Genomic DNA, 72,089 nt, shown 5'->3' with positions numbered 1-72,089 from the left:
ATCAAATGTAACTTTAATTTGAGAGAAACAAGCTTCGCATTTCACTCATTTTCCTTGCACATTACAAGTAGGAAGCTATAAGTCATCATTCAAGGTTCTTAATCACTAGGATACCTTTGACAGAAGGGTTTATAGAAGTGTGTTGCATTTTTAGCATATAGTTGTCAGTACATGTGTTATCATTTTTGGAGATGGCTATGCAAACTACATAATCCCTTGGCCCACAATCATGCATAGCCACTTCATTATATGGCATATCATCCATCCACACTCCACTCCTTTATGTATTATATGCCTAGTGTGGTCCCAATCATAACTCCTTAGGTGTTTCGAATGACGAGAAGTCAATTATATTAATCGATTCACCTACATCATCAATATGTTGTGTGATTTATACTTTAAGGTCTAAGATAAGATTTAAATAAAATATTAATCAAAATAGTTTTAAGTTAATATGACAACTTAGAATGGGCATTATTATTTAATGTCAAATTGTAGTTGAATTTTATTTATTAAACTATTATAATTGACTTATTTTACTAAGACCTTAATATTATAATTGAATTTACTAATTTGGGATAAGATTGAAAATAAATAAAGAAATCTATAACAACATAACTTTACTCACTAATCTAAAGGAATGTCAATTCATTAAATGTAATTGAATATATTTACAAGAAATTAAATAAAATTTTAGTATTAATTAGGATAAAAAATTATCAATGTGTTTTTTTTTCAAAAGGTTATAAGCCTATATATGGGTAATAGCACAAAGTTGGGCCATAATTTTGTGAAATGAGACCTTTCCAGAAATGGGTACCGATTTTTACAAATCGAGTACCTGAATCTAGAAAACTATAAAACCCATTTTTTGGGGGGTTTTTGCCATTTTTACTGGAGTTTAAAATGAGAGCCTGATTTTAGCATAGAAACAAGAGCTTATTTTTGGATTTCTACTGACCCCCTTGTTGCTCTTTTTTAATGTATCAGGTATTCTACTTAGTTTTCTACTATTTTATTTCATTTTTTTAAGTTTTATGCTTTATAATTCAGTCAATTTATTTATTTTTTCAATTTTAATAAGTAAAATTGAAATTTTCCATTGTTAATAGTTTTACCTTTAGATTATTGTATTTGTTCATTCAAATAGTTTCGTATATGTTCATTTTTAAAAAAATTCTAGATGTTCATTTAAAATTTATTATTTTAGATGTTTCAATGTATTTAATAAAATTACAATGTTGAATGATTAGATAGATGTAAATTAGATTGCTTAGACATGTAATTCCATTGATATTTTAGATTTATTTCAACTAAATAGTAATTAATTATAAATTAGCTTGTAAACCATATAACAAGAAAAGTAAAACTAACTATAATCCTAAGGCTAACCTCAACCTAACCATAATTGTACAATAATTTAATCTAAACCGTAAACATAAAACTAAGTATATAATGTGCTCCCTTACCTTAAAACCATAATTTTAACTCTAAACCCTAGATTCGTGTAACTCTAATCGTAACCTCAACTCTTTAATCCTAACATTAACTAAATCTCTAATCCTATACAATCGTACATAACCTTTTATCCTAACACAATCTTAGCCCTAATTATGACATTTAAACATAGATGAGTTCTTAAATTCTATTTGTGATTTTCAATAAATAATGTTTCCCTTCCGAATCAAATGTAATTTTAAATCCCCTACTCCAAATTATCTAGACCATCATATCCATTTATTATTTCATTATTTAGTTAGATAAATTTTACGGCAAAATTTTCAATAATTTGTAGTGCACCTTGCACGAGTTATTTTCTTGGTTCATTTGAGAGCAACAAGCTTTGCAATTTACTCATTTTCCTTGCACATTTCAAGTAGGAAGCTATAAGTCATCATTCAAGGTTCTTAATCAATGGGATACCTTGGATAGAAGGGTTTATAGAAGTGTGTTACATTTTTAGCATATAGTTGTTAGTACATGTGTTATCATTTTTGGAGTTGGCTATGCAAACTACATAATCCCTTTCCCCACAATCACGCATAGCCACTTCATTCTATGTCATATCATCCATCCATACTCCACTCCTTTATTTATTATCTGCCTAGTGTGGTCCTAATCATAACTCCTTGGGTGTTTCGAATGACCATAAGTAAATTATATTAATTGATTCACCTACATCATCAATATGTTGTGTGATTTATACTTTAAGGTCTAAGATAAGATTTACATAAAAGATTAATCAAAACAGTTTTAAGTTAACATGACAACTTAGAATGGGCATTATTATTTAATGTCAAATTTTAGTTGAATTTTATTTATTAAACTATTATAATTGACTTATTTTACTAAGACCTTAATATTATAATTGAATTTACTGTTTTGGGATAAGATTAAAAATAAATAAAGAAATCTATAACATAAATTTACTCACTAATCTAAAGGAATGTCAATTTATTAAATTTAATTGAATATATTTACAAGAAATTAAATAAAATTTTAGTATTAATTAGGATAAAAAATAATCAATGTGTTTTTTTTTCAAAAAGCTATAAGCCTATATATGGGTAATAGCAAAAAGTTGGGTCAAAATTCTGCGAATTGAGACCTTTCCAGAAATGGGTACCGATTTTTACAAATCAAGTACCCGAATCCGAAAAACTATAAAACCCTTTTTTTTGTGGGGGGGGGGGAGGTGTTTAGCCATTTTTACTGGAGTTTAAAATGAGAGTCTGATTTTAGCATAGAAATGGGAGCCTATTTTTGGATTTCTACTGACCCCCTATTGCTCTTTTTCAATGTATCAAGTATTTTACTTTGTTTTCTACTATTTTATTTCATTGTTTTGAGTTTTATGCTTTATAATTCTATCAATTTATTTATTTTTTACACTTCAAATATGTAAAATTGTAAATTTCCATTGTTACTAGTTTTACCTTTAGATTATTGTATTTGTTCATTTAAATAGTTTCATATATGTTCATTTTAATTTTTTCTATAGATGTTCATTTAAAAATTATTATTTTAGATGTTTCAATTTATTAAATAAAATTAAAATGTTGAATGATTAGATAGATGTAAATTAGATTGTTTAAACATGTAATTCCATTGATATTTTAGATTTATTTCAACCGAATAGTAATTAATTATAAATTAGCTTGTAAATCATATAACAAAAAAAGTAAAACTAACTATAATCCTAAGGCTAACCTCAACCTAACCATAATTATACAATAATTTAATCTAAACTCTAAACATAAAACTAAGTATTTAATGTGCTCCCTTACCTCAAAACCATAATTTTAACTCTAATCCCTAGATTCGTGTAACTCTAATCATAAACTCAACTCTTTAATCCTAACTTTAACTAAATCTCTAATCCTATACAATCATACATAACCATTTATCCTCAACACAACCTTAGCCCTGATTATGACATTTAAACGTAGACGAGCTCTTAAATTCTATTTGTGATTTTCAATAAGTAATGTTTCCCTTCCAAATCAAATGTAATTTTAAATCCCCTACTCCAAATTATCTGCACCATCATATCCATTTATCATTTCATTATTTAGTTAGATAAATTTTACAGCAAAATTTTCAATAATTTGTAGTGCACCTTGCATGAGTCATTTTCTTGGTTCATTTGAGAGCAACAACCTTCGCATTTCACTCATTTTCCTTGCACATTACAAGTAGGAAGCTATAAGTCATCATTCAAGGTTCTTAATCACTAGGATACCTTGGACAAAAGGGCTTATAGAAGTGTGTTGCATTTTTAGCATATAGTTGTTAGTACATGTGTTATCATTTTTGGAGCTGGCTATGAAAACTACATAATCCCTTGCCCCACAATAATGCATAGCTGCTTCATTCTATTGCATATCATCCATCCATACTCCACTCCTTCATGTATTATCTACCTAGTGTGGTCCCAATCATAACTCTTTGGTTGTTTCGAATGATGAGAAGTCAATTATATTAATCGATTCACCTACATCATCAATATGTTGTGTGATTTATACTTTAAGCTCTAAGATAAGATTTAAATAAAAGATTAATCAAAATAGTTTTAAGTTAATATGACAACTTAGAATGGGCATTATTATTTGATGTCAAATTTTAGTTGAATTTTATTTATTAAACTATTATAATTGACTTATTTTACTAAGACCTTAATATTATAATTGAATTTACTGATTTGGGATAAGATTAAAAATAAATAAAGAAATCTATAACAACATAAATTTACTCAGTAGTCTAAAGGAATGTCAATTCATTAAACTTAATTGAATATATTTACAAGAAATTAAATAAAAAATTTAGTATTAATTAGGATTAAAAAAAATGAATGTGTTTTTTTTTTTCAAAAGGCTATAAGCCTATATATGGGTAATAGCACAAAGTTGAGTTGCAATTCTATAGAATGAGACCTTTTCAAAAATGGGTACCGATTTTTAGAAATTGGGTACTCGAATCCAAAAAACTATAAAACCCATTTTTTGGGGGGCTTTTTAGCCTTTTTTTACTAGAGTTTAAAATGAGAGCCCGATTTCAGCATAGAAACGAGAACCTATTTTTGCATTTCTACTGACCCCCTGTTGTTTTTTTTCAATGTATTAGATATTTTACTTTGTTTTCTACTATTTTATTTCATTGTTTTCAGTTTTACGATTTATAATTCTATCAATTTATTATTATTTTTCACTTTTAATATGTAAAATTGTAAATTTCCATTGTTAATAGTTTTACATTTAGATTATTGTATTTGTTCATTTAAATAGTTTCGTATACGTTCATTTTATTTTTTTTGTAGATGTTCATTTAAAAATTATTATTTTAGATGTTTCAATATATTTAATAAAATTACAATGTTGAATGATTAGATAGATGTAAATTAGATTGTTTCAACGTGTAATTCAATTGATATTTTAGATTTATTTCAACTAAATAATAATTAATTATAAATTAGCTTGTAAACCATATAACAAAAAAAGTAAAACTAACTATAATCCTAAGGCTAACCTCAACCTAACCATAACTGTACAATAATTGAATCTAAACCCTAAATATAAAACTCAATATGTAATGTGCTCCCTTACCTTAAAACCATAATTTTAACTCTAAACCCTAAATTCGTGTAACTCTAATCATAAGCTCAACTCTTTAAACCTAACATTAACTAAATCTCTAATCCTATACAATCATACATAACCATTTATCCTTAACAGAACCTTAGCCCTAATTATGACATTTAAACATAGACGAGCTCTTAAATTCTATTTTTGATTTTCAATAAGTAATGTTTCCCTTCCAAATCAAATGTAATTTTTAAATCCCCTACTCCAAATTATCTAGACCATCATATCAATTTATCATTTCATTATTTAGTTAGATAAAATTTACAACAAAATTTTCAATAATTTGACGACAATATCTTTTTTAATAAAACTGCACACTAACCGTAAACATAGTATTAACCTTGATGTAAAATCTCACTGTCACCACAATTCTAAGCCTAACCCTAACACTAATTAAAATTAACCAAATTATATAGTTAAAATTGGGAAACCTAACCCTAATCATTAATAAACTTAATCCTAAATGTTAAACCCTAATTCTAATTATAACTTCTAATCTTAAACCTAACACTTGATCCCTAGCCAGGTAACCATAACAATACCCATAATGGAAAGTAATCTTAATTCTTACCATAATTATAAATCATAATCCTTAAATCTAGCATGTGATCCTAAAATATAAATGCTAATTCTAATCCTAATTTTTAAAAACTAAAATTATAATTGTTAAACTATATAATGTAATATTATCATCCATTTCAATCCTAAATCAAAACCTAAACCATAATTCTAAATTCTAATGCCTAATCTTAAACATAATAAGTCTTGAAATAGTAGTTGTAATCCTAAATCTTATTTTTTGTGCCCCAATCATTTAATGTTAAAATTTACTCTACCCTAATTCTAAATGGATAACCCTAACTCCTAACCCAAACCACAATTTTATTTATGTTAAATCTTGGTTGTTTTAATATTGAACCTTAATTGTAAATGCTAAAGCATAATCTTAAATATTTAAATATAAATGTTAAACACTCATATTAAATTTCCTAGAAAATACATACCATAATCCTAATCATATTTCTAATTTAATGGTGTAAAGCCATACCATAAGATCTTTACCCTACCCCTTATTCTAAATGCCAAACCATGACTATAAATGGTAGATCCTAATTTCTCAATAATTGTCCCAAATGAGCTAAAATATAAATTACTAAACACTAAATTTTCTCAATCTTAACCATAATCCTAATTGTTTTTATATTAAACCTTATGGTATATTAAGCTTTATGGTAATTGTAAGAATTTGCCTTAGGGCAGAATTCACCCAAAATCAAGGAACTCAAACACAAGCACAACAGTAGACCAAAGAGAGTATGATCAGAATGACAATATATTCATTCAATATTGATTGAAAGTACACTAGGAGTGTCTATATATAAAGGCCTCTGGAATGCTTCTAGAATTCATAGAAGTTAGCAACATGATAAGTCATACAACCAGGCACATGTCCACCAGATATGGATTATCCTCCATTAAGCATAGGAGTAAGTGTGATGATGAGAGGATAGGCCTACAAAGGTGTAGCACGCAAAATAATGTTGTAGAGACCATGTGCTAAATTAGAAGTGCAAATAACTGTGTTGTCTATATGAAAACTTAGTTAATTATGCAAACTCCAATGTTGTAGACACCATGTGCTGAATTAGAGTTGCTTACTCCAGTGTTGTCAACATGACAACTCATAAGAGTGTGCAAACTCCTAAATAAATAATAAAATAATGCATTGAACTAAGTGAACTTAAGTAAAGTGTAAATAGTAAATACTTATTTACACCAACACCCCCCCTTAAGTGCAACTTAGGGGAATGCCCTTAAGCTTTCAAAAATTAGAATGAAATGCATAATCGGTCCCAACTGCTAGGCCATGTTAGGTACCCATGTACATAATGAAATGCAATCTCTCATAAAGTGGAGAAAGAGGGAAAACCTCATGGGAAAAACCCTCTCCCAAAAAGAGAGATAAAAAAACCTAGATGCATGGATGGATGGAGTCATCAAGACCTCCCCATTACAACATACATCAAGTATATAGCAAGGATAAATATGAGGACAACACTATATGAGGAAAATGTCCCCCCACCCCCCCGCCAATAAAAGAGAAGAAGAAGAGAGACAAGGTAGTCCCCTCTCCCCAAATGTAGTGTGCTTATCAGTGATAGCTGCTCCAATGTAGAAGCTAATCCATGACTTCTGAATTATGTTCCTCCCCTTTGGAAGAAATAATGGTAAAGGTATAGGTAAGATATTTTTTCGATGTGTAGAAAGAATCTCGATGATGAAAGGTGTCTCTAAAACCTACTCAACTATCCCTATGTCAATATTGATGTTTGCTCCTTCCAATACTGTTGATAAGAAGTGTAGATCTAGCAAGAATGTATGTAGAACATGTCCCAAAGAAAAAAATCTCTCCTTAAATGATGAAGAGAAAGCTTGTAGTTGTTGTTCATAAGAATCCACAATCATATCAACCTATAAAGATCGATCATGTAAAGAATGGATAGGAGGGTCGTGAGCCCTCATGACAACTGAAGATGATGTTGCTTCATCAAAGAGAAGATGTAGATCATCAAGAATGTCTCCCAAATCTACTATGTTTGACTCCACAAAAAAACCTAAAATATCTACTATGTAGTCATCCTCTGATGCTAGAACTGGAAGACTAGGTGTACCCTATTGTGTTGAAGTACATGAACCGATCACTATGGCAATGGATGAAGTATTTGCCTCAAAGAGAAGATGAATATAATCAATGATGTCTCCCACATCTTCAATGTGAGACTCCACAAATAGACCTACAATATCTAGAAGGTAGTCATCCCATGAAGCTGAAGTAGGAAGATATAATGTTTCCTATTGCACTGAATCAGAAGCATCTATGGCTGGAACTAGATCAGTAGAATCAACAAGAGCATCAGGAGGAGGGATCTCAACTGGAGTTGGAAGTACCATAACATGAGTGACTGGAGATAGAATTTTCTCAAGAAATGGAGGGACTCGTGGATCTCCATATGCTTCCCAAAGAGCCATTCAAACATCATGAGGAAAAATTTCCATAAGAAGAGGAGAAAAATATTCCTTACTCATACTATTATACATAAAGTAAAGAAGAAGATGAAGATATTTGAATGAAGGTGGTATCTTCGAGTGTAGAGAAGGAAACACTTCCTTATGTTCTCTTAGATGAGCAATGATTAAGTCACTACATTTCTAATAGTTCCTCGATGTCAAATTTAGTTTTAAACCATACTAACATATAGTGACAAGACTCCATGAGATCAATAAATTTATGCACCCCCCAAAATGTAGAAATAATCAATCAACCCCCCTAATATATGATTTGGAACTTAGTGCGATAGCCACATGCCAATTTAGGGCCTATTTCTGAAAGTATTATTTCTATCCACAAAATCTATAATTTGATTGTAGATCTAGAAAGTAGACAAAAAAATATGCACTTTCAAAAAAAATGGAACCTGATTATGTGTCCAGATGAGCCTATACTAAGCATTTGAAGTGGCAAAAATTAAGATTTTCAAGTTGCAAAAAAATTTAGGAACAGAGATCTTAAACAACCTACACCAATGTGTAGATCACAAAATTCTACCCCAAAATAAAAAATAATTTCTTACAAAAAGGATTCCGTATGAGGGAGATATCGTTTTTGAAAATCACTTTTGTTGTTATTTTTCCTGAATCATTGTCATTGAGCCTCAAAAAATCAAAAGGCTCTAGATTTTACATCAGATGTCTAATTTGGATGAAAAATTTTTGATTTGGGCATCTTTTGACCTTCTAAATGTGATGCAAATATCTAATTTGCACCAGCAAACTTCAATTTTCACCTACAAAAAATTTCTACACCTGGCCTGATGGCCAAAAAAATTTCTGAAAAATAATGCAAATCTAAATTATTTTTGTAGAGATGCAGATGAAAAAAATGCAAATCTCAAAATTATATGTATAGACCTAAAATGATTGTACCAATTTTGCAAATTGAGCCTTTAGGTGCTGGTTTACAAAAAATTTGCCTCAAACTCAATTAAGGCCCAACATAGGCAAATTTATAGCCAATTTTCACCTAATCGATGTTTTGGATGCAATGGTGAGGTCCACTTTGGCTCTAGACACTCCCAATATCTATAAATTCTCTAGATCTAAGTCAAGGTGTTGAAGCAAGTATGGTCTTGAATGACTATGTGAAGAGAATCTCCCTTAGCTCTGATACCATGTAAGAATTTGCCTTATGGTAGAATTCACCCAAGACCAAGGAACCCAAACACAAGTACAACAGTAGACCAAAGAGAGTATGATCAGAATGACAATGTATTCATTCAATATTGATTGAAAGTACACTACGAGTGCTTGTATATAAAGGCCTCTGGAATGCTTCTAGAATGCATAGAAGTCAACAACATGGTAAGTCATACAACTAGGCACATGTCCACCAAATATGGATTATCCTCCATTAAGCACAGGAGTAAGTGTGATGATGAGAGGATAAGCCTACAAAATTATAGCATGCAAAATAATATTGTAGACACCATGTGCTAAACTAGGAGTGCGAATAACTGTGTTGTCTACATGACAACTCAGTTAATTATGCAAACTCCAGTGTTGTAGACACCATGTGCTAAATTAGAGTTGCTTACTCCAGTGTTGTCAACATGACAACTCATAAGAGTGCACAAACTCCTAAGTGTCTCACTAAATAAATAATAAAATAATGCCTTAACCTAAGTAAACTTAAGTAAAGTGTAAATAGTAAGTACTTATTTACACCAACAGTAATTATATTAAATTATGGTATATTTTGATAATTAATTTATTGTATCCTAATCATAAATTAAGTTTTAAATGGTATATTAAGATTTATGGTAAAATAATTTAAGGTATCCTAATCATAAGCTTTATGGTAATTAAATTAATTTATGGTATATTTTGTGCCCCAATCATAATGGTTTAGATTAAGGTAAAAATAGGTTTTGAAGGGTACTAGAAACCCTTAATAGAAAAGCAAAAGATAAACCAGTAAGCACAACCAAGTTTTACAAGGACCTAAAACCTACAGTTTAAAAGTTACAAAATCAATTTTTATAGGGACCTAAAACCACAAAATAAGACCATAAAGTGAAACCAGGTTTTAGAAGGACCTAGAACCTAGATTTTAAAACAAAAGGAACAAAACCAGATAAAAACCTAGACCAGCGATTAGTTACCGGGACCACCACCAGAACAGAGATCAGTGACCAGGGACACCATTAGCTTCTACTACAACTCTTTGATCATTTTCACCACCTCTTTGCCTACCTCCGTAGTTCTTTGGATGGTATCAGCAGCAAATCCCCCAATTACCTCAACCACCTTCTTTCTTGAGCTCTTTCTTGTTCTTTTACTTGGACCACCTGGAGACATGATTTCTTCATTAGTTCTCCTACTGGAAGTAACCTACTCCATCTTATTGCCACTCTCTTTGATCAAAAGATGAAGTTTTTGTTCATATTCCTTTAATTTTTCTGATATATTACCAACTTAAACTTCCATCTGAATGATCTTTGTATGGGTAGCTTCTTGGTCCTGCTACATCTTTCTCACTTTTCTTTTCAAATTCATTAACTCATTATACATCCAGGAGTCATCTTGAAGAGAGGAATCAACCTTAAGCTTTTTAGTATGCAGGAAAGAAAGCATTGTGTCCTTACTAGTAGATTCATCCTTCTCCTTCCCCATTTCTTCATTACCAGTAGACTCATCCTTCTCTTTCCTTATATCTTCCTCTGCATTCACAACATCCTTGCTAGTGAGGTCCTCCTTTTCCTTCGTCATTTCTTCTTTTTCATCCCTCACTCCCTAGGTATGCTCACTCTGATTTATTTCCTCTTCTACAGCATTATCTGACCCTAATTTTTTTCATTGCTTTCATTAGCCTCATCCTTACCAGTCTCGCCCTTACTACTAGGGTAACCCTCCAAGTTTGAACTGAAATCTCCCACATCCATATTTTCCTCCTCCTCCATATTCTTTTCCTCATTATTATCTGAATTCTCAAACTCAGTAATCTCCTCCACATTTTTTTGAGGATTTTCTTTCTTCAGACTCCTCCTTCTCCCACTAACCCCTTCCCCACACTTACTCTTTCTAGAGTAGGTTTCTCTAACAGAACCCTTCTTTTTCTTAGAGGGAGGGGAAGACACAATAGCCTTGTTCTTACAGTAGTTCTCAATCAATAGGATTAACCATAATCATAATGTTAATTACTCTATACCCTAATTTTAAATGGATAACCCTAAATCCTAACCCAAACCACAATCTTATTTATGTTATTTATCATAACTATTTTAATATTAAACCTTAATCGTAAATGCTTTAAAGCATAATCCTAAACATTTAAATATATAAATGTTAAACACTCATATTAAATTTCCTAGAAAATGCATAGTATATAATCCTAATCATATTTCTAATTTAATGATATAAACTCATACCATAATCTTTATCCTTGCCCTAATTCTAAAGGCCAAACCATAATTATAAATGGTAGACCCTAATTGCTCAATAACTACCCTAAATGCTAAAATCTAAGTTACTAAACACTAAATTATCCCAATAAATTCACCATAATTAAAAATCGTAATCCTTAGAGCTAGCATGTGATCCTAAAATCTGTGAACCCTAATTTTAATCCTAATTTTTAAACACTAATTCTAATTTTAATCCCAATCATAGACATATTTATATAACATATTTTTAGAATTCACATTTAAGTTGATTTATTAATATAGTTTTTTGGAGCATTATTTTATGGTTAGGCTTAAATTTGGTATAATGTTCAGTTAGCCTTAACATTAAAGTTTACTTAAGTGTTTAACTTTGTTTATATAATTGATATGGTTTTAAAGATTTGTGCATTAATATAATTGGTATTTTAGATTTATTTTATTAAATAGTAATTTTGTGATTTTTTATCTTGTTTAAACATATATGCAAATTATATTTGATAGACCCACCCCCTCCCCCTCCCCCTCCCCCACCCTCGCATTTGCCTTCATCTCCACCTCAACCTCCACCCCCACCTCCACCCCCACCCCCACCTCCATGACCACCTAGTCCTCCTCCAGCACCTACCATAGAGAATTTGAGGGAGAGCATGAGGCGCAACCTTTGTGACCTCATGTGCGATATTCAAACTATTAAGCATGAGGCCCACACCCCCCTCCCCCAACTCAACTCACCTACTTCACCTTGTAAATAATATGCAAGGTATATTTTCTCTATCAAGAATTTGGATTGTGATATCGATAGCTTTAGATTATGGAGACAAAACATGAATGTATTTTATTTTGATGGCCTATCCTATAAAGAGGTCCATAAGCTCAAAATAAATAAATGATATTTTACAAGATATTTTATAAACCCTAAGATGGGTCTTGAGATTAGCATGAGGAAGCCTCACATTTCTATTAGATGGTGCATGCATCTGCATATATCAGCACACTTTTGGTAGCGATGGTGGATGGTATTTGACCACCCACCACACACAAATCAAGAGGTGCCCATGTAGTTTCTTAGGAAACTATGGGTTGAATTTGAATTGGGTTTAAAACCCAATTATTTTGATATTAGATCATTTCAGGGAGTTGGTGGAGGGATGCCTTAGGATAGGCTTGGGGCAAAGCTAAGCAATAATATGAGAAATCACATATGGCCTTAGACTCTTGTACCTCTTCCTGCACCAGTTGTCCTAGTGCCAAACCATCATCGAGCAGTGTCATCTGCTCTTGCTTCATTGAGTGCCCTTTCGAGAAATTTAGTAGAGCAGTGGATGCAGGTGAGAGATATTCATCCACTTGGACACATTTGTACTAGTTGTGGAGATATATGCAGAGGCCCTCAGAGCAATGTTGATGTGGCACATGATGACCATTATGTTGAGGGTGTTGATTTTGATGATGACACATACACTATCCATGGTGATGGCAGTGATGATATTGATGTGTCATCATTTATTGACCTTCTACAAGGTGAGACCGGAGATAGTTAGGAGCAGCAAGTAATTTTAATTAAAACTTAAATAAAGTACATAATTATTTACTTTCTACATACATGTGTAATTGTATTAACCATATTAATGTATGTTGATTTTGAAATAACAAAGGATGGATGATATTGTTCCTCCTAGGAGGTAGTATAGTATTTTTCCAAGACCTACAAACGTTGGCATTCCTCATATGGTATGCACTTTGAATTACACTATAAATAATGTACATTCGAACTCAAATTTATTGGCATGTGCTCATATGCTATTTTTATCTGATTTTGTAGGGATTGTTGTCTACTACACAGTTTGGTGTTTGTACATGTCCTAATCCATTGACCACTAAGGCATAGCCTCAAATACCTATGGTATGAATTTTTGACTCAAGACAAATAATTTTTACTATTTTATGTACACATTGTTATTAACTTATAATTTCCAACTTTTATTCATGTATAATTTTATGTGTTTTGGTTATATGAACAAGAGATGGATCATACTTATCCATATAGGCCTCGATATAGTTTATTTTTGACTCCATCTTTTGACCATTTGAGACCCGGTGATGATCATCATGGTAGCATATCTTTAAACACATCTTTGACATTGGCTACTGCTCAAGTATGATATATATGTTTTTATAGTTTATAAAAAATGTAGTGTAAATTATGTACATTTTAGTTTACGTACTTTCTAATTCATGTATATATAATTTTGACTCAACATTTATGTATCCATAATTTTAGATCTACGTTTCCATGAGTGTTGTTGAGAGTATAGGACTAAGCCAGATGGAGGTACCTACATCATCCTTTGAGGTTAGCATTGTGATTTATGTACATACATAGTTCATTATGCTCTTTATCAAATTTTTAAAAAGTATGTATTGTAAATTATAGGACCTCACCACTGCCACATTTGGTAGCTTTCACAGTGCACCTCCTCCTGTTACAGAGGGACACGCATCTCATGTGGTATTATTTTTATTATGTAGTGAATATTTAATTTATTTGCAAGTTATATTTTGAAACTCATTTCAATTAAGAATGTACATGATGAGACACCTCATGTTACATAGGATGATCCATCTGCCTCACAGGGTGTCCCAAATGATGAGACACCTCATGTTACATAGATCCATCTACCTCACACGGTGTCCCATATGATGAGATGCCTCATGTGACACAGGATAATCCATTTGAGTCCTCTTCATGTGGAGTAAAGAGGACTACAGATCAGATAGATTAGGATTTTTTGGCACCTTTAGATTGTGTTTTTATAACGCATATTGTTTATTATGTGTCACTTTGTATTAGGATAGTTAATTGTATTATATCCATTTTTTGACTTCATAGATCATGTTATGACATGTTAGACAATGTACTATATTATTGTGACTTCTTATCATGCTAGTGTATGTAGTATAGATTATTATGTTATCATGTTGTACATATGAACCATTTTCTTTAATATGACATATTTTTTTCATATTATGACACATTTTGTAAGTATGTGGTACATGAACAAGAATTTTAATAATTCTTATTATTTATATAGGAACATTAATTTAAACATGTTTGAATGTAAAAGTACAATTGAAAAAAATAGGTCATTACTTGAATTGACAATTAATTTATAATATCAAGTGCACACCTTTAACTTTCAAATAGAAGTAAAATTTTGTTTTTAAATGTTTACGGCATGTTTCACAACATATGTAAGACAATGTGAATGACATAAATAGAAGTGAACTCAAAATATAAAATTGGTTCAACACATTTCTTCAAATGAGGTCCTGCAAAATAAAATTGTAAAACAAAAACATGTGCTAATAAAAGTATAACTTAATATTAGCTATCTAAATTATGTAAATATATGAAATTTGCATGTACTCACTATGTGTAATTGCACAAGAGCTTGATGTTTGATCCACCTTAAACATTTAAATTTGCATAAATTGTAATAGAAACATAAATAAGAGGTGTATATAAGTTCTATAATTTTCTATTGACAATGCATAGATATATTTAATTAAATTATATAAGTACATATATAAAAATAGCACAATAAAGGAAAATCTTACATGTGTTTGATTTAAAGGTAGTCATCCCACTATACCATTTGCATCCTCTCTCTTTTGCAATGTATCTATGATTGTCTTGTGTTCATCCATTGAAATTGTCCATAATACCTTATTGGCAGGTCTCTCTTTGTATCTCTCTAATTTGATATTTGTTGTCACAACCAAATGAGAATAGTGTAAAATCTTCTTTTCGGGAGTGTAGTCTTCAAATGCTGGTAAACCATTTCTTCTTGTTAGGTATGTGCGTAGCCAGGTGCTAGCTACAATGATAGACCCAATTAGATACTCAAAAGCATCATCATCTACTTGATGACCTATCAAATTTTTCTTAGGTTCCACACATCTAGCTAGCCAATACTCAGTTTATTCATCGTTATCATTAGGTGCAATAACAACATAAACATGTCCTATAAGATAAGATAAAGTACATAAACACTTTAATCACATGTGTACATATAAAAATAATATATTAAAGACATGTACTTGAATTATATTAATGACATGTACATAAATAAATAATATAAATTAAAACATGATCACCAAAAAAATTAATTTAATTGTGCATACCAGGTTGTATGAGGTCTAAAATACAACCATAGTCTTCTAATGCAAAAGTAACATTTTGACATTCATTTACTATATCATCTTGAAAATGTGTGTTAGTAGTTGCTAATGATTTTTGTTGTCGATCTTCAACCCATTCTGTATTCTCACATTCTTCCCATTCACCTGCAAGACAAAATTGACAAAAACAAGCAAGCTCCCTAGTCCATATTTTCCAAGTGTTAAAATCTGAACTCCTAAATGAATGTCATTTAGCTGACTTGCTAATTGTATCACAGTCATATCTTGAAAGGATATTCTTCTCTTCAACTAGGCAAAAGAAATGTTTAATTGATTGTAGAGTTTCGACTTGATCCTACGTATAAATATTTGTTACTCCATTCGGCAATCTCATTTGCATTTTTGAATTTGGCTTTTTCCATGAATTTTAATTTCTCTCTACTAAGGGCTCTATTCATGCATGCATCAGCACCATCATGTTCTCCTTTACCATATCCAGCCTCAGAAAAACTCCACACATGTTGGATATTAGTTTGCCTATGTATCCTACTCAACCAATAGAACATTCTAGCATTCTTGAATTGTCTTGTAAAATTACCTCACCATATCCAATGGTGTGTCATTTGAATTTATCTCTCTTTTAAATTATCATAAAAGACCTTGAAACAATATTGGACAAACTCAGATGAATGAAGTTTATTATCACTCATATAAAAATGGTACTCTCTTAATATCTTTTGATCCTTCTCTATACTATCAAGTGCATGCCTATAAACTATATGAACATAAATTGTTGCTTGCACCGAATTCTAATATTGTGGTTGTATCTCATCTTGCGGTGCAAGTGTGTAGTTCTCTGCAAAGTCGACAACTAAAAGTATAGTACCAATTGGAAATGTATTCTTACATATATGAAATTGTCCATCAAGTCATCTAGCATATTGAGAGTGTTTAACATATTTTGGTATTATCGCACTCTTAAACTCATCCATAAATGCATGACAACTAATTTTATTTGTAACTAGATCACACCTTCTTCCAATCTTCCCATCCTTCAATGGATATTCAATAATATTAAATCTTTTTACATCAACTAATTATTGTCCAAAAGTAGTCAAAGCATTTTCATGCAAACATTCATCTAACAAAGAAAGATTGCCACACATATCTCATGTAGCAGAAAGATGTGCATTGAAAAGAAAGTGTTGATCATTAGGTGGCCTACAAAATAAGCCTAATATGAAATTCTTTATAGTTTGAGGTGGTATTTTTATACCACATTCCTACAACATTTCTTTTCTATGCATGGTACCATGTATAGATCAAAATACATCATAATGGTAACGAAATTGAACATGAGTTTTACAACAACATGTGATTCTTTCCTTGTTAATACTTACATATCATGGTTTACACTATTCAAAAGATCTTTGACTAATGGTAATAGTTAACACCTTGCCATCTACAAATTTTTTGAACAATTCAGTTTGAGTCGTGTCCAAAAGGTGTTTAGGATGTGGATCACGTATTTTTGAGCCAACTCTCAATTTAAGAACATCTCTTGAATTAAGTGATACTCTTGTATTATCATGCCAAAAAATTTATACCAAACTTTTGACTTCACTAGTAAGTTTCATATCACATCTAGCGAGTCTACCACTAGAAGTCCACAAAATATTTTTTGGGTCACATTCAAAGTTAACCCTTCTCTTTACAACTCTTTCTAAAGTCTTACGATTCAAATTAAGATATCCACTTATATTACTAATAAATCTTTTGTCAGTTGTTGATTTGTTAACTAAAGTTGTTGTTATTGGTCACCGTGTTGCATCCTTATCTTTAGAGTGACTTCTCTTTTCGATAACATCAAAGGCACTAGCAACAATGGATACAACTTGTTTTAAAGACTCATTTTATTCTTGGGTTTTGTATACAATCCTAAGCTTTTCATTATTTTTCGCATTTTAGACATTTTAATTAGTTGCAACATCAACTGACATTGAAACCCAAATTTCTTATCATAAAAAAAATGTCTATATGATCTATTAGCATGTGTCCTAATTTGTATCCATGAAACCAATCCCTTAAGATTATCTAGCAAATCATTAGGAAAATGAAAATTATGTTCAGGCACTTTAGTATCATTCTGACATGTTTGTTCAGTAATTGGTGTTTTCATGTCTACATTCATACATTGTTATTTTCAATTGGCATTTCATTTTCATTGTTATTTGGAATTTGAATCTCATTTTCAAATTTTCTTGGTATTTCTTTTGGGGCATGCATTTCTATTGGAGTTTGTTGTGCATGATCGTTTGGTAATCTATTCTCATGAAGAAAATTTAAATTGTTTAAATCTTAACCTGCTTCTAATAAATCATCAATTTCATCATGAGAAAAAACTCAAGGGGTTGGAGACACACTTGTATTGAATGTTTGATTAGAATGTGCACCTGAATCTCCTTGTATTGGGTTCTCTTCTTCAGCCTCTTCATCCATCATGGTATCCTCAATGTCTTTCTCCTCTGAAACATTGCTCAACTCTCTAATTCTTTGTCTTCTCTCTTGTTGACATTGTGCTTCATTCTCTTTATTTGTTGCAATCTCCTCATTTGTTAGAACTTTTATTTTCTTGTTTCTTCATTATTTTGATCCCATGTTTGCACCAATTTTGAATTCAAGTCAACAACTTGCAAATTGTAGAAGATGATAAGAAGACAGAATAACTATGACAAAAATTCATTGTTGTAGTTTGAAATTGTCATTCAATCATTGCAATCATTGAAAAATGGTCTGTGGGGTATCTGTTGGGGCCCAATGGGTACATTAGAATTGGGTACCCAATTATTTAAAAATTGAGTACTTGATCTTTAAACAATCGGGTACTTGATTATAAATTAGGCACCCAATTTTTAAATAATCAGATACCCAATTGTTTAAAAATCGAGTTTTCGATTTGGTTAACGGCTAAATTCAAATCGAGCACCCAATTTTTGAGTTGCAAATTGGGTGCCCGATTCTAGTGTCATGGGCAATAATTTTCCATGGGCACGAATTTGCATGAGGTTTTGCCTTGGGGAAAGGCATGGCATAGGCTTGGTCCCACCAAGCCTATGTCTTTATGAACCAATTTTTTACTAAGGCATTTAATCAATAATTTCAGTGATTTTCATAATTTTTATGTGGTCATCCCCATTGAATTTTTTGACAAAACAAAAATCCATTATAGGTCTTAATGTTCTAATTTCAAAAATGTAAATTTTATAGTGTTATGAGTTCATTTGCTATTTTTCCATTATTTATTAAACAAAAGTATCTCTTAAACATTAAATAGTGACATTCTCTAAAACTTAGATAACTTTTAAATTTTTTATATTTTGTAAATTAATTTACATGTCATCAATCTCACACAATTCTTTTTAAAAAATTAAAAAAATTAATTCAAAAAAATAAATTTTGATTAAATTATGGTGTTCGTACATGAGAGGTTTTAGAAATTAGCTTAATCCTCAATTAAAAATTAATTTAAAATAATATTCATTAAAAAATTCAAGAAAATTAGTCTCATCAATCTTTAGTGTGTCAGGTAACTTCCTTTAAAATTATTTACGAAAATTTATTTAGTTGTGTCAAATTAAGGTGTTCATACGCGAGCGTGGTATGGTCCTGAAATAGACATTTTGAAAAAATGGTTTTTAAAAATCCATACCAAAAAAAAAATCTATCATATGGGTATAAAAATAAATTACATATTCAAAAAGACGATCCCAGGCACTACAATTTTATTTTTTTTGAATTTTTTTAATATTTAATCTCTAAATGGATCAAATTTTGGCATCAATTGACAATATATTTCAAAAATAGGAAAAACACTTCCACTTTTTGGCCAAAAGTGAGACCCAACTTCTTGCACCAACCCATGTATAAAGTAAAGAAATACATATGACACATACAAAAATGGCTCCCATCAACGAGATAAGCATAAGTTTACAAACTATCCTATACGAAAAATAAGGCTCTAATCAGCCATATAAGTATGCATTGTTAAACTAACCCCAAGACTATAAAATTAGAAAATTTTGAAATACATCACACCAACTTTGGCAAGAGGACAAAATCCTAGATTTTTATGCATGCATACATTTGAACTAAAAAAGGGCATACCATAAGCCCCATGGAAAACAATACTAGTTTAAATTGTCACCAAGTATGTCCACAATTTGATAGTCAACGAATACTTACTCTTAACTAGGGGTCTCATGAGGAGGGCTTGGGCTCTACTTTTTAGGAAAGAGAGGTCCCATGAGATTTTTTTATTGGAGGCTAAAGGATTATTTGTAATATTTTCCTCCAAAGTAGGAGCCCCTATTTTTTAGCCTTCTTAATTTGAGCTGGTGAAAATGGGGTGGGGCTGGAATTAGCCCCACCAACTTAGGAAAATTTTGCGTCATGTGCTAACAAATAGAAGAAATTTTGAAACAAAGGAAAGTATTTAGTTTTGTTATTTGATATTTTAAATTTAAAATCTTTAAAAAACTTCTTTTACTTTAGGAACTCAAACTTTTAAGTTATAATACACTTTATGATTCATGGGAACACTCCCCTTTAAAATTCCTATAAATATCAATGGTGAGTCCATTTTTAAGGAAGCCCCCTTCCATGAGACCCCAATATTAGTGACAAATGCAAAATAATTAAACAACATACCCATTGCACTACCTCTTGCGAAGATCGCACTACAACCAAGCAACGTAGCATGCATAACATTGACAGGTGGAAACCCTTTTAATGAAAACTAGGCATATTAATTACTAGCCAAATTTGGGAGTCATTAACAATGAAACCTTTAGTCTACAACACCATGTTATCATGCAAGACTGGCCACACATATCATTGCACTTCCTCACCCGTGTTATTATTTCCACGATCATAAATTACATTTTTTGTTTAGAAGTAGACCAAGTTGAAACATGAGTAGATGCTCATGGCTATGGATAATTAACATGGTATTAGTCCTATCCCTGATTAGGTCACATAAAACCACTCCCAAATATCTTCTATGGATAGATAAGGCATGTTAGGCATACCTAAAATCTTGAATCTAAATCATATGTTTTATACTATCATACAATGCAATACAAGTATTATCAAAAATCAAAATCCTTATGTTAAAGAGTCAAGCAACAAAGCCCTTACCTTCCCAAAGATCATAATTTTGAACCACAATAAGCACAAAATCCTTCTAAATATGGGTCAATGCATTTGACTCAAAAAACTACACATTTGAAACTTGATAGCAATATCACAATTTGATTTGTTGTGGAAAATATCTCCTACTTATCAATCGATGAGCTTAAGGGGCTTTACAATGAATGGTTCATATGGAACAACACTTACTCAAGGTTTTGCAAATGGTTTTTTAAGCAAAGTAGTTTTAACCATGGAGGAAACTCTGTAATTAAGTGTGCTCGAGTTGGAGTAGTTTTGGGATGGGTGATCTTCTAAGAAGTCCTAGTGTGCTTCTTCATCCCTATGAGCATCACCTAGATGCAATGAATGCTAATTATTCCATTCATTCTTTTGAGAGATGGGTTCACATGAACTGCTACTCATGAAATACGGGTAAATGAGTTCCACTCAAAAAACTACATAGTTGAATCCTAATAGCAATGTCACAATTTTACTTGTGGAAAATATATTCTACCTATCAATTGATGGGCTCAAGGGTCTTTCTAATGAATGGTTCACATGGCACAACACGTGTTGAAGGTTTTTGAAATGGGGTTGCATGTATAGTGGTTCAGCCATGGAGGGAACTCCATAGATAAGTGTGCTTGACTTAAAATAGTATTGGAATAGGTGACCTCCTGAAAGTCCTAGTGCTTCACCCATATGAGAATTGCCTAGATGCAATGAGTGCTAAGTGTTTCATTAATTTTCATGAGGGATGGGTTCCTGTTACTACTCATGAAATATGGGTCAACCAGTTTGACTCGAAAAACTACGCAATTGAATCCTAATAGCAATATCACAACATTCCCAAAGCTTTAACAAAACAATATGTTATGCATGAAGGAAGACTTAAGTGAAAACGACAACACCTTCATGCAATTCATATATTAATTTCATATCTCTAAACTGAAATAAAATAAATGCCCATCCTATCAAATTTTGTGCAGTTGCATCACAAAAGGTGACTAGAAAACTCGCACAAGAGATGCCAAATTTGTAGTTGAAGCAACACACTGCTACAATGCATAGAAGAATTCGATAACAAGGAACATTGTTGGTGTCCAGTATGGTTAACGCAGGACCCAATTTGCAACTTAGCAAAAGATGTATTGATGAACGAGTTGTTTACAATTATTTTGAATTAAGGTACGTTACCTTATAATCACTAACAAAATCTAGCTTAATATGCATATTCAAATCAAGTTCCAATGGCTACATGAGTTGTACATGAAATTGGAATGGAATGGTAGCAATCAATATGCTAACAATAAGTATTTGAATTGAGCTTTTTTTAATGATATTTTTAATTGTTTTTTAAATATTTAAAATTTATAAATATTTGTTTAAAGTATATTTACACCAAATATTAATAATATTTATAATTTTTTATGATTAATTATTTTTTATTATTTTATTTTTCCTAGGTAGTTCTTATTCTTTTTTAGTTTTTGTTTTCTCTTTAATAAATTTGAGCTCCATCACTTCTACACCTGAATTTGTCTATAAATCTTTTACAATTTTAAAATAATTTAGTCTAATTTTCATCTTTTATAATTTATAATGAATTACTTTGTCATTTGCCATAACAAATCCAAAAGATTTATGTACAAAATTATTTCATAATTAATTTGAATACATACTAGATAAAGAATTTTATTTTTTAATGATAGTATTCTTGAATAATTAATGTTATTGTAGACAAAAGCCTACAACACATGGTAAATTGTAAACAAATTAAAATTATAGTACATTGAAATATAATAATATAATTTCAAATTATCTAATTCAAATTATCTGATTCTGAAAAATCCTAAAAGTAAATTATAAACACAATAAAATAGAAAAATAAAGAAATCATTGCTTAAAAAAATAATCTTAAATTCCATTCTTTCTAACTAATATATTTGGCTTGACCTACTTTACTTTATATAGATAGAGAGATTAATTGATAACATGTTTAATTAACACATTATATAATTTTTATTTTAATAAAATTGACCTTCCCAACGATAATGAAATATGTTGCAGGTAACCATATGGGATGATTTTAAGGTAAGGCTGATTAAGAGAGCATCCACTGACAGTATGAAAGGGAGGAATAGATTATGTAAGATATGTCATGAAAGGGAGGAATAGACTATGTACGATATGTCATGAAATGCGGTGATTACGCATATCTGGTTCTGTTATTTTTAGGGTTTCTTTAATATTAGTAGTTGGGAGATCAACAGGATAAAAAAGATCACTATAGATCACGATAATTGAACTCCCGAGTAATTTCATTTAAATCTCCTATTAAATCTATAAAGACAATAAGCTTGATGTTATATTTTATTTACAAATCAACCCAAAATAAACATTAAAGCCCATCAAGAACATCAAAAACAAAAAACAGACTGCAGATATAAGATGGCTGGGTTTGTACTGCTACAGCCTTGAAACTAAAAACAAGTAGAATAATATTCTTGCATTTGGCAACAATCCCAAGCGCTGCCTAAACATATGCATAGTAATGCTTTCAAAGATTACTAATTTTATGAATGTCAAAGTTATTTTATTTTATCTATTCAAGGTTATTGTATTTTATGTTTAAATTATTTTATTTTATTGTTTACTTTCAAGTAAATTATATATTTTTGTTTTTAAATAATTATTATTTTTTTGTAGTAGATATTTATGATTATAATTATTTCTAAAATATGATCAGCCATATGATTAAAAAACTTAAAAAGTAAATATAAATATAAATTTAATGCTATTGTAGAACATCTTTTGATTTATTTTTCATCATGTCTACACACTATATTTTGCATGAAACTTTTTAATTTTTGAACCTTTACTTTCATTGCGGTTTTAGTATTTATTTTCGATAATTAGATTGATATGTTTTTTTCCATGAAATCAAAGAACTGCTCTCTTTGAGCCAACTAAAACCAACATAACCGGATCTTGCCTTAAGCTGCAAGAGCAATTTTTCAATAAACAATACTGGATCATATGCATGAAGTGCAAGGACAAATCAATACACAAGAATTAGTCGAGGAATAAAAACTTAATAAACCAGCCAGTTAGCATTTCCAGGACATATAAGATACTAATGTTAATTGTTTCCAATTCTCGAATCCCGCACAAAAATGCACACTAAGTTTAAACCTTCAGACAAAGCCTTCATAGTGGAAACATTTTTCGTTCAAGTATGAGAGATTTATGAAACCATTAGAACAAAACATTTTGAAATTCTGCTTGTGTTTTCTTTTAACTGAAAATATTCTTGCACTCCAATCTAATTTCATGTGGTTAATGGCAATTGATATTTTCTCCATCCAGGAATTTACCTAAACAATTTGTAAAAATGCCAGGCTAGCACAGTACACTGCAATAGAAGCAAACCGCGGTATCATTTGCACACCCACTTTAAATGAAAGAGTTTTCCAAGCAATTTCAATCAGCAGTAACATCAAACTATATTTTCAAGCGACTGTTTTACAATGAGCAGTAACATTAAACTATATTTTCAAGTGACTGTTTTACAGTGGGCACAACATCAATGATATGGCATTTTGCCATTCCAAATTCAACTTTTTGAGCAATTTACAGATTTACAGGGCATGTTTATCATCATTCCAAACATTGAAAAAGTTCACTCAAAGCATTGTATAGAGGTGCTGCTGCCCTTGGACTTTCCACTGAACCAAGAAGAATATTATTGGGTGTAAGATATGGATCCCCATAGAATTGTGTGTTTGTCTTTGATCGTACAGCAACAATGTTTCCCTCTAGTGATAGTCCAACAAAAGCACCTGTGAAATAAAATATATGTCATTGCTTTAAAATAGTGATGGATGTGCAAACTGAATAGTATTTGATTGTGTCCCAAAAAGCCTTTTTTAAAACATTACTAAGGAAGATATCGATGCATAGTAAAGAGGAAGAGAGGTTTCCCTGTCATCTTTAATTGCACTCCTTTGACAATTTGACATAATTCATTTGCATTAAAGGTATGTTATCGATTCGGATGTGGATTTGGAAGCAGATACAGGAAAAAAAATTGTTGGGTACGGATGTGTTTGGAAATGTGTGTGTGTCTATATAGTATATATATGTGTGTGTGTGTGCAAAGAATGTAAGAAACTTATAAATACAAATACAAGAACTTAGAAATATACAAACATACATCATTTGATAGTATCATAATACATATGATACTTCACCATTGATCAAGACTCAAAATGCCAAAATGGAAGCCAAATGAGAAGAGTAAACCCATCTCCAAAACAAAATGTAGATCGAATGGTTGAAAGGCCTCTATTAGGGTTGTTTTAGGGTTTGGCACAAAAAATAATAATAAAATGTGCAAGTAAGCACAGCTCTTAAATGGTTTTTTAGTGAAATTTGCATTTTTTTAGCTTTTTCCACATGGATGCTGACGGAAGCTCCCAGGTATCCTGTGGATGCCACACAGATGCCACTCATAGGCACCTGGATGCGTCCGGATGCTAAAACAGGCATCTGCCCACATCCAGGTGCCTGTGAGTGGCATCCAGGTGGCACCCACAGCGCACCCGTTTGCCTCCGAGCTTCCACATGCATCTGCTTCGGTATCCAGTCATTGCAGGCAAGTATTGATATCTGAGCATTACAGCATTTTCAAGATTAAAGACCATATATAGTTTAAAGTATATATCTTGAAGCATATATATATTCAAAGATGGTTACAAGACAAATATAAAAAATATATTTAGGTATAAGTGACCACTTATTCACATAAAATTATTTGCAAAAGACATCTAGAATACTTATTATAAAGATGACATACTCTCACTAAGCAAAACATGCCATTAGACTAAAAGCACATTATATAAAGGCCAGTTAGCTCTAGGTGATGTAGTTCGCAGTGCATCTTACTTTTGAGGTTGAAGATTTCTTGATGGTGAAGTTTCAAAAGACAAGCGGTCTACATCTCCTGGGACATTCCTGATCTTAGTGTGAGATAGGATATGGTGAGTGACAACATCTAGCATTTCCGTATTTCTAATAGATATGCAGGTTTCATAACCAAGACAAACAAGGAGACTTTTTAGAAAAAGAATAATTTGTTATCACATGGAATTCAAAAAGGATGATTTATACTAATGAAAAAAGAAACAAAACCAGTGCTACTGCTTGAAAGATGTCATAAGGATCTATGTACCCTAATAACTAGATTTATTAAAGAACTTACCAAAATTCACATTTCCACACAGAGTTTGCAAACGCAGGGGGGCATAAATATGTGGGAATGGATGGAAGGGATGGAGGGGACCAAGGGTCTAAATTTGGGGATGGCAAGGAGATGGTGGGGGAGCAGTGGTGGAGTGGCGGTGGAGGAGAGGGCAGGGAGCACCGATATACAAATTGGGGTGAATTGAAATATTCAAGGCAAAATCTATAAAACATTTCTGAAAGCACCACATGAAAGTAAAACTAGGGTTCACAAAGTTGTAGGTTGCAATCAGTATGTAATGGTGAGTGCCATGTAGCGACACAGTGGCATCCCAGCAAAGGTGACAGAGGTGGTGGTGTTGTGAGAGGACATTAAAATTTAGTATCTCTAGTAGGTCAGAGGACTCAAAATTATGTGCAACTACAATGAAAAAGTACAAGGTTTAAAAGAACCCAAGAGTGCCTCTTGTTCTCACTTATGGTTCAACTTTAATAGCATAATCACTAGTTTCTTACAATTTTCTATTTAATCTAGGCGATAAAAGTATCAGAGCTCAGTTTGTCTGTTTCGTAGCAACTCAACTCCTGACTTCTTCTGTTCTTATCCATCCCTTCACATGTCCATGCTATTCCAAACAGTTAAGATGAAACATGTCCTTTTAACTTCTTGAACATATTTTGCTTCCTTCTTGCCATAATGTATAGAATAAAAGAAAAAAAAAACTAACATATGTTATAAATTAAAGTTGCAAACAGCCCTCTGCCTAGAGAAGGGACTTGCTCACATCAGACATTTGAGCAAATGTATGTGTCTAAATCTTAAAAATCATTAACATCAATAAACAAGAGGAATCTAGAAGACAAGGAACAGGTTTACATGACTAAATATGAGTTTCAAAATCATTATAAAAAGTAAGAAAATCTCCCAGAAATATTTATTCAGCTACATTAAATAAAACAGATACACAGATACAAACTGCCTGGATTTACCTTTGCTACAACTGTACGTATAACAGGCAGCTATTCCTTCATCTCCAGCTCGAAGATCTGCCTCTACAACTCTACCCAATGGTCCAGCTGCCGCACTAAAGCCACCTCCAAAAGAGAAATGCATTCGACTACTAAAGGCTTTGACTGCAGCAGAATTGCGAAGCACAATAACAAAATCTGTGAGCTCTCCACCAACCTGCACATAGTAAAAAATAATAAAATATCAAACAAACTATACTTTAACAAGAACCTTTGTTGCATCAAATGGGAACTATCACCCAAATATGTGATGTGTGCCAATCTTTACCTGTGCACCCCATCCCATACCAAAGGACAATATTGCTGATGGTGCTGACCAGGAACCATTTTCTCGTCGAGCAATAACTAAACCAGTGCCTAATTTGTAGGTAAGAACCATGCCAGCTTTCGCAACCGTTAAGATTGCTAAACCTTTAGCTCCTCGTAAAACACAAACAGGTATGGATCCTTCTGTCTTCAGCCTTGCAATCTGTATGAATTGGCAGTGTTTCAGAATTCAAGACTGGTGATAGGATACAAAAGTAAAAGGCATAAGATGGATAAAAAGATTCATGTTTAGAAGCCAAACATTACTGCCAGGCAATAAAATACTCATCTGCCAAAGAGCAAGTGAGCTTTGAATATGCACCTGGCTATAATGTCTCAAAACATTGCTTGACTTGTAGATTTCCTGCTCCATTGACAAGCCCAAAGGAGTATTCACCCATCCTCTCAGACAGGTCCAGTCAATGACATCATGTGTTGCTATCTGAGAAGCATTGCTCACATACTTTATCAAGAAACTCTGCAAATCTTCCAACTTCTCATAACAGAAATCACAAACTCTTTGTGGATTTCGCTCTCTAAATTTTACAGGCAACAGACATTTTCCCATTGAACATGCTCTGCAAAATATTCCTCCACAGAAACGACAATGGTGTCTTCCACAAATAATTGGCTTGAAGGGCACCTCACAGCGCATACAACTAGAAGAAAAACTATCAGGAACCCACTGAGGTGGCTCAGCTTCCAAAATTGTTTGAATAGTTTGACTATTGTCGTCATTTACGTGGAGCAAGGGTGGTGCACTTGGCAAGTTAGCTTCTGGCCACAATGTAGTTATGTCTGTTTCTTCAGATGATAGCTCAGATGTAGCATTCGGTATTTCTTCTTGATGAGGAACTATTGTGTTTCCCCCTAGTTCTTCTTGATGGGTATATGATATATTTCTCCCTGCTACAATTGTAAATAAACCACTTATAATGTTCCTTAAATTTACTTCAGGAAGGAGGGTTTCTGGCATTGTTGCTTGAGAGCCTGTGTTGCTATCAGAATTTGCATCACAGGAGGCATGCTCAGCAGAAGATGAATGTCCTTTCTGTGAAACTGATACTTGTACCCAGGGGTCTGTTTCTTTCAGCAATGGAAGGTCTCTCTCTGACTTGCTGAATGAATTTACTTGCCAGGCTCCATGTCTCTCTACATATGTCATTTTGCTCATTCTTTCGAGTGCATCATTCAAATCAATGTTCAATCTAAGATTCAAATTAGGATGAAATGGTGTACGACAAAGGGGACACAAGGGTACATCTAAGCGCAACTGCAGCTGTTTTGATGAAGAAAACATTCAGGACAAAAGCAGGAAAAAAGGACTTAATAAGAACTCTATAATTGAAAAATTTTATGTTCATTCAAAGGTATAAAAGTGTGTGATGCACATAGGTTTTGTTATTTGGCCATTTTTAGGAGTGGTGAACAAATGTGCATTTATAACCAAAAGTGAAACATTTTGGATGCATCTTAAGAAGATAACTTGCAAAATTAAGATCATAGCCAACGTAGAAGATCAAACCTCTTGTAAACACTCTAGACAACCATTGTGACCACAAGTTAAAGAGGCAGGTCCCCCATTGGCACCAAGGTCCTCCATACACACCACACATGTTGGAAGACTGAAGCCATCTGCCATGTACCCTAAGGGTTTTTTAAATTTTGCATGCGATATTCTGAACAGTGTTACAGACTTAAATCTGCCTCAAGGAATGAAAACTTCATTAACAACAAGATGGCCTGCAGATATCAAAGCACAAGTGTAATCAACAAGAATGAAAACATAAATGGACAATATACAAGACTTATATTCTTCATTGTTTCTGGAAAGCAGTAGTCTAATTTAAACACAGCTTTCAGAAAGTTCCAAATTTCATGGGTCGTAAGATAGAAAAATGCTACATCTCTGGGTTGTAAAATTGGCAATATTTCAGAAGTGGAGGAAATAATAAGAAAGCATAGAGCAGGTATGTGTCTCTGTGGTAGTTGCTCAATAATGTTCATCTCATTCTAATAACAAAATCCACCAAGAAGACTACCCAGAAGGCTCATTAGCAGTTGGTAGAAAAATAATAACTCGACATCAAGCTCTAAATACTGCATGTGAGCTTTATTTCACATGTTATTGGTCTGTCAACATGCAAAGTGTAACATGCACTCCAAAGATAATTAGAAAGCTAATGTACATACTATCTTGTTAATATAATCTCTGAATCTGTAATTGATGGTTTTCTAATATAGACTGCCCCCCCTGTAGTAGCTACACACACGTGAAAAGAGATTGTGGTGGTAAAAGTTAGCAAGGGTGCAAATTAAGCACTGGTTAGATGGATCGTAATGTCCCCTCTTCAAAATTATACCAAGAGTTTATAAACCCTCAAAATCATTTGGTAATCCTATTCGAGGATGGCGCAGGAGCACCATTGATATTCCTGATCATTTCCCTCAATTTCAGTGTGATAGCCAGTCTTAGGATGTCATTTCATGTTTGAAATGTAATGGAGTCAGTTCATTTTGATTTGGAGTCAGTTGTGTGAGTTTTGGACCCAATAAGGTGATGTTAGTCAGTTATTCAACCTGGGTCAATGCCAATCAAAGGTCAGATCTTCATCAAATTTAGACGTGATGTAATTCATGGTTGATGTATGTCATTGAGACCCCTTGGTCGTGGTTTTAATTGGTTGGGTTGGAAAATGCACAAAATGTTCAAATTGCAATTTCTTGTCATTCTGTGAAGGTGAACAGTCACCTTTGGTTTTCCTCATGGAGATGCCTTCATGGAAGGTGAAAGGACATCTGCCATGCATAAACGTATGGGGAGAAGACAAATTTAATAGCTAATGAAAATTTCAAACGTGATTTTGCTGGGAAACCGTACTGTACTTACCTGTAAGTTCACTGTTTACTTTGCATAGTTAATCATACTCGCCTACTTGTTGATGCGAATGAACTAAGGATGTTTTGTATTGCATATAGCCTGGTTTGATTACATTTATCTAGTGGTTAAGCGGATAGATTGTGTCCTCATAAGATTATAGTATTTGTTGAGAAAATAGCTTTGTTCAAATAAATTGGAAAACAATATAATCTATCTTGATCTGCACAGAACATACATGCATACATACCAATATACTTAGCCTATATTAATACATACACATATTTATTAGAATACATATCATTATATTGCCATCCACTAAATCTGTGATTCTTATCCAAGTATATCATTGATTTGTTCATACAGATCTTTTCCTTGACATCTCATGTTCATATATTGATCGAGCCATAACAATGATCGGCCTTATATGCATATATATAATCAGATCGAAGTCTGATTAATTCCTTTTGGAGATTGACAACTTTGTGTAGAGTTTTGATTAAGTTCAAACTAATATTAATAAACACTGATTGGTAATCGGTTCATTAGAATAACAAATTGCTGTTAGGGAAGAGACATGTCTTGAGTGGACATGTCTCCACTTTACGGAGACATGTCCACACAAGACACAGTCTTTCCAAATCCATGTAGATGCTTATATCAGCCAGGCAAGAGAGCATCTAAATTCATTAATGGTCTGCCTTACCTTGAGTTCTATAGTTATACATTGACATTCAGTATTTGTAAATAATAAATATTGCATCTACTTTGCATACAATTGAAATATATAAAGACTACTGTATTCTGATCAGAATCTGCAAACAATGAAACAGAGATTACTATTAGTAATCATTCAATTCTGAAATCCAAAAGATATCCATTACTATAAATCTGATAGGAATTTAATTACATTTACATGGTATCAGAGCCTTGCTAAGGAACATTCAAATTAAATTTGAGATATCAGATAAAACTCTCTTGATATTGCAGTCACATCTCATTCTTCATAATGTCAAGTGTAATCAGATTTGAGGATCATCTTGAAGGTGCAAACAACTTCCCATCATAGAAGTTAGGATTAATGATGATACTAAAAGAGAATAAGTTAGATTCATTTGTGAAAGAAAATTAGAAAGAACCAGAGAATGACCTGGAGAAATCTCAATGGGTTGAGAATAATGAAAAGGGCCATGAAACTAATAGTAGATGCAGTTAGGGATCATATAGTATCTATATTGGCAAAATAAGAGACTGCATACCTTATGTTCAAATCCCTTGAAAGCACATTTCAAATAAATAACACTAGTAGAACCCTTACGCTAAAGAGGCAAATTAATCATACAAGCATGAACAAAGGAGAAGAAAATCACTGAACTAAGGGATCAACTGTCAACAGTTGGGTATGAAATTGATAGCAAAGAGTTAACACTTATAGCTTTAGGTGGCCTACAAAATTCATGGGAGTTATTTGTTCAAGGAATAAGTGCAAGATCAAAACTCCCAAAATTTGATTAGCTAAGTTCTGACTGTCTACAAGAAGAAACAAGACAGATGACAAAAGGAAACAAACATAAACTTATAGATGAGGATATTCATGTTTTAAACACAAATTCTCATAAGAAAAATAAAAAAGAGTTACAATAGAAATAGAAATTTTCATGGAAAGGGTTCGTCCAAGCACAAAGAGATGTTTGCCAAATTCGATGTTTCCGATGTGATCAATATGGACACTGTGCAATCAAATGCCTTGACAGAACAAAGAAACAAGCATCATTTGCTAAGGTTGGGAAAACAAATATAGAAAATGATTCTGAGAAATTTGTTTTCTACTTGGCATTATCAAGCAAAGTATCAAACAAACTTAACACTTGGCTGATTGATAGTGGCTCATCAAGACACATCACAGGATTCAAAGATCACTTGGATACTATGGTAGAAGAAATTGATGAAAAAATAACAATTGGGGATGATTCTGCACATCCAGTAAAAGGGGTTGGGACATGCACAACCAAATTGAAATCAGGCATCTCTATTCATCTCAATGGGGTGTTAAATGTACCAAGAATTAAGAGGAACTTACTATCCATATCTCCCTTGAAAATAAGGGATATAGGGTTACCTTTATGGATGGGAACGTTCTCGCATGGCCAAAGAACTCAACCATAAAGAAAGCTCAAACTATGGGCATGAGACACAAGCTCAAACTATGGGCATGGGACAAGGATTACCTATACAAACTTTGTACTCAGACAAATCAAGCCCTTATTCATGAGACTTCTAACTAAAATGAAATTTGGCATCAAAGACTAGACATATTCATTTTCATGCCCTAACCTCAATGGGGAAAAATTGGTAACAAGACTACCCAAACTAAATCAAACTCATAATGCAACATGCAAAGGGTGTACCTTAGGGGAAACCACTAAGGGAACTTTTCAAAATGGTTTGAGTAGAACCAAAAACATATTATAATTAGTCCACTCTGAATAGAGAACCCATGTTCATGCGTGGATTCCTATATTATCTATTTTTTGTGGACGACTTTACGTGAAAGACTTAGATATATTTCCTTAAGTGTAAAGAGTCAAAAGAAATCCTTAAAAGGTTCGAGGAGTTCAAAGCCCTAACAGAAAACTCTTCCGAAAAGAAAATTAAAATACTGAGAACAAACAATGGGAAGGAATACACCTCAAGACTTTTAAAGAATTTTGTGATAATGTCAAGATCAAGAGGGAATTTACTATACCCTATAATCCACAACAAAATAGTGTTGTTGAGAGGAAAAATATAACTACTGTATAGGCTGCCAAAGCAATGTTATATGACCAAACCATAGAAACCGCATTTTGGGCAAACTACATCTAGAACAGTTGTTTGCATTCAAAATAGGAGTCCTCATTCACATCTTGATAACAAAACTCTTGAAGAGGCTTTCACAGGTATAAAACCTAACATAAGTCACCTAAGAATATTTGGTTGTCCTATTTACATCCATGTGCCTAAAGAGAAGAGGTCAAAACTAGAGCCTTCTAGAAAGAAAGGAATTTTTGTAGGCTATACTAAAACCTCAAGGCCTACAGAATATACATACCCGAACAGAGATAAATAGAACTAAGAAGAGATGTCATCTTTGAGGAGGGCATTGCCTTCAACAGGGCAAAGAGCTCTAATGGGATAGAAATTCAGGACTCGCCTAAAGATATGGAGGATCATACTCCTAAGTTTTAGAGGGAGTATCTAGAAGAACACGCAAATGAAAACCAAACTACTCCTGAAGTTTAGAGGGAGTATCAAGACGAAAATCAAAATAATAACAACAAAGAGAGACCACTTTGGGTCAGAAAAATGATTGAGGAAGCTAAAAATTATGCAGCACCTAAAGGAACTTTCAGAGAAAGTAAGAGGCCCAACAAATGCTAAAGTTATTTAGCATTAATGAATTAACTCAAAACCTATTAGTGTAACGAAATCTCTCAAACATCAAGTACGGAAAGATGTTATGACAGAGGAGTATCAATCCGTTTCAAAAAATGATGTATGGGATATAATACCTAGACCTAAAGAGAAATATTGTTGTCTCTTCCAAATGGCTCTTCAAAATCAAACATGTTACAGATGTCATTAGTATAGAGAAACTGTAACATCCGGTTTTCCCGAGTCTAATTTATCATTCAGCATACTCAAGGAATACAATTATTACTTCGTTTCATAGTAAAGCAGTTACATCATTCATGTTCATGTGAATATGATTCACCGTTGAAACCAATTAGACAATTTTTTCTTAACTAGAAACTTGAAATACCATTAAATGAAATTACTTTAAAAATTGAACTCACATACCTCGGAAACTGAGTTCAAATCAAACTAGGGATGCTTCTGCAACCACCCAAGTTAGTCCACAAATACAATATAACAATTTCACAGGTCGACTATCATCTAAAAACCGCTATCTCAAAATCATATGATGATTACAACTAAATACCACTATAATTTAAATTAGGGCATCACACATCACTGTACCAATTAGGGCATCAATTACCATTGGTTCATTTAGGGCTCCTGATCCCGCTTTACCACTTAGGGCTTTTGCAACCACGAATTCATTTTAGGGCTCCTGCAATGACAGATTCAACTAGGGCTTCAGTAACACGGATCCAATTAGGACTTCCAATACCGCTGTATCATTTAAGGTTCCAATTGTCATACAATCAATTAGGGCTTTGGATTTCTTTTCCTTCTAATTACTTATCTATGACAGTAACTCAAGATTAGAAATATATTTATATTCAATATTTATATAAATGGAAAATAATTTATGAATCTATCCCTTACATAACGATAACGATGAAATAACTCAATTTAATCTTACCTCCTCATAAATAAATGTGATATTACCTATTTCCGATAAACAATTGAATGCATGGCTTATCTTTGTCTAACACATATCCAATCTCTTGAGAGAGGTGAAACACTGTCAAGGGCTTAACCACACAACCTCGGACCACAATATATATCCCCACACAATCTCTAACAAGAAAGGCCCTCCCTACCCGGAATAGACAGGGGTCATCTTGCCATCCACTGGGCTTTCTGAAAATTAACAACTTGGCAGCAGGAGATCACAATAATAGGGAAGTGCATGAGTTAATATTTTATTCATATTAAATGATAAATATTGATATGACATAACTGATACTGAATCTTATTATTACAGATTCCTCTCTTTCACCTTATCACCCTTCTTCTTGGCTACACAGTCGGGTAAGTCCAGGAGTTAGGAATTCTCAGATTAACCGGTTCTATCAATTATGCATGCATTCAGCCCTTCACAAACTATGATCTTATAATTATGTTCTTTAAAGATCTCAAATTGAATATCTAATTAATTAACTCCACCTCTTCACCATATTGTGTGGTGAGTTTTTCATGGTGTATTGAGTCGTGTTAATGTTTTTAACTTTGTATGGTACGAATGAATGTATTACATTCTAAGCTAATTTTAATTGCTCACAGCTTTCATTGCATCTCTATCTCCTATATGCATGATTGATACACTCTTATGAACTAAGAATCATCTATGATTTAAGAACTAGAAATCTATTACTGCCCAACATGATTTAGTTTGTGATTAGTATTAGTGCCAGTACATTGGTTTTGCTTTACATTTCTTTACCTTAACAAGCATCATTGTTGACGAACTGGTGTCCTAATTTTCAAGATCTCCATCGCAAGTATATAACAGAATGTATTTGGTTCTAAACTAAGATGGTTAATGTTACATAAACTATCATGTCATGGATTACTTCAAACTACAGAATGAATCTATTTACTATCCCATGGAAGAAACTAATATATCATTATATGGGTTCAGCACCTCTATCAACACACTGCTAACGTTATACTAAGAAAGGTAGTAACAAGGAACCGGCAGTGCATGAGTTATTTGAATTTAACTTAGCGAATAAAGAACATAAGACATACTTAGCTAATGGCAAATGTCTTACGTGACCTCTACAATGAATCTTGGACAGAGCAATCTGCTCGTGATTTTGGTTTGACTTTCCTACTAAGGTCCCATGGTTGCTAATTGTCGTGGATTAAGAGAAATCAGTCGATGAACCTTGGGAACAAATACCTATTATTACAAATGCACTCTCCTAACATGCAATGTCGAATTCGACCCTAATGTAAAACCTCAGTAGCAATGCAACAAATACCCACGTGGTGTTCTGCAATAATCTAAACGTCCATGAATAGAGACACGTCAACTCCAGTTCAACACACAAGATCAGACTTCCCATGCTCTCCTTGGAGGAGCTACCATACCGTGCACAAGGACTGAACACGACCCTCCACGATGACAGAAATATATTAACGCATGGGCTACACCAGGAAACTCCATTGCAACGGCTACAGTTCAGACTAAGTCTTCTCCTCAGTAATAACGCATAAGCAAATACAAAAGGACGAATGAAAAAGAAGAGTTAGGGGTTTGCACACCAAGGTCCCAATTATACAATCAAAGAGACTATTAAAAGAGATGCTTGGCTCTTCGGCTACCTAACAGTTACAAAGAAACCATTCGAATTTCCCTCAAATCGATTTTTAAAAGAAAAAGAAAGGAGGAAGGAAAGGAAGAAAATAGGAAGTTTAAAAGTTATAATAATTATTAAAATCTAATATGAATAAGCAATCATCACTTAATTGATTATTAAATTATATTGGGGCTAAAAATGATTTTATATTTAGATGTACGTAATAAATAATTATTAAAAACAATATAACGAAAGATAAATTAAAAATCCTTTAAGATAAATTTTTAAGATACATTTTATATTTTATCCTAACTATTTTATTTAAATTATTAAATAACTCATGCAAGTCCCGCAGACGTATTCTGGCTAGGTCTTTTACCCGTTTGCCCAGTGGTGGTGATGCCCTACCTAATTCTTTTCTAACAATGCTTTCACCCCTCCGACATGCTCCCTACAAGTAATTTCTCTATAATTAAATTATAAATTATATAATCATAAATAATCATGACACTTAACCTTTCATCTTAATTCCATGAATTCGCAATCAACGATCAACTAACATGTCATCTTCACTTGAAATCATAACGTCCAACTATCTTACCATTTCACCAAATTATATCAAATTAAACTGCCAACTGACTTCATGTGAACCTCAACAGCTATATTTCAAGCTAGGTCAAAAATTGGGATGTAACAAAAACACAAAGCACATTTTGTTGCCAAAGGGTTCTCACAAAAGGAAGGTATTGATTCTAAAGAGACATTTGCATGTGTTGCCTGATATACTTTTGTTAGAGTTGTCATAAGATAAGATAATATTAATGTCCAACAAAAGACCACCATGGTCTATGGGACTGATGGATAACATTAAGAACGCTGACAACAACAGGAGCACCAACAGTGTCCGAAAAAAGCGTACAACAAAACAAAGAAGAAAAGATATAGAGAGAGGCCAAGCCAAAGACTAGGAGTCCTTTCTTGGTAAGAAAAAAATCAGTCACAAAAGGATATGCCTGCGGATGGATAGAAGCTTTGATTTGTCTCTGTGAGCTCGTAGAGGAGTGTCGTTGATGCAAGAAGCCAGTACAGGGTCTAACAGACCTAGAATGACTGAAAGAAATGGTAGAACTAGACGACCTTTTCATAGCCCGCACAGGAAACAAGGGTGTAAAAAAGGCAGTAATGAGCTGAGTACTCAGTAGATGTATGTTGGTGAGGAAGTAGTGACTGTAAAGTACTATCATGGAGCATAGTGGCCTCCTGAAGATAGAATGCAAGACACCATTGGTCACAGTAACTGAAGAAATCAGAAAGAGAAAAACAATCTCAGAACAGACAATAAAATCTTCCTCTAATCTCATAATAGATAGGGCAACGGAAAATAAAGTGAGTCTTTGTCTCAATCTCATCTGAAGTACACAACTTACAAATCCGCTATCCACTATCAATATGATGGTGGATTTGAGCCCGAAGATAGTGAGAACCAACTGTGAAGGACCCTAGGGAGATACGCAAGGCCAACTATTGCAGCAGCTAAAGGCTGGAAGATCCATCAAATGGATATGAAAACTGCATTCTTGAATGAGACTATTGAAGAAGTCTATCTAGAACAACCTAAAGGTTTTGTGATTCATAATGCAGCCTCAAATGTATGCAAATTGAAGAAAGCCCTCTACGGACTTAAAAAGGCTCCCTGAACCTAGTATGAAAGGATCAACAGCTCTCTTATCTAACTAGGGTTTACAAAGAATGATGCAGACCCAATTCTGTATTTTAAAGTTATTAAAAGTGATGTGTTAACACTAATTCTATATGTTGGCTCGTTGGGAAGTAATTTTGTTTTTGTTCAAGGTTTACATAAGAGTTTGGTGTCTTGTTGAGGTCTCTTTTTCTAAGTCCAAGTGGGAGGGCAGAATTTTGTCCGAGTGAGAAAGGTTTGCATGTATCAAAAATAGGAGAAGGATTGTGAACCAACCACACTCAGTGGAAATCCCCAACACTAAGGATTTTCCATTGGTGGATATCCTTAACGCTAAGGATTCCCACTAGCTACCATTTCCAAAAAAAACTCTCGAGACCATTCGTCTTTTGAACAAAATGAGGTGCAAGCATGAGAGATTCTTATTATGGTGGCAAACTAATCATTGCAATGCTAAATGGTAATTTTCTTAAGGATAACAGTCGACACCATACTTGGTGGAAATCCTTAGCGCTAAGGATTCCCATAAGGGGAAATTCCTAATGCTAAGGATTTCCCGTCCTCCTCATCAACCCAAAAGAGATGCAAGATCATGCTAAGGCATAACAAATCAAAAACATTGGTGAAAAAATTGGCATAACAGGCAAAATGGCAAGTTTTGGGAGTCTGAGTGGCAAAAGTGAATTCAATAGAAATCCCTACCGCTAAGGATTTTCCCCGGTGGAAAGTCCTAATGCTAAGGAATTTCCACCACATTAGTTCTCCCAAATTCCACCGTCCTCTAAGGCATTTAAAGATCGATTTATGACATGAGGACAACATCATGAGCAAAAAAAGAACAATGAATCGCCAAGGAATGCTGAAATGTCGAAATTAATGCTTTTCTCCTTTGTTTTGCAAGGTGAATTCAAGGAGAAGCTAGAGGGCAAGGTGATGACCAAGGCTCCAAAACTTCAAGTGGATGCTACAAGAAGACGGCTCAAGCCCGGGGACTCAAGTGCGAAGGATAGAAGTAAGCTATCAACCAAAAAATTCATATTGAAATCAAGAGAAAATTCAAGAAGTAGAGAAGATCCAACTACGCAAGGCATATTCAAGGAGAATCAAAAAAGATCGAGTTTACAAGTTCGCGAATATGTAAGTTATTCAAGTCAATTCCATGAGGAAATTTCAAAGGATAGAGAAATCTCAAACATTGATAGATACTTGCTAATAATCGAGCAAGAAATATTTGCAATTCTAACAAACATCTTCTCAAGCCAAGACTCTAAGCACAAGATAAGGATATGATGAGGTGGTAATTGTTTGTCTCCAATTAGAAAATTACAATTTCAAGCACAAAAAATCACATCACAAGTGTCCTATTTTTTCATTAGTTGGAAAAATCATTGCAATTTTCTTATTGTCCCATGAATTGGTGCCTTTATGTAATTTGTTAAAAAATTGGCAGCCCTAATTAGAGTTGGTGGGAAAAAATCTCAACCCTTGATCTTGAATCTGTCTTGACCCTTGTTGTAGTGGAACTACTATAAAAGGCCAAGGCCTTCTCATTTGTAATGGATGAGCTTAGAAATTAGTTTAGGAGGTGAGATTAGAGAGCTAGAGTAGAGTAGGATAGCTAAGGGACAGACTTGATCAAATTGTTGCTATAATGCTTTCAAAGTAATGGATAGTTCATTGCTAATTCTTCATGGTGAATAACTTGTTATTGTTTTGGAGTGTTGCATGGTTTCCTCAATCTTACACTTGGAGTAGATTTGTTTTCATGTCAAAGTAGTTTAGTTGATTGGAAGTTGTTGTAGATGTTTACTTGTTTGACTTGAAAAAATCCAAGCCACTAGCATTCTTATGGATTGTAACAGCGCCTTGCATGGTAAGTCGATGATTGAATCACTTAAATTCAATAGATATTCAATCTTTAGTTTGCATCCATTTGATGGGAATGGAGAGGAGATATTGATCTGCTAACCATTTGAGTGTTCCTCAGATGCTTGCACTAGGTGGGTGGAATTGTTGGCGAGATTACATCTAGTTAAGTCAAAGTCCATCTGTGATTTCTTTCAATCATTAGTTAGAGATAAAAGTAGCAGTAAGCTTAAGTTGGAGTTGAAGCAAGAAAGTTGAACTATATTTTCATTGAACATTGTAGAGCCAAATCTTTAGAAGTGCAAGAGTTGATATCCATCAAAGGAATGGCATAAGTCCCTTTGTGATAACCAGCATATCACATCATAAACCTGAGCCCACGGCTAAGAAGGAACCTTGAAGTCATTTCACGATCTTACTTTGCAAGCTTAGCATGAGAGATGACCTTATATCAAGAGAGGATTATATGTTCGGTGTTTCATCTTGGAACATTAAGTATTTGATCCTGCATGTGGTAGTAGAACAAAACTCACATCAACAAGATGTTATATAGAATCACCGTTTTGAGACTTTTCTTCACCATGATACACCAAAAATGAGCAGCACAAAATCACACGATAATAAACTCCCAATGAAATATCAAATTAGATAAATGTTGGCCTAAGTGTTGAAGACTGACCAATAGATAGACCTATAGACTTAGTTATCAAAGGTGTTGTCATTCTTGGCAACACATGCGAAGGGATCATGATTGATAGAGAGGCACAACTGGCAAGGCATGTCAATGTGCAACCCTAACTCGTAAGGGTAATCAAGGTACAAAAGAAGACAAGCCCAATGGAAGCAACAATAAAGGTGGTCCACTTAAATGAAGCAAGCTAAGTGCAGTTCACGTTAGCAAAAGAGAGCAAAGCGAAAGGAAGTGCAGGAAGATAAATGAGTTGGAGAGGCCAGGTTAGCAAGACGTCCATGAAGCAAGGAACCCATGACTATCTAGTCATGTAAAGGGTAACAAGTGCACTTAATGTCACATTTAATAGTGATAGGGAATAGCTTGAGAAACAACTGGTAGAATTTGAATTTGAATTCTTCTCAGTCGAGAGCAAACTATCGAACACACATGACACCCAATTATGCGAACATGGTGCATCTGACAAGAGCCGCATGCTACTGCAACGAGAAACCATGCTAGTGGTAGGGGTGAGAATTCAAAATTTGAATTCGCAATTTGAAGCTTCTAAGCAAAGCTAAGAGAACAATATAAAAGGAAACAGAATGGAAAGAGGAAGGGTTAGATTGCCAAGTGACTAGCCAAACAGCCAAGAGAGTCGAGCTAAGGTGGAATCTCAAAGAGTAAAGAAGAGTGATCAAAAATATCATCTTCAAGGGGTGACTGTGCTAAGAAAAGGAGCATGTCTAAACAGCACAAAGAGTTTAGTGTGCACAAGTAGAGAAAGAGAAGCACACAAGCGATTAGTGAACGAGGTTGCAGAGCTAAGAGAGGGCAGCGCAAAGTTCCAAACTGATCAAGAGAGCTGAAAACAGATCTACATCAAGCTAAGTTCAATAGCAAAACTATTAGATCACCTTTTGTTGTTTACTTACCTTACAACAACAAATCCTGTCGAGGGTGAACCCTAACAGATTCTTTGTACAAATCCTTTAATAGATTGACACATTAGTATGTGTTCCAAAGTCCTCTAACCAAGTTGTTCCTAACACAACAAGATCTTAACAGGTCTCATACAAATCCCCTAACAAGGTAGCACTTCATAGTGTCGTTGTAACCTTCCAACAAGGATAAGCTCTTGATTGGGTGCGCTTCAGGAGAGAGCAAATTTGTGAGGATCAACTCATACTAGTTGGCTAGGTGATAGGTCTCTAATCCAATCTTCATCTAATGGTGCTACTGTACCTATATCTTCACCAGAACCCACTGCTACTGTACCTATATCTTCACCAGAACCCACAGCCCCTTTCAAAGGGTAAAGGTCAAAAACATTAAAAATAGGTTAGATAGCGTCCCCGGGAATGAGTTCTATCTCATAGGCATTAGCTCCAAATTTGTGGACCACTTTACATGGCCCTATCTTCTTTATTTGTAGCTTAGTATACTGCCCTTTTAGAAGTTTTTCTTTCCTTAAGTAAGCCAAAACCAAATCCCCAACCTTAAAATGAACCTCTCTCCTTTTCTTATCAGCTTGTTCCTTTTACTTCTCAATGATTTTTTGGAGATTTTGTTTGACTTGCTGATATATTTCTTGCATTGATACAGCAAATTGTTCTCCTTCAGCACTCTTCTTATCCATGCTACTGATATCTCCTAATTCAAACACTCCACTAGGTTGTACACCATAAACTACTTCAAAAGGAGTCTTACCAATGCTTCTATTTATTGAGTCATTGTATGCAAACTCAGTTTGAGGTAAAATCAGATCTTATTGTGTTGAATGCTCCCTTGTCATGCATCTTAGGAGATTACCAAGGCTCCTATTGACCACTTATGTTTGACCATCTGTTAAAGGGTGATAAGCTAAGCTGGAACTCAAGTTAGTACCAAGCTTCTTCCATCAAGTTCTCCAAAAATGGGCCAACAAATTTGCTATCTCTATCTGAAACCATATTCGAAGGCAAACCATGAATTCTTACCGCTTCCTTGAAAAAAAACCAGCAATACAGGAAGCATCATTACTATTAGCGCTCTTGCATAGTATAAAGTGGGTCATTTTAGAAAACCTGTCTACAACAACATATATAGAATCAAATCCTCTAGGTGTTCTAGGTGAACCAAGTACAAAATCCATGTTTATAGACTCCCATGGCCAAATTGGGATTGGCACAGGCTGATAAAGACCTGTGTTTGTGTTAGTTCCTTTAGCCCTTTGACAAATAACACACCTTTCTACAAACTTCCTTACATCACTTTGCATTTTAGGCCAATAATAATTCCTCCTTAGCTGCTCTGAAGTCTTATCTAAACCAAAGTGACCCGCAAGACTACCACTATACTTTTCCTTAATTAAATTGTCTCTAGTAGAACACTTGGGCACACATAATTGAGCTCCTTTGAACAATAAACCTTCTTGAATCAGAAAATCAGAATTATCATCATGATAAAAACCATTAAGTTGTTTACAAGAAGCATAGATATCTCTGAAATCAACATCATCAACATACATACCCTTCAGAGATTCAATAACTACACTCTCCAATTTGATCTCTTGAATTATTATGGCTCTTCTACTCAATGCATCTGCCACCTTGTTGGACTGCCCCTTCTTGTGTTTGATAGTGAATGTGCAGCTTTGGAGATATTCCACCCATGTCATGTGTCTATGGCTGAGCTTATCCTGGCTATTCAAAAACTGAAGCGCATGATTTTCAGTATAAACAATAAACTCTCTTGGAAGGAGATAGTGTATCCATTTTTCCAAAACTTGGACCATAGCAGACATTTTTAGATCATAAGATGAATACTTCTTAGCATCATTTAGTTTTTCACTAAAGAAGGCAACTGGTCTATTTTCTTGGCTAAGGACAGCCCCTATAGCATAACCACTTGCATCACACTCAATGGTGAATACTTTGTTAAAATCAGGTAAACTAAGAATAATCTGATCTGCAACTCTATTTTTTAAAAGTTGGAAGCTCTTTTTAACTTGAGATGTCCAAACAAACTTCTTTCTATTCTCACATTTTGTAGTATCCAAAATAGGAGCACATACATGGCTAAAACCTCTTACAAACTTCCTATAAAAACTTGCTAGACCATGAAAACTTCTCACCTCAAGAACTGATTTAGGAGTTGCCCAATTCAAGATAACTTCCACCTTGCTAGGATCCATCTTCAATGAACCATTAGTCACCACAAATCCAAGATACGCTAGCTTTGTTTTCCTAAACTCATACTTTTTCAAATTGATCATTACTTTTTGTTCATTTAATCTTTTCAAAACCAAATCCAAATGATGCAGATGTTCTTCCTCACTAGAACCATAAATCAAAATATTATCAAGGTAAACTACTACAAATTTACCAATACAAGGCTTCAATACTTCATTCATAAGTGCCAAAAGTATTAGAAAAGTCAAAAAGCATTACCATCCATTCATAGAGTCCTTCATTGGTTTTGAAAGCAATTTTCCATTCATCTCCACTTCTGATCCTAATTTGGTGGTATCCACTCTTTAAGTCTCTTTTGCTGAAATAAGTGGCTCCACTCACACAATCCATGAGATCTTCAATCCTTGGTATTGGACATTTATATCTAGTTGTGATTTTAATAATAGACATGCAGTCGGTACACATTCTCCATCCACCATCTTTCTTGGGTGCTAAAACAACTGGTATTGCACAAGGGCTTAGGCTCTGTTTGATCAGACCCTTCTCAAGCAATTCCTTTACTTGTTTGTTAATCTCCTCATTCTGTTGTGGTGCCATTTTGTATGCTGCTTTGTTAGGTAGACTAGCTCCAGGAATGAAGTCAATACAATGGCATATGTCTCTCATAGGTGAGAGTGAACTCAGAAGTTCATCCACCACTATGTCTCCATACTTCTTCAAGAGTTTATGGACTTCTTGTGGCAAATCTTTCACGTTCTCTGTTGCTGCTATAGTCTTGGGTTTGCATAGGACAGAAAACCCCACTTTCTTCTCCTTCATTGATTTCAACAATTCTTTTTCTCCTACCAACATCACACTGCCTCCAGCTTGTGGAATATGTTCATCCTTGAGTGGTGTAAGAGTAAAGGTAACTCCATCTTTTTCAATCACATATGTATTTTTTTCTTCCATCATGTTTTCTATATCTGTCATACTGCCATGGTCTACCAAGTAAACTATGACAAACATCCATAGGGATGACATCACATAGTACTTTGTCCTTATAGCCTCCATTGTGAAAATCTACCCAACATTGTTCATTTACCAATACTTGTTGCCCCTTATTCAACCATGTTACCTTATATGGAGTTGTATGAGGTATTCTTTTCAGTTTGAGCTTCTCTACCATGTTACGTATAGAATATTGCTAATGGCCATAGAGCTATTGGTTGTGCTGCAGAAGCACGAGCCCTATGGACCATAGCCCTACTATTCTAAGGGTGGCCCCTACATAAAAGAGATTATTCGGCCCATAGCAATAATCTGCCCATAAAGTGATAGGGTAGGGGGCCTTCCCTTTTTGAGATAATTCAGCGGGTTCTCTCCTCTCTGGTAGCAGGAAAAGTAGAGGCAATAAAGGCATAGGCAAATCTATATGTAGTGCTTGCCCCTATCAAAAATGCGCAACAATATTCTAGCTGGCTGGCAGGCACCTCAGCAGCCCTTGTCCCTACTTTTTGCACCCTATACCCTATATTTTAGTGGCGTGGCCCTATCCTATACCTAAAAATTCTAGGGCTAGGGTAGGGGGCCTAATTTTAGGGTAGGGGGCCTATCCTATCACTATCAATTTTAGGGTAGGGTAGGGGGTAGGTGGTGGGGGTCCTATACCCATAAAATTATAGGGTCGGACACTGCGATAGCGAGAGATGCAAAAGCCCTCCCCCCTTTCCACTGTTCAATGCTTGGGGTAGCTCCTCAAGAGCTACTCTAAGCTAAGCTATTACAGGAGTGAAGTGATCAACGATATAGATTCTAGAACAACTGCCCCAATTTCTATAGTTGACAGGGGGTAGGGCCCTCTTATATATGTAACATGGGTTTTTGGGGGGGAATTATAGGGCCCTGAGGGATGAGATAAGTCACAGATGGTGGGGGCACATGTATACATATGGATAGAGCCCATGGCTTGATCATGGCTGGGATTGAGGAGAATACATGATGGGCCGATGACTTGCTTCATAGTAGCCATCCCCTACCTATATAGTTGTCAAGCAACTCGTATCACATATATAATAGGGTCGAGCCGAGTCTGCATGTAGAGTCATATCACGTGCCGAGGAGATAGGAGTGGTTGACTTGGCACAAGGCAAGGTGATTAAATCGAATCAAAAAACCCAACATTACATCATTAGGATGCAGAAGCCCTTTATCCCTAAATCCAGAACCCCGCCCACTCTATCTCCTCTCACACACAATAATAGCCATGCTTGACTGGGGCCCCCTCAAATAGCAGCTATTATTGGTATCGAACACGATGCAAAGGAGTGAAACGTAGGCGTTGATTCTGCCATCGGCCATTTTCAAAATATGAATAGTTTCTCACCGATTTCACGAGCCCCCCTAAAATTCTATGGCGTCAGTTGGGGTGACCTAATAACAGTCACTTATTCCATTATGCAAGGTGGCCCCTTTTATGTATATTATTCCCCTACCCTAGAATTTTATGGGCTCCCTAAATAGATTATTCCCTACTATTCAACTATAACAATATGGGGGGGTGGGGCAGCAGGGTGCCCCCTCTAGTGCATGCAGAGGTAGATGGCATTGTGCATGGGGGGGATAAATACTTGCTTTAGGATTTCAACAGTGTTCTATAAGTAATAACTGCTATCTACCCCCCTGTGCATGCACAAGGAGGTATATTATTGTAGGGGTGTGCAAAATACCTACTAATTTTTAGTGATCAATATATAGGCCCCACCTCAGCTAAACTAGCCCAAGTGACGCGATTGTAGAAAAGCGTCCCCCTACATCGCCCGCCCCTCTTCACGAATGAGATCCATATCCCCCTAAAGAAAAAATAGGCAAGTAAATGATGGGAAAGGAGGATTTGCTATTATGGCACATGTTCCCACTAAAATCAATCAAGGAAGAAGGGATTGACTCGAGATTAGGCCAACCCCGCTCTCCTTGCCTTAGTTTACTTAATTGGCTCTTTGTCGACCGGCTGCATCAACAACTAGAGAGCATTTGAACTAACTATAGTTGGCGACTTGGTCGTTCATCGAGCGCCTATTGGGGCATTCATGCTTTTTAGGCAAGTCCAATTCTCCGATTTCCCAGTAGCCCTTCCCAATATTCCAAGACAATAGTTATCCCTCTAGCTACAGGGCCAAAGAGGTTAGCAATAGAACATCGAATAAACAACCGGCCCAATGTTCAGTGGAGGGGGCTGCAGAACATCATATCAGATACAAGTGCGCAAGTAGAAAGAGTTGCAAATGTTAATAAGAAGTTGCAAATGTTAATAAGGAGTTGAATCTTCACGATCAAAGGATGGTCAAAATGGAGAAGTGTTAGTCACCAAAAGAGTCTTGTTGAATGAGCCAATTCAAAGAAAGAACCCTTTTAGAACAAGATTCAAGTGTCAATAAAATGTATGTAATCTTATCATAGATAGCGGAAGCACAAACAATCTTGTTTCTAGAGAGATGGTCCATAAATTGCATCTAGAGAGGAGAAAACACTCGCATCCATATACAATAGCTTGGCTATAAGATGACAAGAAAGTATTGGTCAGTGAACAAAGCTTGGTAAAGTTTAATATAGGAAAGTATTACGATCAGATAATGTGTGATATAATGCCTATGAGTGTTTGTCATATTTTGCTAGGAAGGCTTCGCAATCTGACATGAGAGCAATGCACAATCATGGATCTTACCAGCTATGGATATTTCGACAACCACGAATACATGTAATTACCTTTGGATCAAGTTTTTGTGCTTGGCATTTCAGTTGGTACAAGATTTTATGATTTTCTAATGCGACAGGTTGAGTGGCTTTCTCTTCGGATGGCTCCTATGTATGTTCAGTGGCAGTGGCATAATAGGAGGTGAGAACATTCATGTTTGAGATGCTGAATATTTTGATATTGTTGCGCGTACTAGGATGAAGCACATGGTTACTTTAATCCATGATGGTGGATCTTACCATCTCAAAAGAGATAACATGCTCCATATGAACACACCATAACATGTCACAACTCTAAACGCGTATCAAGAGTATACCATGACATAACAATGAAACCATCCTCATACCAAGGATAACATGTCAAATGAAAGCATAAACCACACCTTTACCAAGAACCCTGTAAGTCCTCAAGATGCAACCATCTCCACACACCATGAAGAAAAAACCATCTCCACACACTATGAAGAACCATCTCCACACAACATGAAGATAACCAAGAACCCTATGAGTCCTCAAGATCTAACCATCTTCACATACCATGAAGATAACAAGTGCACCATGCAAATGTTAAAGACACTTCTGCAACAACAGGATCTAAGACAAACCTCCAACATCTACAAACACTCAGTAAATATATATCAATGCCAACAACTCCCACTCAAATGTGGTACCAAGTCACCTATGGCATCATAAAATCCATCTCCTACATGAAGATCCTCTAGGTCTACACTCACACAACCAAAGTGTTAGTACCAAGTGAAACTAAGATCTCCAAACCAAGAAGATACAAACCAAACCAGAAACTAATCCTGCACTGTCACCCCATCACTGTCACAAGCTCCCACTAAACTGTTTATCCAAGCTATCCATGACATCATGATGAAAAGCCATCCTCTAACCATGAGAACAAATCAAACCATCAAACCATCAAAGAACTCAAAATGCATATCATGAGCTCCTCAAAAGAAACTAAATAACCATGATCCTCAATCAAGAAGATATACCACCATAACCAAATCAAATATCCAAGCCAATGAACATCAAGGATGTACGTCTATATCCAATCATGTCATGCCAAAATCCATGGCACCATGATCACATCCATTAACTGAGCATCTGACTCTTAATATGTCCAACCTGTATATCCAATCATGCCATGCCAAAATCTATAACACCGTGATCACATCCATGAACTGAGCATCTAACTCTCAACATGCCCAACCTATTAGCATAAAATAGACAACCATAATCCTCCACCATGACTGTACCTCTTAACATCTCATCTTTTCTATAAGAAGAAAAAATCAGCAAATCATGTGACTTAGGGCATAGACAACCCAAATCCAAGCCACCAATTTGAATATGCATCAATAATGAAAGACAATGGGCAAAGACAACCCATAACCAAGCTATAAATGCAACATGTAAGTATAGACCGCTCACAACACTACACAACTTGTAGACCCACCAAGTCATTATACATGTCCAAACCAAATACTGATAACCATATAATCATGAGACCAATCTAAAATATGAACTGGGTATACAATGATATCAAATCTAAATCTCCAAAATATACAATGTCATAAACTCACAATGCTACCATAGTCAATATATACCATAAACTGTTCAGATTAATATATCACCAAATAAACCATGCCAAGCCTGCACCAGATCTGAACCAATGTGTAGATATTTCCAAGAGCTTTCCATTGACTACTCGAAGTCCAAAATCCAACTCCGTATGCCCAAGTTATGCCATAATTTGTGCTCAAAATTAATAACATCTGACTTTTGGGCTCTTAAAACTTGACAAAATGTTAAAATCACAAAACCAAACCTATACCAAATTGTAGTGCTTTGAATTAGCTTTCCAATGCCTATAAGAAGTCTAAAATCTAATATCCTGAGAGAAAGTTATGACTGTTTTACTAAGACAATCTTTTTACCATTTTCACTGCAATTTTTTTTTTGCAACAAAAATTCCGACGGAATTAAACTTGATGGCCACCACAAGCTGAAACTAAAAAACTCTTTCATTTCCTCTGAACATGGCCAAACTAGAGCATATTATATATCAAAATTTATGGAAACGTCAACTTGGATCTAATGGTGAGATATGTTTTTGCCCATGAGGTCATTTTTGCAAGCTCCCCCCAAACTAACCCTCATTTAAATGAAACATCCGAAAAACCCTTTTGTCCAACAATTTCACATACCCAAAATCTACCAATATCTCATCATAATAGAAAACTCAAAACCCTCAAATCTCCAATAAACAACTCATATATCTTGCCCTTTCTTTTATCCTCTCATGCATTCTCATGGATTCAATCTAGGGTTACAATAATAAAACCATAACTCTGATACCACTTCTAAGGAAACTTGCAAGAAAGAATATAAATGTTTCCACATGACCCATAATAAATCTGAAATAGATATGCAATTAAAATCCACATGCAAGAGAATAGACAACATACTCACAAAAAATTGTGACACAAGATATACCTTGGAAAACCCTCATTGAAGGAAAAACCCAACCTCCAAAAGCATCTATCACTATGTATTATTTAGCAAAAAAATACCATTGCAATACAACCATGGAAGCCTTCAAAGCCATAGCCACAACCGAGCAATCTATGTGAACAAGCATGAATTTACACATCTCCTGTCATACTTCCAACTTTCACAGATGCTCCATTGTCTAACATGTCAAGCCTTGTCTCGCTCAACTCTTTCCCCTTTTGTCTTTTGTCTTGTCACACTCTCTCAACAACTACCCTTGTGGTTGCTTATATAGTAGCATGTCCCACAAAACCACCAAGTGGTATTACATAAACCATATGCTACCTAACCCATTGACCCCACATTTAATATTGAAAATTTAATTTTTTCTCCAATATTAAATAATTACATGAAATAATATCACAATGTTACAATACAACTCATCAAATATATCCCATGAGAATCTTTACATGTTGCATATCCATCTAGGTACTCCTAGATACAACATTACATAATAAAATAAAGTAATACAATATAACAATATTATGCAATGTGTGCAACACCCATTATCTCAACATAAATGAAAACATTTATTTTGTTGAAGGAGAAGGTATGAATTCAGATGTTTGTTCTAATTTTGATGCACTATGTTTTTTATTAAGTTAAAAACAGACTTTGAAGTGACCTGAAACTCTTTACAAACAGATTTTGAATAGATGTGGAACCCAAAACCAAAACGTTATCAAAAGATAGAAAATTGAGACCACTAGACAGCCATGGGAATTAAAGGTTCCCATAACCTAAAACATGGGTTTTACCAATAGGCTCCCTATTAACTCCTGAAATTTGCACCCTACCAAACTTACTGAAATGAACTGGAAATTTCAAGTAACATTGAATCACTCATAGGTTGTGGCCTTTTCCTATTGAATTGAGTGAATCTCTGGTTTATGGGCTAGCTCCTTATAATAATCACCTAAGTTTTGAATACTGAAACAAACTAGATTTGATAGGAAAAATGGGAGAAGATGCAAATAGAAAACCTTAAAAATCTGAACCTAGCTAATAGGTGATACATCAAAACTTATGAATATTGAAGATATGACTATTAACAAACAGTACGACCCTCCTTGTTGACAAACACTTCAATCCTCTACTGGTTTGCATCAATATTTCATGATAAGGTCTGACAATGAGAGTTGAGGAAAATGAGGCATTCACATAACTATCCCAAAACATCAGACACGATATAACCTGCAAACAAAGTACAAATTACAACTAGGTGATGGATGAGACAAAATAACAAGGAATCTTAAGATTCAATTTCCACTTTATCAATCAAACATTTTCAAACACAAACAGAAAGGAAAGAAGGTTAGATTTCATGAAAGAAACTGCCACAAAATGATTCAATTGTATTTCAAATCCGAAAATGAGTTACAGAAATATATCAAGGAAAAACCACTAAGGACAAAATCATCTCAAAAGCCTTTTTCTACATAATCAGAACTCCCCAATCAAAAGGAGTCCAAAAGACTATGTACAAAACCCTTGGGGTCGAATCCATGAAAAAAGCCTCCAAAAAAGGAGTCAATACTCATCAAAATGATGACTGACTGACTGATAACCCCCACTAAGTCATAATAACACCTATGACTCACTCGAAACTGCCCACAAGACATTCCAACTGATCAAAGACCCCCAAATTGACTAGGCAAAGTCAAATTCGACTCCCTCATAACACCATCAGATTCATAAAACTTAGTCTTCGCCTAATATCTTTCCTCCTTTCCCTCCTTAGACACATGTCAAATTTAATTTGAGTGCTAATCACAACAATAAAACAATGAGTCATATAGAAAAAATCAACACATGTTCTAAGGACTCACATAATAATAAAAATATAAAATAGTTTATAAAAACACTATTATATATCTTTATTTCACATATAATATGCAAAACATAACAAGTGTTAATTAAAACTTAAACATATGACCCGTAGCCATATAGAAGGCACATAATATGGGAAATAGAATCCCACCAAATGCATCAGATTTCAAAATAATATAAACTTTGACTTAAGGAAATAATACATTATCGTTCTCAAAACCTCATCTTATTCATTTTTGCTTTTGTCGTGAGTAGTCAGAAGAGTTCGAGAATGAAGAGTTGTCTTTGCTAGGGTTTCTACTCTGTTGCCGGATTTGGAGTTGTGCTATGTGTTTTTTAGCACAGCTGGTGAATTTTGAGGAAATTTTGAAGTTGTTTACAGGTATCTGGAAAATCTGTTAGTAGCCACTATGATGCTTTCATATTATGTTGCCATTATTGGAGGATGCTTCCATTACAAGGGTTTTGAGCATATAGTTTTACATCTACTGCACTTTGATGGTCAGATTTGGAGTTAGTCATTTAGAGACTTTCATTCTGTCATTTGTCTGTTGCTGTTTAGTGAAAGTGGAATCGATGAAGCTTCCATTTTCATTCAATGAAGGTAAGCCCTTCTATTGGCTTGAGTCTTTGTGATTCTGACATTATCATAGACATTGAAGCCATTTGATGAGGGCACAACCCGAGACAAAATGAACACAATAGGAAAAGAAGAATTTATATTATCAAATATGATATGCTATTACATTCAGTTCAACAAAAATAAACTCAACTACATGCCCTATAGGCTTACAATGCTATCAGATTCTGGAGAAAAACCCTTCCCACGGTACCTTCTCCCAAACTCCACAAAAAATGTCCTTACAATGCAAGAAATGACCTTAAGTAATCTAAATTAGGTTTAGGGTTAGCAATACATTTTAGAATATGCCATATAGCATCCACCATCAAAGCAGTGTTAGCAATATGGTCAGATAAATGTCTTGAGAGTTGTCATTTATGGTAACATGTATTTAGCATTTCATTTATGCATTTAGAGATACAAAATTGTCTAAGTGTTAAACAGTTTGCAGTAACATAGAGAGCAGATGTGATGTGTACAGACGACTCATTGAGAGTTAGTTTATGCACAGTTGAGGAAAGCGCTATGATAGTGTCATAATGACGTATGCTAGAGTGAAGGTGTGTACGAACAATACGGCACAAGTTACAGTTAAAATACCAGTACAGGTATCTAACAGAGCAGAACAAAGCATACCAGTAATCAGAGTTGTACGGCTTAAGGGATTATTTTGGTAACAAAATAATTACTGTCATATGAGCCAACTATGTGGATATTATTCCATAAGTTATTTTATATTATGCCAAGCATGTGAAAGCATGAAAGCCGACTAAGCAATGAATTATGAATGTGCGAGGTATAAGTAAAGATCTTATCTTGCGAAGATAAGTGTGTGACATATGTATGATCTATGCGACATTTGTGACTGGTGTGAAGTCAATGAGATGATATGCAAACTACATCTAATGTATGATCAGAGCAAGTGCGAATTACAATAGACAAAAAGTATTGTATGTATATCTATTTTTGTGAGAAACTAAATTGCATAATTGCATGTTAGGGCACCAAGCTCTTCTTGCATACTTTGTATTTGATCTACCAACTCCTAACAGGGTTGATGCTTCTAACAAGGCCTAGTCCTCTAACAAGGACTCGAGATGCTATATGTATTTCATAGACTCCTAACAGGTTCAATATCCTTAACAGGATCCTATTGTTTAGTGAATCATCTAGTGAGTATCATCCCCACCAGGGTTTTCCCTTGGCTAGGGTTTCACTAATTAACAAATAATGGTGTTATGAGTTCTCTATGTGCACGGTTATATTTACTGTTCAGAATTGTTGATTTATTTTCATATGCAAGTTATAAAGTAATTAACAATATTCAGTTGTGGGCAAAGGTTTGTAGAATACTGATTCACCCCCCCTCTCAGTATTATCTATTTCTAAAAAGCAAAAAGTTCTAGAAGACACATCAAGAGTCAGTGCAAAATTAGAAAAATCTAGAAATGGCACTCCAACTTCCAAGAGGCATAACTTTTGATCCGAGACTCTAATTGACGAACCGTTTACGTTTTCGGAAAGCTCTCTAGCCCTATGGACCAGCTTCACTCGTCCCCCATTTTTTGGGCCCGTGCAAGGCCGTTTAGAGCCTCAAATATGACTTTGAAGCATTCTTATAGGGTCCCCAAGCAACTTAAAACTGCACTAGCTTTCAAAACGTAAAGCCTTTTGACCTGATTTTTTTTTAGAATGCTTTAAATTACAAGTACAATCATCCCTCCAACTTACACCCTCTAACTCATCATAATTATGGCTCAATTACAAAATAACCTATTTTCTCCACGGGCAAATATCCCAAGGTGCTCAAAAACACTAACCCAGAAAACCAATAGTGGAACTATGAGAGTTGGAATCTCTATTTGGCCCAAATGGGTCTCCTAAAATATAAGCACATTAAATAGAAACTAACACTAAGCATATTTTTGGGCAATACAGGATTGCCCTTACACGATTGGATGCTCCTACATTAGACACCCAGAGTAAATTGAAAAGTGACCCTGTCACTTTATAACTAGTAGAGGAAAATACAAACAGGCAACCTTCGTCTTTGATAGCCAGGTTGAATCTTTCAATGGTTGTTCCATCCACTTCCCTAGGTACTCTTCATACTGCATATTTCTGGTGCTCCGACCTACACGACTATCTAGAATTTCTTCAATCTCCTCCTTTTCAGAAGTAGGAGTAGGACAGGACTTTAGCATCAACTCCTCCTCTGCACCATCATCATGATATGTCGTTAAGTCTACAATATTGAAAACAAGGGAAAGATGGATCCCATCTAGCAACTCCACTTCGTATGCATTTCCTAAATCATGCTTCTTCAAAATCTTGCAACAACCAAATTTCTTCATCTTCAGCTTGTTGTAAGTGCCCACTAGAAAACGTTCCTCAAGTACACCATAACCAGATCCCCGTCTTAGAGCTCCTTATGTCTCCTCTTTTGATCTACTCTAGCCATATATAATAGGTTCATCTTGGTAATATGTGCATGTACCTCCTCATGTAGGTTCTTAACATGTTTAGCGTAGTCTTCTACCTCAGCACTAGTCTTCTCTCCTTGTTCCATCTTCCTCAACTCTGGTGCAGTCCTCGGACTACTCCTATACATAATTTGGAATGGTGATCTACCAATACTCCTATTGACAAAATTATTGTAAGCAAATTTTGCTTGCTGTAGAATCAAATCCCATCCCTTGGGCTTATCTCCTACTAAACATCTCAGCGAATTGCCTAGACTTCTATTCGCCACTTTTGTTTGTCCATCAATCTGCGAATGATGTGCACAACTGGACTTCAATTCTATCTTCAACTTCTTCCACAAAGTCCTCCAACAATACCCAACAAATTTATTATGTCTGTTAGAAACAACACTTTTTGGGAGACCATGTAGCCTCACCACCTCTTTGAAAAACAAATCTACAATATGCACTACATCATGAGTCTTGTGGCATGGAATGAAATGCACCATCTTGGAGAACCTATCAACCACCACAAATACTGAGTCATTACCCCTTTGTGTCCTTAGCAACCCAAGAACAAAATACATACTTATGTCCTCCAAGGGCTTTGATGGAACAAGAAATGGCTGATAGAGTCCGCTATTCAAACTAACTCCTTTGGTTGTCTGACATACTCAACAAATCTGCACAAACTTCTTCACATGCTATGACAATTGAGGCCAAAAATAATGTTCACTAATAATGGCAATGGTCTTATCTCGACCAAAGTGTCTTGCCATCCCTCCACTATGTTTCTCCTTGATCAAGTTCTCCCTCATGAAACTCTTTGGAATATATAGTTGACTGCCTTTGAACAACATACCATCTTGGATCATGTAATCCAACCACCTAGTCCTATCTAGAGTAGCAGGTTCTTTACAAGCCTTCCAAGCCTCTACAAAGTCAGGATCCTTAGGGTACAGATTCTTGAGTTCATCAAACCCAACCACTTCAACCTACATTTCTGTCAGCAACAATTGTCTCCTACTTAATGCATATGTAACCCTATTAGATCTTTCACTTCTATGTTTCAATACAAATGTATAGCTCTACAAGAACTCTACCCATTTCAAATGTCTTTGATTCAATTTACCTTGGCTATTTAGGTACTGCAATGCCTGATGACAAGTATACAAGACATTCCTTTGGCAACAAATAATGCCTCCATTTCTTTAAGGCCTGAACTATTGCATAGAACTCCTAATCATAAACAAAATACTTCTTCTTTGCATCATTCAATTTTCACTAAAATAGGCAATAGGCTTACCTTATTGGCTCACACAGCCCCAATAGCGCTACCACTAGCATCACAATCCACCCGGGGTACTGCAATGCCTGATGACAAGTATACAAGACATTCCTTAGGCAACAAATAATGCCTCCATTTCTTTAAGGCCTGAACTATTGCATAGAACTCCTAATCATAAACAAAATACTTATTCTTTGCATCATTTAATTTTCACTAAAATAGGCAATAGGCTTACCTTATTAGCTCACACAGCCCCAATAGCGCTACTACTAGCATCACAATCCACCTAGAACACTTTGTTAAAATTAGGAAGTGACAACATAGGTTGCTCTGTCACCTTCTTCTTTAGCAACTCAAAACTCCTTGCAGCTCCAGTAGTCCACTTGAACTCTTTTCTATCCCCTTGCATTGTTTCAATTAGTGATGCACATATACTACTGAAATTCCTAATGAACTTCATGTAAAATCTAACCAAACCATGGAATGACCTCACCTCAGTGGTAGACCTTGGACTAGGTCATTTAAGGATGACTTTCACCTTCTCTGATACAACAAACCCTAAATAGACTAACTCCTTTTTGAAGTACTGAGTTCCACTCAAGCAGTCCATAAGATCATCCATCCTTAACAAAGGAAACCAGTACTTGATGGTTATCTTGTTTATAGCTCGAGAGTCTATACACATCCTCCACTCTCCATCCTTCTTTGGTGCCAGTACTGCAGGTACTACACATGGACTCAAGCTCTCTCAAATCAGACCTTTCCTCAACAACTCCTAAACTTGTATGTTCAGCTCCTCAGTCTCAGTAGGAGTCATCCTATGAGAAGCCTTGGTAGGAAAACTAGCTCCAGGGACTAAATCTATTTGATGAGTGATTTGTCTTACCAGTGGCAACCCCTCTAGGTCATTATCAAAGATGACATCTCCATATTCACTTAATAAACCTAAAACTTCAACTGGAACTTCACTACTACATTCCTTATTCTTTCTAGGAATTACAGCATAACACATATGCTAATGTTTCATGCTATCCAAAAAATTTCTTCCATCAACAAGACATACCCTAGCACTACTGCATACCTCTTCATCCTCCTTTATCAAGGGCTTCAACTTGTGACGAACTCCATCCTTCATCAAAGAATATGTATTTGCATGACCATCATCTATAGCACACCTATCAAACTGCCACGATCTTCCCAACAACAATTGGCATACATCCATCGCGATGAGGCCACAAAGAACCTCGTCATGGTAACTCCGAATCTTGAACTTTACCAAATATCGTTTGCTAACCAAGACCTTATGATCATTCTGCACCCAAGAGATCCAATATAGATGGAGGTGTTTCTCCCTCTTCAACTTTAGCTTTGAGACCATCTCCTCTGACACCAAGTTGGCAGTGCTCCCACCATCAACAATCACATCACAACATTTACCCTCACACTTGCACCTGGTACGAAACAGATTGCTCCTTTGTCTAGGTTCAGTCTCACTCCTCGACAAGACCCTTTCATTAACAAAAACCTCTCCTCTTTCTACATCCTCTAAATGCGATGACTTAGCATCATCATTCACATGAGCAAACCTAGCTTGACCATCAACTCTCCTATCTGTCCTTCCTTGGCGTTGAGGGCACTCATGGGTGCAATGGCCTTCTTCGTTGTAGTGAAAAAATGTACCACAGAAGCCTCCTCTTCCCGAACCTTGTCCACTTCCTCTACCTCTTCCTCTTTGGTCTCCAAATTTTGATCACGGGAGCAGTTCAAACCCTCATTCCTCTAGTTTCAGTTGGTACCCACATCTTCATTTTTCTTTTGGTCCTCATTTCAACCTCTGAATGATCTACCACCGCCCCTCCCTCCTTGATTGTGCCCTCTTTGCATTCCATCGAACTTTTTGTTTAGCTTCTCCTCAACTCGCAAGGCAAACTAGTATGCCTCTTCAATGCTAGTCATTCTAACCAAACTTAGCTCCTCTTGAATGCTAGATCTTAACCCATTAAGGTAACGGGCAACCTTCTCCTTGTTTACTTCCACATGCCCCATCCTAATAAGGACTCAGTAAAACTCCTTTGTATATTCTTGGACAAATTTTCCAACTTGCTTTAACCCTTGCATCTTCTTGAACGAATCAAACTCATAGTCAACAGGAACGAACTGCTTCTTTAGTTTGTCTACCATTCGATCCCATCTTGTAATTTTCTCCTTCCCTCTTCTATTCCTTTCTAACTGAATCTCTTGCCCCCAGATTTTCGCATGGCCTTTCAATTTGGCCTTCGCAAACTTAACCCTATCAGGGTCCTCTATATCCTCATACTCAAAATATTCCTCCAGCTCATTGATCCAATCAATCAACTCATCCGGGTTTAGATTTCCCAAAAACATTTTGACTTCAAATTTAGGACTTTTTCCCAGCTTGGCAATGGCCCTAAAAGGCTTTTCCTCTGCCTGGTTTAGGACTTCTCCTTCTTCTTCCCCTTCTTGTACAATAGTTCCTTCTTCATTTTCCTCCTCACTTTCATCCCCTACAACAAGATTCATCCCTCAACAGATCTCCTCTTGCAATGCCCTAACTTGTCTCTAGAGGGCTCTAACCTCAAGGGGAAAACCTCTAGCCCTTCCACCATGTTCTCTTTGTGGAGGCATCTTCTCACTATCTCAAAACCCACAACAACACAGACCTAGTGCAAAATGCCTCATAGTCAGCGCTCTGTCTACACACTCCAGAACTCCCGCTCTGATACCACTTGATGAGAGCATAACCCAAGACAAGATGAATACAACAAGAAAAGGAGAGTTTTATTATCAAATATTATATGCTATTACATTTAGTTCAGCGAAAATAGGCTCAACTACATGCCCTATAGGCTTACAATACTATCAGATTCTGAAGAAAAACTCTTCTCATAGTACCTTCTCACAAACTCCACAAAAATTGCCTTAATGCAAAAAATGATCTTAAGTAACCCAAATTAGATTTAGGGTTAGGAATACATTTTAGAATATGCCATTTAGCATCCACCGCCAAAGAAAAAGGTTCTAGAAGACACATCAGAAGTCGATGCAAAATTTAAAAAATCCAGAAATGGTAGTCCAACTTCCAGGAGGCATAACTTTTGATCCGGGACTTCGATTGACGAACCATTTACATTTTTGAAAAGCTCTCCAAGTGCTCTATAGCCCTATAAACCAACTTCGCTCATCCACTATTTTTCGGGCCTGTACAAGGCCGTTTAGTACCTCAAATATGACTTTGAAGCATTCTTAAGGGGTCTTTGGGCAACTTAAAACTGCAATAACCATAAAGTCTTTTAACCTGATTCTTTATCTAGAATACTTTAAATTACAAGTACAATCATCCCTCCAACTTATACCTTCTAACTCATCATAATTATGGCTCAATTACAAAATAACCTTTTTTCTGCACCGGCACGTATCCGAGGTGCTCAAAAACACTAACCCAGAAAATCAATGGTGGAACTATGAGAGTTGAAATCTCTATTTGACCCAAAAGGGTATCCAAAAATACAAACACATTAAACAGATACTAACACTAAGCATATTTTTGGGTGATACAAGATTGCCCTTACACCATTGGATGCTCCTGCATCACCATTATTGATTACAGATTTTTGTATTTTGGTTGTAGATGATATAGACGTTTTACTGATAGTTCAGATATTTGTAATTTCCTCCATGTTTGTATATAGGTTAACCACCATACATAAGGGTTTTCTTGCATCTGTATTCTCAGCATTAGTTTTCTATAGCAAAACTTGCGTGTTTTTTGGCTTATTTCTTTCATTGGATGACCCGTGGCTGAGGTTTTGCTTTCATTTGTCGGAGATCTCTTTCCTGGCCGTGAGCTCTAATAATGATTCTTTGTATTTTTCTTGGCCGGATCTGGAGTTTATTGTATCGTCACTATTAATTGGACAGCATCTATTATGTGACTTTTAGTTAATGAGCCAAAAATGTTTGCCATGACTGACTGTCTTGAACTGCTACCTGGGCATTCTGATGGCGAGGCTTCATTCCTCTTGTAGGTATTCTTTTTCTGTTATTTTGGTCACCATTTGTGAACATACAGCTACTGTAGATAGCCATTTTGCTAAGATTTATAGCCATTTAGACCTGCTGATGGGTATTTGGAAAATTTGGGATATTCAAATGAATAGGAGCAAAACACTTTCTGGGTATTTCTGTATTTTCATTATGGCAATGAAGGTTCTTTCACTTCTTGCCTTTCTGATGGTCTTAGACCCAACTTGGGTTTGTAGCAACAAAAGTTTCTTCTTGAGAGTTTGTTGTGTTCTCTTCTTCTGAGGTTTGATATTCTCTCCTCTATAAGCTAAAAACTATTTCTGTACTTTGGCTGAGACTTCTCCAAATATCGTTTTTTAGAAAATTCATTGCATTTTCTGTAGTTATATATATCTTTTTGAGATATGCAAATAGCGAAAAGCATTGATTCCATTATTTTCATGCTATATATTTTATTAAATGAATGGCTTCAAACAGTTAGCAATAAGCCCACCTTATGTGTTTAAATTCAAGATGGATGAATCAACACTTCAGCTCTTATTTGCAGAGAGATTCCTATACACAGTTTTGCTTTTTTCGTTAGCACTATTATTACTTATCTCTTTAATTTTTGGCACTTGAATGCAATGACCGCATTATTACACCCCAATTGCTTCATCAGCACTGTCTACCCACAATTTGGATTCCTGTAGCATCACACCTCTACCTTTCATCACCCTGTCATTTCATACCACGCTTCTTTCTCATGCATCTCTTTTCTTGTGCTGTATTTTAAACCTTCTGGTTTGCCATACTCAATCTGCTTAGACACTCTTTTCTTGCATATACTGTTAAGATTTTTTGACTGACATTTTTTCCTCACTAGTAATTGGCCATTGTTGCACAGTTTCATATTGCTTGTATTTAACTTGCTGATTTCTCTTATTGTTTACTCTGTAAATCCAAACAAAAGGTTTCAAACTGATGTAGTTCATCCCTTTAATGCTTGATTCTATAAATGATTTCCCAACATTTGTAATCAAAAGAATAACACATATAAAAGATTTTATATAAAAACATGTCCCTTTGATATCTATGTGCAGTTGATTTTTATTGCAAATGTTTGTTCATGAGCTTTAATGATTTCATTTTCTGTCCTATGCAAGTACTTCGTAGAAAAATGAAATACTTGAGCATTTGAGAGGAGGTGAGCTGGCATTTCTTCGATCATATGATCTAACTCATTTTCTCATTTCACTGCAGGACCCCAAAGCTGAAGCGACTGATGAACCAGAAAGCACATGGCAGCCATGCAAGCAACCGGCCAGTCATAACCAGGCAATGACTGGCTCCTTATGACTCTTGAACTCTTTTATTTCATTTCTTTATAGACTTTCACTTGCATAGAATAGGATCATTTTTCATAGTGAAAGCCACTCACATAGCTTGTGTGGGAGAACATTACATTCAGCTTCGCTGTTTCATCTATGAGATGCTAATATCAATTGTACTTATCATTGAATGATTAATACAAAGAATCATTTAACATATTTCAGTTTGGCTCATAATGAACATAATTTGTAATAGAAATGAACTGCACCAAATTGACATGTGCATTTGTATGAAATCTTTTGAAATGATAATATTCTAGAGCTAAATTTCTGTGCAAAAATTTAGTAACACTTCCATAACCTAAAACAAAAACTGCAAGAAAACAGCCAGCAAGCAGCCAAAAACCATAGAAAAGGCCAGAAAAAAGCTCCAGCCCAAGCACCCCCAACCAAGAACCATCAAGACTTACCCTTGAGACTACCCTTATGGGAACAAATTCTGATAGACTGTGTTAGTGGCAAATAAAAGTTGATACTAGAATGTTATCAATGATAAAAGAAGGGTGAAGATGAAAGAGAAAAATGTTATGAGGTTGCAGAAAGTGATGCACAGGAAAATACCAATGGACAAAGAAAAGAAGTGAATCTAAGACAAGCATAGGTCTACAAATGTTTCTAAGTATGAGTCGGGAAACATTTTATGTCTGCCCTAGGTGTCTGATGCAAAAGCATCCACGTGATGGATGAGCAGAGGCACAGGAAAATAACAAAACACCAAACACAATGTGCTGCAGCACAATAAAAATATATTATATTTCATTCACCATGATTTCAAATGAATACATAGTGCCTTTTTATAGGCAAGCATACAATATTCTAGAGAAATCTAGCATTAGCAGATAAGACAAAATATCTACATATTTCTGGAAAATACTACAGCTGACTCAAACTTCTGGAAAATACTTCAGCCGACACACCCTAAACCTAAACCTAATAATCTAAAAACATCTAATGATGGATGATTAATTCTTAGTAGAAATTACTATTTCTAACACTCCTCCCTAATTTCTACTATCAAATTTCGTTGCATACAAATTCCAATGTGTCATGTAATCTTCATATCTGTTAATGCATGAGTAGTGTCTTCCAAGGCTGCAGCCTTTAATTTCTACAAACATTTTGTCAGCAATTGGCTGCCAACGATTTCCTCTTTTCATAGGATCCACTGATAATCTTGATAATCTTGCCTCATCTATCACAAATGCCAGTGACAGGGTTTACTAATAACCTTTTGCCTCTTTGATGCCTTGCTCTAATCAGTTTCCCAATGTTGCTACATTTCTTCTTATACTTGAATAAACTTCTTATCATTCCTGCAATTCTTTGCCAATTTGATCCATAGCTCCATCCACAATCCATTTTGATGCAACCTGCCATAAAATCTTTATTGCACTCTTTATTCCAACATGTCTTATCACAATGATTTTTCAAGCCACAAATATTACAAGGATGTATATCCCAACATCTATCCTTTGTATGCCTTTTCCTATTACAGTGTGAACATTGCACAATCTTTATGCTTTCAATTGATTCTCTTGAACTTTTATTTATCTTTCCACTGCTTGCATTATATCCAAGACCTGCATATTTTGGCCTGACTGTAGTCTCAAATGGATTCCTTAATCCTGTTCATCCTTTCCTAGACCTTTACCTTTAAAACCCATTCTTTCCATAATCTTCAAACCAATATTTTCATAGCTAGAAGTTCTATCAATACAATTTTCATGTTCATCATTACACTCTTTTTTTGCAAACAACTTCAACAAAATCACATTTCTCAATCCCATAATCACTCAAATCATTTGTGTCACAAGATACATCACATACAAATGGTTTCACATTCAAACATTCTTTCTCTTGTTTCAAAGTAGACAATTCCTTTTTTAACATATTATTTTTCTCTTCCAATTTCTTAACATTTTCTTCTAAAACTTTGTTCTTTTTTTCAGCATCATCAAATAACTTTAACATTTCTTCTAATTCTTTATTTTGCTCTCTAAGTTTGCATGTTTCCTTCACCTACCAATTCTGTACTTCTTCCGCAAATTTTAGCCTATCCTCTAGCTCTTCCATTCTCTCTTTATATTCACTAATTTCATTTAAAAGTCTACATTTTTCTTCTAACCTCTCTCTAATCATTGCAAACTTTTATGTCTCTAGTTTCAATAATTTCTCTTTTAAACAATCTCTCTCAAGAGTCAAATTTATATTTTCTTTAACACTCTTTTACCTTGTTTTCTCATTTTAATAAACTCAAATCTGTCAAATGAAAATTCAAACTCCTTAAAACAGAAATACGAAAACCTTTGTCAACATCAAATTTCATGCTTACCGTGATTCATTTTTATGGACACTCCTCTATGATGGTGAGTTCCTGATTGTGATCTCTTTTCATAGACTCAATGTGTTCTGCAAACACTTCAACAGTCTCTTCCACAAACTAGTGGCTCCAAATCAATGCTCGCTCTTTCTTCCGATACACCAACAATTCTTTGGGTAATACATTCCTTTTCTTCAATGAAATCTGAATTGGCATCTTTCCGACTCAAAACTTCCACATGATCTGACCCATTGGCAGACAACAACAATCCAACACTTCTCTATTTCAGTAGATATGATCTTCACTATATGACCTTCACACATTGACTGCACTAAAATATCGCTTTCTCTTTTATCACAGTCAGCAATTCTGTTCAACCTGACTGGATCTCACAATAACTTTCTATCCCCTTTTTCTGCTGCAATCCTCCTTACACACAATCCTTCAAACTCCTCTTCTTAACCTTGCTCTGATACCAATCTAATAGATGGGCAGAGGCACAGGAAAATAACAAAACACCAAACACAATGTGCTGCGGCACAATAAAATATATTATATTTCATTCACCATGATTTCAAATGAGTTCATAGTGCCTTTTTATAGGCAAGCTTATAATATTCTAGAGAAATCTAGCATTAGCCGACAAGACAAAATACCTACATATTTCTGGAAAATACTACAGCCAACTCAAACTTCTGAAAAATACTTTAGCTGACACACCCTAAACCAAAACCTAATAATCTAGAAACATCTAATGACTGACAATTAATTCTTAGTAGAAATTACTATTTCTAACACCATGGTTGATGCATTTTTTATGTGGAAGATAGTGTAGGAGGTAATTTAGGAGTTCGAAATTCAAAAATACCCATCTTGGCATGGGTTTTAGTGAGTTACTGCTTGCTTTATGACAAGGCGTTAAATGCTCCTTACTTGTACCAGTTGAGAATCTGCATGCCCAAGTTCATTTGACCTCTTTATCCAGTTTGAGCCCCTACTGTGAGGAGTGGGAGTCCAGTTGGCATTTTAATTTTGACAATTTTGCAAGAGTAGTTTGAAAATGCATTTTGGGGCATTTAATACATTTTCTCAAAAAACAATTTGAGGCTTTTCCTAGCATGTTGTACCTTCAAGGGGAGTTACTATAATCTAATTATTAAAAACATCCTTCGCAATTTAAGCTATACAACTCTTAATTTGGGTCATTCTTAAGAAATTGGAGTGAAAAGGTGTTGGCACTTGGCTTTTGCGGGGAATTCAGAACCCATGTTTTGCTGGTTATGGAGGTTTTATTGCAGCAGCAAATGATTTTATGAATCCATTGCAGATTCCAACAGGCAACTTTTAAAGATTTGGTGGTTAAAGAGCAAGTTTCACAAACAAAAAGAGCACTTCAAGAAGATATATTTTCTGTAGCTCTTTCTTGTTATGTCTGTTGTTTTGGGTCACTATTGATGTAATAGCAGACTTAGGCAAATAATGTTTCATTTATAAGATTGAATGAATGAAAATATAGAGTTTCACCTGCAGATTTTTTATTATATTTGATTACATTTCTATTGTAATTTGTGGTGTTCTTATGAGAAAGGAATTTGTGTGATGTCCTACTTGCATCAAGTTCATTTACCCGCGTTATATAGTTGTGTTAGACATATGGTATTTATGATCCTCGTCGGGATCAGAAAAGACTCGAACAACCTATTTATAATGAGTATTAGGAATACATGTACCCAGATGAGATACTCAGAGAATGGGAAAAGTTAAAACTAGGCAATTGATGAGAGAATTTAATATCAAAAGCGAGGCCAAACTCCTCCAACCAACAAAACCCCTAATGGCAATCGACGTCACTAGCAAATGACCCAATTCTTTATAAACCAAATTTCATATAACAATTAAATGAGTGAGATGATGGACTGCCTTGTAACACTACCTAGATTTGTGAAAAGAGTCGCAATTGAATCATAATCAATATTCCACAGCTTCACCACACGTGGACTGGAGTTTTAGACAGCTTTACTAAAGTTGGGGCAATTTAATCCTGAACAGCGCCCCTCACTAACACTCCAAACCACCCCAGCCTCCCCTTGGCAAGCTAAATCTTCAAATTCATTTTAATTCTGGAAACTAAGTCATAGGCCAGGGCATTACATTACATAATACATCGAATTAAGCCCATCGAGTTTATCAAGAAAAGCAAAACTTTGGACAACAAAAAGATGCAAAAGGGATACCCAATCGCAGCAACAATATTGGGTCGCATAAGTTTTTAATTGAAATCCGAAAATCATCAATAAGTTCAAAAACTATGGCCAAGATATGTGAAATTAAATTACTGACCTGATTAAATCGTATAGCGTTGGCTATGAAATAGATGTGATCTGTGGGCACAGATAAGATAATGTTTGCAGCTGACAACTATAGTTACACCCTCCTTTCATCGAATACATTTTTACTGATACAAATATGCTTCTATTTGCTATGTTGTTAAGTATGCGAGCTCTTCAATCCAGTCCGTGTGCTCTTCAATCTGATGCTGTCTCAAAGACCTCAACCTATTTGTATGGATGCCGAAATTTTTAGCTTTCTAAGTCTGTAGCTACACTTCTGTGTTGCAATTTGGGAAGAAACAAACATCGATGTAATTCCACGGTAGAGATGGTTATAATGCTTACGCCGGGGAAAATCCTTTTTCGGGTGTACGGATTTGTATTGAACATCATTCTTATAATAGACAGGTCTTAACAATTAGCCTCACCAAATAGATTTCGGATCATTTGACAAGGTGAATTATCAGAATTTTTTTATTTAATTTATAAGAATAATATATGTTTGATTGGTAAAGTTGGTTTGAGGTTGTCGATAGTTGATTTAGGATAGATTGAATGGGAAGAAATGATCTTAATAATATATTCAAAATGTTTAAAATAAAAAAATTATCAATAATCAATAGTCATATGTTATATTAATTGTTATTCAATTTATAGTTTTACTCTTTTGCTCTATGCTAATAAAATTAGAAATTTGATCAAAAGTAGAGCATATTCATAAATATTAAAAAACTACATTTAAAACAAGTGTCAAAAGAAAAAGAGCACTACATTAATTAAAATCAATAGATTTTATTCAAGGTTCATGTTGCTCATAAATATCCATCCATCACTTTAGTAGTATTATTAAATCCAATAATGCTAAAAAATACACTAATCCTTTGTTAAGAGAATTCACATTGGAGCTTTGTCCTCAAATAGAACAACTAGATTTTCTACTATTTGATGCAATTAATAAGATATTACTCACTACATATGTACAGATTGATCAATTTTATGTTTTAAGAAAGGATTATATCAATAGTAATACGTTCTTTAATAACTAAATTATATATAAATCTATTAGTTGTTTTAAAATAATATTTAAAAAATAAATTAGTAAAGTTCTTTTACGTTTGAAGGATTGGAATGGCGATTTAATGATGATGGCTTCTGCGGGTGATTCTGGGTCTGCTAGGGCCTGCGTGCCCTAGCCTAATCCGTATTTTTCCTTCCTCCTTGCGACGTCTTTCCCGCTGGTTCGTGGCACGCATCTTTTTTATTGTTGTTGACTGCTATGTGGTGGACTTCTGCATGCAGGTATACTTTTTGGCCTCGGGTGTTCTAGTACAACTCATTTTTGGTGATCCTTGCTAAGTTTTTTGGTTGAAACCTGTAGTAGTGCGGGGTTGAGGAGCTATTGCTCGATTTTTCCTTGCTTGTGTGCTTTATCCAGGATCGGGGTGAATGGGGGACATTGGTGTCGCCTCTCCTCATCCTTCGGGTGAAGATTTGGAGATGGGTGAGCCAGCTTCGAGGGTGCATGCTAGTAGTAGGGCTCAAAATGGTAAATCCCAATCGGGGGAAGGAGAATCCTCTTCTAATGGGAAGCTCCGACTACAAAAAGTTAATGGATGTTTGCAGAAAGCTGAGGTTCGGCCAATTCTGCTCATTCAACCTGAATAGGTTTTGGAGGATGTTGAATACTGGAGTAATCACGCTCTTATTTGCAAATTTATAGGCCTTCGTCTTTCATTGCCTGTGTTGGCTCCTGGGCCCGTCGAGTGTGGAACCCAGAAGGAGATATGGAAATTTTGTTAGCAACTAATAATTACTTTATGGTCATCTTCTCATGCATGTCAAATAGGAATAAGGCCTTTGAAGGTGGCCCTTATTTCTTTAATTAGGTAGGGTTATTCATCAAGCCTTGGCACATGGGCTTTAACTCTGCTGAGGAAATCCCCTCTCAGGTTTTGATATGGGTACACTTGCTAAGACTTCCTCTAGAGTTCTGGAGGGAAGATATTCTTCACTCAATCTTGATGTTTCTGGGAAAACCTGTGGGATCGGCTACACAGACTCTAGATCGAAAGGTAATTTCTTTTGCTCGTATTTGTGTAGAAGTTGACTTAAATAATCCATTACCAAATTCTTTAGAGATTTGTATGGGATCTGTTTCCTGGATTCAGCAATTGGACTACGAGACCCAACCATTTAGATGTAGAATATGCCATGAATATGGACATCTTCTTTGCAGATGTCCCAGGTATAAGATCCCTTCCTTGGATGCTTTAGGTCCCCCTAGGGAGGACAAAGGGAAGGCCACGATATATAATGGACCTGTTGATAGTGAAGGATTTATGCAAGTTAAATCTCGTAATAAGGGCAAAGGTAAGAAGAGAACCTTGATGGATAAGCAGATGGATGGTACCTTTAACAAGTTTGAGGCTCTCGGAGAGATGGTCCAGGAGGAAGGCATCCCAGTCGAGCTCTCTTCAAAGGCCAAAAGTTAGCATGAGATTCAAGAAGGAGATATGCAGAGAGAGGATTAGATTCTAGTTACAAGAGAACTACAAACCGAGCAGTTGGATATTGATTTGCCCCCTTCAGTTTAGGATGTCAGGGATCTTCGTGGATCACAGGGTTCGTAGGGCCCAGTCTTGGTGGCCACTAACCCCCTTAGGTCTAAGGGGACATTTGATTTTGCAAAAAGTAATAAGGCTCTCATTGTTCTAGGAATTCATTAGAAACCCTTCAAAAAGAGACCTTTTGATAAACCGTCAAAAAGTGGTAGGAAGACTGATCAAGAGAAAGTGAAGATAATGGGTGAAAATTTGGTTGAGTCTAGGTATGTGCGACCCATTGATTCTCATTTCTCTCACCCCCATAAATGATAGTGCTATCATGGAATGTAAGGGGGTTGAACAGCATCCCCAGAAAAAAGGATGTTCACAGATTAATTGAGTCCCAGTCTCTGGATATGGTCTTCGTATAGGAAACTAAACTTTTGTTGGATGGATTGGCTAATTGTGCTGCTTATATCTGGCCCCAGGGCTCTTGGCAGGGGATGGGTGCCTTGAATAGTTTAGGAGGGAAGGCTTGCTTCTGGGACCCAAGGAAATTCTCCCCACTTTGGTGGATTTCCAACTAGTCATCCATTTCTTTGATTGCCACTAGCTTTGAGAATGGAGAAAGGTGCTTCTTTTCCAATATTTATGCTCCTACGGACTTTTTAGGTAAATCTCAGTTATGGAACCATATTATATTTATCCAATCCTTGGAACCTTATCTTCCATGGATTATGGTAGGGGATTTCAATGCAGTTATTAGCCTGGAGGAAAAAAGAGGAGGGTTAGCTAGGCTGGACCAGTCTTCAAATCTGCTCAGAGATATGATTGGCTCATTGGTTCTTATTGATGTAAAGCCAACTAATGGTGTCTTTACTTGGAATAATCAAAGATGTGGTGGTGAGGCTATCTCAAAAAGGCATGACAAATTTTTGGTTTCCTGTTATTGGATGGACAATAAGTGGATCACCAGTTCTAAAATTCTTGACTAGAGGGGATCGAATCATTGGCCATCCATCGCTCCATATAGAGTCACCAAGAATCCCTCTTTCAAGTTTCAGTTGATGTGGCTTAGAGACTTGTCTCTACCTAATCTTATGGTGGATTGGTGGTATGAGGGAATACCTGATCATGGTACGGCCATGTATACTTTCAGTAAGAGGCTTAAACATGTGAAATACAGGCTTAAGAGATGGAATAAATAGTTCTTTAGGTCTATACATGTTTGGAAGATTGCTGCTCAAACCAAGCTAGATAATATTACCTGCTAGATTTGGGACTAGGGGTTGAACTCTGAGAGGAGTGAAGCTAAGTCCCTAGCTCTTAAGGAGTTGGAAGAATGGGAGCTCCGGGAGGAGATTTTCTGGAAGCAAAAATCTCGTATTAAGTAGCTTCAGGAGGGGGACAGGAACACAACCTTTTTCCACAACTCTGTTAAGGCACAAAGGCATGGGAATTCTCTCTCCTCTCTTGTCTTAATGGATGGAATTTAGATCTTTTCCCGTGAAGACATCTCTAGGAAAGTAGTCAATTATTTCTCTAATCTCTTTGCTAGGAAGGATCCTTGTACTGGGCCTGAAGAGCATGATATTTTGGACTCTATCCTTCACCTTGTTTCTACAAAGATGAATGCCGCCCTCTTGAGCCCTATCTTGCTTCTAGAATTGGAGAAAATTGTGTTTAATATGAAGAAAGGTAAGGCCCCTGGTCCAGATGGCTTTTCGGTTGAGTTTTTCCAAGAATTCTGGGAGATAATAAAGTATGATCTCTTGGAAGTGGTCTAGGAATCTTACAGGAATAAACAGATGTTGAAGTCTTTAAATTCAACTTTCTTCACTCTCATACCTAAGAAGGAAGGGGCTAATCAGTTGGATCATTTCAGGCCTATAGCATTATGTAATGTTGTCTACAAGATCATCACCAAATTGATTGTTGAGAGGCTCAAGCCATTCCTTGGTTTTTTGATCTTTGCTGAACAGGGTGGCTTTGTTGACGGTAGACAAATTTTGGATGGAATTTTGATAGCAACGGAGGTTGTCCACTCTATGGCTAATTCAAAGGAGAAAGCTATGTTGTGAAGAACCTCCTTATAGCAATATCGTGAAAATGCTCGAAATAACAGAATACAAAGTGATAGCAGAACTCAGAATGAATCTACTGATCGCAGGCCACTTCGAGGGGGTAACCTCCTTTGAGCAAGCTCAATACAATAAATTCGTCTGTGCCCATCAAGGGCCTCAACCTATTCTTATATACTGAGTACGATCTAGAAAAGTAATACTACCTATGCATGTGGGATAATAAAATATACTCACGGGACGACTTACAAAGCATATGCGTCCAACAACACTACTCTGACAAAATAAACAGAAGGAACACACAGGTTCCTAACATCCCCTCTCCCTTAGAAAAAAGCTTTGTCCTCAAAGCTTAAGGTGTGGAAATTGTTTTTGAATCTGAAGAAGGGGTTCCCAGGTAGCATCCTCTGGTTGCATGCCATGCCACTGAATCAAGACCTCAGAGATGGAGCGAGAGCGAAGCTGGCGAGTGCGCTGGTCAATGATTGCCACCGGCTCCAGGATAATGGATCCTTCCGTATCCATTTCAGGGAGAGTAGTTTGTGCTCTGACAGTGGTACCCAGAACTTTCTTTAGACAAGAAACATGAAAGACTGGATGAATGCGGGAAGAAGGAGGAAGTTCCAGTTTATAAGCAACTGAACCAATCTTCTGCAGAACCTTATAAGGCCCATAAAATTTTGGGGCCAGCTTATGACGCCCTTTCAGCTTTAGGGAGGATTGTTTATATGGCTGTAGACGAAGAAAAACCATATCCCCAACTTGAAATGAGCGCTCAGAACGGTGTTGATCTGCTTGCTGTTTCATCCGATTACGGGCCATGTGAAGATTATCCTGTAAGGTACGAAGAATCTGATCCCTGCTGCGGAGAACTATGTCAACTGCCTGGACTGGTGAGCTGTTGGGAGTGTAGGGAAGGAGCACTGGAGGTGCCTGACCATAGACTGCTTCATATGGAGTCATTTTAGAGGCAGTGTGGTAAGAGGTAT

The 72,089-nt window shown here is 35.2% G+C and overlaps 1 protein-coding gene across 2 annotated transcripts; it reads right to left on the bottom strand.

The window, feature by feature from the left end:
• Nucleotides 1–24,494: 24,494 nt before the first annotated feature.
• Nucleotides 24,495–66,784, bottom strand: LOC149572594 (uncharacterized). Of its 2 annotated transcripts, XM_089813699.1 has the most exons (7): nucleotides 66,487–66,784; nucleotides 34,510–34,584; nucleotides 29,118–29,335; nucleotides 27,915–28,871; nucleotides 27,555–27,755; nucleotides 27,248–27,443; nucleotides 24,495–24,855 (listed from the first exon to the last, which is right to left on the bottom strand). In XM_089813699.1, the coding sequence occupies exons 3-7, from the start codon at nucleotides 29,232–29,234 to the stop codon at nucleotides 24,674–24,676; spliced, it is 1,653 nt and encodes a 550-aa protein (XP_089669825.1). In that variant the 5' UTR covers nucleotides 29,235–29,335; nucleotides 34,510–34,584; nucleotides 66,487–66,784; the 3' UTR covers nucleotides 24,495–24,673. The 2 variants fall into 2 exon arrangements, with proteins under 2 accessions (XP_089669825.1, XP_089669824.1); XM_089813698.1 differs by lacking the exon at nucleotides 34,510–34,584.
• Between the last annotated feature and the right edge of the window lie 5,305 nt (nucleotides 66,785–72,089).

Source organism: Cupressus sempervirens, chromosome 2 (genome assembly GCF_028749045.1).
Source record: "Cupressus sempervirens isolate cs-2001-9-10 chromosome 2, ASM2874904v1, whole genome shotgun sequence".
NCBI classification, from domain to species: Eukaryota; Viridiplantae; Streptophyta; class Pinopsida; order Cupressales; family Cupressaceae; genus Cupressus; species Cupressus sempervirens.
This window is presented reverse-complemented; position numbering and strand designations above follow the sequence as displayed.

What these genes read in the sequence shown, in the direction of transcription:
- LOC149572594 (XM_089813699.1), bottom strand. Translation starts at nt 29,234, where the DNA reads ATGGCAGATGGCTTCAGTCTTCCAACATGTGTGGTGTGTATGGAGGAC. An exon ending in GTCTAGAGTGTTTACAAGAG is followed by an intron (nt 28,872 to 29,117) that starts GTTTGATCTTCT and finishes TCATCAAAACAG; the next exon opens with CTGCAGTTGCGCTTAGATGT. An exon ending in TTTTGAGACATTATAGCCAG is followed by an intron (nt 27,756 to 27,914) that starts GTGCATATTCAA and finishes CAATTCATACAG; the next exon opens with ATTGCAAGGCTGAAGACAGA.